The 72089-nt window shown below is 38.9% G+C and overlaps 1 protein-coding gene across 2 annotated transcripts; it reads left to right on the forward strand.

Annotated features, from left to right (window-relative positions):
• The first annotated feature begins 12209 nt into the window (after positions 1–12209).
• Positions 12210–51207, forward strand: PXYLP1 (2-phosphoxylose phosphatase 1). 2 transcript variants are annotated; one of them, XM_086468199.1, is made up of 5 exons: positions 12210–12288; positions 35595–35756; positions 36867–36993; positions 47374–47513; positions 50083–51207. In XM_086468199.1, exons 1-5 carry the CDS (start codon positions 12210–12212, stop codon positions 51012–51014), a joined length of 1440 nt encoding a protein of 479 aa, XP_086324325.1. In that variant the 3' UTR covers positions 51015–51207. The 2 variants fall into 2 exon arrangements, with proteins under 2 accessions (XP_086324325.1, XP_086324324.1); XM_086468198.1 differs by lacking the exon at positions 12210–12288 and adding an exon at positions 30109–30202.
• The last annotated feature ends 20882 nt before the right edge of the window (positions 51208–72089 follow it).

Below are 72089 nucleotides of genomic sequence, written 5' to 3' on the forward strand. Positions count from 1 at the left end.
TTGGTGCTGCTACGGGTAACAGTATAACCTGCGGAGAGAAACAAAAGTTTTCCATTTGGAAGACGGGAAACAGAAGTGTGTATCTACCCCATAATTTTGAATCCTTGTGATTTTATAGAGGTGGTTGAATATGGAAGTGTTGGGTGACCTGGCATATGATGATAGGATGGAACAGATCTCATAGCAGGGCCATAGTCAGGAGAAAAAATATTTCGGGATGAGGGACAAAATATAGCTTGAGCAGAAGGATAGAATAGAAATGTAATTCATAATGAAATAAGCGTCATCCCTTCCATCCCTCTTGCACAAACACTTCTAACATCAGGTTAGATGGTTGTTGCACTGCCATTTTTCACATGTATAATTCAGATAACTTAGTAAAATTGTATTTTACTTCATGGAAAGTTCTCAGTAATGCCCACATCGCTAGATGTAAAATGCTACGTTTTAGGGTAAGCTCACAGCATGGCTAGCTAAGGGGTATGGGCGGAGTTGTGGGTGAGTTGCCAGGGGAATGTAGTGGATTCAGATTCTAGCAATTTTCCAGAGGGTGAGGGATAGAGGACCAGAAGAAGAGGAGGTACAAGATGGGGTGGCTAATAGGCTGAAGAGCTTGGAGTAATTAAGTCAGTCAGCTCTTAGGACTTAACTAGAATCTCCCCAAATCCATTCAATTTAAGCAAATCAACCTAACTGTGTGTGAGCCGCTGAGAACTGTGGGCATGCGACCTTTCAGCATTAGAATATATACATGTGCAGGCAGATTATAAACAGACCCAATCTGGAGAATTGATCATCTGGAATTAAAAGAAAAGGAGAGATTTGGGAGCTCAGGTCCTATTCTCAAATCCGTCTAACCTGAGTGGAAGTCAGCTTCACTGACTTGACTTCACTGGTTGATCACAACTAGCTTTGAGTGCATCCCTGCAATGTTTGCTTCCAAAGTTAGTGCCAGAAGAAGGTATTTGCAACCGATTATGACCCCTGACACCGGAGTAGAGGGAGGCAGATTCCTGTTCAGAGGCGTGTCCAAAGGTCTGTATTCAAAATGCATGCAGAGGGGAGTGTCACAGTAGGAGAGGGAGTTGTTTGAACAATTAAAACTGCAAAAAGTAAAAGCTTAACTGGAAAAAAAAAAAAGTATAAGAATTGAAACACGTTAACCACTTTGCCTTTGCGTGCTTTTTGGAGCTGTGATGTTATCTGATCAGCCACTGGCTGTGATCTGTGTATGATTAGGATCTATGGTCATACAATTATGAGCATATGGTATACCATTTTAAAATTGTGAGTTTAAAATAATTACATTCTGGTGCTGGTTTTTAAGATTTATTTAGTTGTCTGTATGTTCTGGAATGGTTTTGCTGCCAGTTAAGATTCGGTTCTGGCCTGGAGCCATCAAAATCATAAGGTTTCTTTCAAGTTTCATAATCATGTTAGAAAAGAGTTGCTCCATTTCCTTTAAGGAAGTTAAAGCACTTCCTTTGCTTTTGTTTTTACTTTCCCTGCAGTTCAGAGACCTGTATGACCTATCATTGCATAGGAAAAGGAGTAAGAATATGATGACGTTGCTGAAGTGGCTGACAAAGAGTAGGGTTTGTGGCAGATTTTCCTAGACGGTAAAATTTTGTTTCCACAGGGCCTCCAAAGTGAGGTGCTGGACTGGTGGGTTGTTAGTGACTTTGACTTTTTCCAGATTTCTACAGAGTAACGTATACAGCTGTAGGACACTAACCTTATTTCCCACCAAAAGGAGGTAGTCAAGGCCAGATCAAAGCGCTTGTTGGGAAGTTTGTCTGAATGGAAGGATCTCTTGAACTAAGGGTTTAGATGGACCAAAAGAAACCAAAGTTAAGGACACAAGACTCCTTGAGATATTTGATGCTCTCATACATTTGTTGTTCAAACAAGTAAACCAGGTGAGACCTGTAAAATCATCATAGTTGGAGAACTAAAGCCCAAAGCATGGGAACTTTCAACAGTTCCTAAAAGGATTACGAAAATGAGAGAAGAGGTATTAAGCTGGTGAAGGAATTGCAGTAGTCTTTTCAGTACTTATGATTTGGGTATGAAGTCTGACTTCTTAAAGAGGGGAATGATTTGTGATCCAAAGTTACTTAAAGACTGTTTAAAGCTTTGTAATTTGACAGATTTTATTATAGACTGGATTTTACTGATCGACTTAACACAAGAGTGAAGCTTCTCTGTGGTTTGAAAGGAGCTAGTCCATGCTATATCATGTTCTGTTCATAATGGAGTTTCAAATTCAAAACCACATCCAACTCCAGAGTATCTGCTGCGCTCTGAGAGACCTTACAGCAATGGCAGATTTAAGGGTTTCTACCTCTTGAATGAAGTGGTCTTTCTCAGTCTTTGTTTTGGTAATCTAAGATGCGTAGGTTCCTTAGAGCTGGAGACTTTTTCTTTTAGCTTTTTGATTCATTTGAGCAGTTTTGTAGCAGGCGTAGTATAAAATCAATAGGCCTGATAGGCTGAGATAGGGAAAGGAGGTTTGGAAAGGGAACGGGAAGAGAAACTGTGATTCTTTGAAATACTACTGAAATGCACATGGCAGTAGCATGTGCTTGTTTTTAATGGCATTTGTATTAGAACTTTCATGGGGCTTTTTTTCTTGTCTTAGTGAAGTGCAAGGACACGTTCTAAAATCTTTTTTCTATAGCAGAGAATCAATCTGCAGCAAATATGTTTGGGTATAAACCCTGTCCTCAAAGCAGTGGTCAAAGGCAGACTACTGTGTGACCTAGAAAATGTAAAGTTTTATATTTACATGCAGTTTCTCTGTGTTGTCAGACAGAAAACAAAAGTATTCAAATACTCCAATTTGTTTCCAATTTTTTTTTGTTTCCTACAAAAGGGCATGCTGTTAATCAGCTTTCAATGGTGCTTTTTCCTGTTACTCAGTAGGCTTTATGTTCTTTCTTTTTCCTAATAGGAGTATAACAAATCTTTGTTATGTATTGATAATTAGAAAACCTGAAAGGTACTGCGTATTGAGTTTAGATTTTTCTTTCTGCTAAAGTGCATAGGTGTGAAACCCAAGGGTGTATGAAGGCCCATGTTTTGCTGTCATGTTTGTAGAAATTGATAATGCATCTATTACAACTTAAAAAATAACAGCAGTGATATAAACCAATTGTAACAAGAGCTGTAGTGAAGGCGTATTTGGGCTTAGCACCTGATCTCTGTAAACTCTGAAGGAGGAAAACTCAGTGGAAATCTGCTCTAGCATATTTTTATTCCTATGTTTTGGTGGCTTGCTTGGCACCATACTGGTTTAGAAAGAAGCCCAGCAAGACAATCCAGATACATCGTGTGGCATCACAGCATCCATCGCCATTCCTTCCCTGGATGCGTCCTACAAATGCAATCTTATGGATCCCTATGCTGGATGCAAATAGCAGTAGCAAAATTAAAACTTGGGTAATAGTGCTTGCAAGCAGTGATGTAAATACAGACTTAAATAGAAATATTTTGCTAACTAAAAGAGATTAAGACTTGTTTCTAACTTGTGCACTTACAGCAATTTTGATGAAGAACCAAAGAAAGAGAAATACCGTGTGTGTCATATATACCTTTGGTAGAGGGACATGTTGTATATATGATTACATGGGGTTTGGGGGTTTTTTGTGTGTGGTTTGGGTTTTTTTTTAATATATGGGTATTGACAGAATTAAGATCATCCAAAACCTACTAGGAAGGGTGAGAAAAAGTAATTGATTTGGTAGGTGGAACTTGAAAACATGTAGAGCTACGGACTCTGTAGGGACCAGATTAAAGGATGAGATGGTTTGCAAGTGGTAGATGATAGAGTAAGTCATCCTGTTTTCCTCTGGAAAACAGCCAACAAGGGGTGTGGCACCTACTAAAAGTAAAGGAATGCTTCTCTGTAGCTGATGGAAAGCAAGATCAGCATGACACCTCTAATTTGGAACCCAGAAGCCTTTTAAAGGCCAAATATTCATAACTGGAGAAGTTAGTATTCAGATGGTCATTGCCAGTAGACATCCCTACTGGAGGACTGGAGTTCACAAGTTCCTGTGGGTGCAGTGTGGAGCTTTACCTGTGTGTGTGTCCCTTAATGTGGAGCAGAATTCAGCAGAAGAGATTCTTGTCTCGGCCCTGAGCTCCCCGCAGTGAAGTGAGATCACAGAGCATCAGTGACTAACAAATATGACTAAAAGTACTCATCAGTGAGAGAGAATGCATGAGCTGGCAAGCATGAATTTTGGTCCTGACCATCACTTTGTCCTGTGATCTAAACAGATGTCTAAATCTGGCACAAAGTAGAACATAAAGGACAAGGTTGCAATAAACTTTCCATAATTGTTTCTAGTGAAACAATTTCTAGGTGAAATCCTGCTTTTCCTCTTTGTTTACAGTCAGAGCTAATTTAGACTCTTCTAAATCCCTCCAGGCAGGGGCATGTCATTTCTGTGTCCCGGCTGATGGGAACACTTGATGTTCTTTATAAATAGACTAGTGAAGCTGGTAGGAGGAAAAATGCCTCTGCTGTCAGGATGCTGCCAGAGCCTGGGCTTGAAGGCAGCAAGCTGTCTCCTTGTTGAATCTTTACAGGGGTGAGTGCTGTGGGAAGAAGGGGAAAGGAGACTAAATTGAAAATGTTTATTTATTTATTTATTTATTTTTAAGGGAAGGATGTGCAGGACATAGAAATTATATTTGAACTACAGCTGTTCAGGACTTCTTTCACATATGCTGATAATTTTAGGAATAGCAGAGGGACTGTAGAAGGAAGAGAGTGGTCTAGGGCAATGGCATCATCCCAAAGGAATCAGATGTTTACAGTTCCTTATATTTTGGCACTATAGTTTCCTTCATCTCTAAGTTAGTTCATGCATTTACTTATTTTTTTCTTATTAATAGTCCTAGACTATTGATTATGTAGAAATAACTGCAGTATTGATATCCTTTAGTAACTACATGTCAAAAATTATTGTGCTTGGTCTTAAAAAAACCACTGTTTTGGTGTTGAAGTGTTTTTAAGTGTGATTTTGAAATGTTATTGAATACAAAGGATATTGACAGGTCGTAATTATGGTATTTCTTCCAAAAAATGAATTGTTAGAAGCATTTGGGTTTGTGTTTCCTTGCAAGGTGGTTAGTAGTCAGAGTACAGGGGAGGTAAGCTGATACACCTAAATAGTATTCTGTGGAAGTATGAAAAAGATAAGAATAAAAGACTTAATGATCTTTTCATGCTTTTTAACAGTTCCCATACTTCCCACCCCCAGTTACCTTTGTTCAAGAAAACATGGCCATAGTGTAATCAGAAAACTGATCTAAGTATAAGGAAATTCCAGAAGCCGGGAGATCTCTGGCTGCAAAATAAATCAACTTCCAATGCTGGGAAACCCATAAAGAGTAATTGCAATGTTATAACGTTACATCACATTAACTACAACATTAATGAACTAAACATAACTTGAATGTAGATGTCTCTGTGTGACTCTTTGTATTGCCTAATTTTAAGAGATTCATAGATGTGTAGGTTCTAATTTAAATAAAATAAATATATTATAAAGAACTTGGACTGACAAAAATCAAATGCAAACCTAAACTATGTAAAAATTTATTCTGCTTGCAGCTCAGCTGCTGATCTCTGAAAGCAGGCAACCTCTAATGGTGATTTGAGTAGGACAGAATTGAAAAGCTAGAACTGTCCTTTGAAGGCTGTAAGCTGAAGTTGTAAGCTGAAGACCGCTTTCCCAGAATTTCCAGTATAAAATTGAATGGCAGTCCTGCTCAAACCTGAAAGCTGTTTAGGAGAAAGAGACGTCTAAAATGTTCGCCATGTTTTCTGCTTGCACACCTTGAAATTGAAAAGCTAAGATCTGAGAGTCAAGTGGACCTTTTATTTTGAGAGCAGTTGATTATCTTCAAGGTGTGGTCAGAGTTCAGTATGGCTAATGGTCCCTTCATCACTGCTGAATAAAGCAACTCTTCACCTTTACTTATTAAATCCAGTGGTAAATTTGCTGCGCAGTGAAAATAATGAGTGCTGTTGAGAGGGACAAATTTGTTTAAGAGCTCTGTTTGACCCCATAGCTTTAACGAAGTGAGAGCTTGTGTTAGTTGCTTTGACAGATTTGGCAATACTGCTGTGCCATTTTCAATAGTGTTTGCACATTCAAGACCAGCTGTGCCAGTGTGAGGATTTTAGAACTGACTAGATAAGGAAGAAACTTGGAATAGGAGAAAAGAGAAATTTAGATGTAGATATTTTAATGTTCTAAATACTAAAATACATTAAACTTTAGGAACTTAGCTGTTAGTTTTGTGGGTTTTTTTAAATCAGGTGCCTGCTGCTAAAATGTTAAGTAATTTGAAAAGAAAATTATCTTCTAAGTAGCTATTACTTCTTACATATCAACATGTAGCTCTGCTCTGTTGGATCAGTGCTGCTTCCTGCTGTTTCTGTGTGTGATTACCGTGGAGTGGTACATGTTGCCTTTTTTTTTTTATCATCACTTATATTTTTGGGGATTTTTTGGGGGCTGCTGATGTGTTTGTACTTTCAGTCGAGTTCTGTGTTTTCTGCTGTTGCTAATGTCCGGCTTAAGTTATGATGTGGGCTAACATGAGTAACGTTACTGAGCAGGCTTTATTTAATTTTTTTTCAGTGATGAGCTGGTTTTACTTTTTTAGAAATGCAGTTTTTTATATCAAATGATGTGACCTTTTTATCATAAATACTTCTTAAAAAAGAAAAAGGAATGCTTGTTTCTTTCTGATGGGGAAAATGAAGAATTATGATTAAGAAGATCACAGATGTTAGCTTTGTACTTTGTGATGCTCAGTGTTGCAGGAATCATAGTCCAGTTTAAATTGTTGACATTAGTCAGCTGCAGGGGTTTTGTGAGGGTTTCCTTGATGTGATGATTACAAGCATGAGTAAATGCGCAGGTCGTGCTGACTGGAGGATTGGTTCTGCTGAGTGTTCCCATTTCTTCTCTGTTCGTGTGCCTGCCATAGATCATTGTAGCACTGGTCGATTTGGTCATAACCACAAGATCCCAGCTTGTACTTTTCATTCCTGCAGGGAAAAAAGCAAATCCTTTGAAGAACCAAAGAAAAGGTTTGGCTTGCACCACTTGCTGACACAATTATTTTCTGCAGTTTCCAATTCAAGAGTATGAAGCTCTTCAGCTGTCTGAGAATGTCTGGATGCTGGACTTGTGGGTTGTAGTAGGTGAAAAATGTACTGCCTGGCAGTCTGCTGCCAAATGCCTGGGGAACAATGATGGAGCATCATGAGTTAAAATGAAAGTAAACACAGAAGTCTTCATTATAATTTTATCAGGAGCTGTCACCTTCATTTCAAATGTCTTCGAAACAGGTTTTGTCAGAAAATAAGCCTGCAGATGTAGAGGAAAGCTAAAAGATGCATCAAAAAGCAATTACAATTAAAACCTCTCTTCTGCAGTGTAGAGACATCAGACCAGTAAGTGGGTCCCTGTGTTCTGTGACTTTTTCTAAAACTATCTATGAATGTTATTCCAAATCAACCTTACACTGTCTGTGGGCTTTTTGCTCTCCCTCTTAGGCTCTGTAAGCTTGCTACAAAATATACCTCTATCTGTCTTTGCCATATAGTTAGGTACAGACTCTGTTACCTTCCTTTTTGGGCAAGGTTGCCATTTCTTTTTGCTGTTTCATGTCATCCGCTTTTGCTTGCTTGTTTTTCAGTAGACAATGTCATTTTGATGTACCACATCAGATAAATTTTATTGAGGCAGACTTTGAAGAGTACTATTGATTATTTATGGAGACATGCTATTTTAATCAAGTAAATTCATTTAAGCTGTCATGGTGAGTCAGTGTAATAATGTGCTTACGCTTCATGCTAGATAGTAGGTTTGTATTCTAGATGGATATAGGTAATTTGGAGGATGAAACAACATCAGTCAATTGGCACAGAAGTATGGCAGTAGTAGTTTATGTGTCATGTCTAACCTCACAAGTGCTTTGAAAGCATTGATGTCCAAGTTATTTTCAGGGCCTGACTTAAAATAATCAAAAGAAATAGTCTAGCTAGTCAACTCTGCAAAAAATGTTGTCTTTGTGTTTGGCACAGGAGGAGGGGATGCTGGGGGGAGGTTCCATGTGGAGCACTAGCTAGCAATACCCAGCTGAACAAAAAGTAGGTCAGTCATGCCAGCTGGTCTGCTGGGAGCTATGTGCTTAGCCTAGGCTCTTAGACGTGCTGCTCTCTCAGCGTTTCTAGGTAGTAACTAACTTTTCTGGTGGAATGGCCTGAAACAGAGAATTTGACTTGACCAAATTTTTCCAAAAGTCTAGCAGAGGCTTGGCTAGTCTCCTGACTCCCTGGCCTGGTCTCCAGTCCTGAGACTGTTTTTCCCTTGTGTGAGCATGGTAAGAGCTGAGGGTGCTCTAAATGCTGTGAGACATTCTGGCATGTTTTGATGAGTTGAGACTTTTGGATCATGTTTAAAATAAAAAGATGTGGGTGGGTAGGTATGCTGGAAAAGGTGACTTAGAAGTAGCCTTTTAATTATCTGCATTTTTTATATAGGATGCTTTATTAACGACTGTCCTTCAGAATATGTAGACTGCTTATGTGCGTCATGCTTGTAATTACTGTTGCCAAAATAAGTTTGGGGTTCTGTGTAGGTCATCTTTATCAAGTCCTGCATTCATAGAATTATAGAAGCATTTAAGTTGGAAAAGACTTTTAAGATCATCAAGTCCAACCGTAAACCTGCTGCCAAGCCCACCACTAAACCGTGTCACTAAGTGCCACATCTACACATGATGTGTAAATACCTCTGGGGATGGTAACTCGGCCACTTCCCCGGGCAGCCTGTTTTGATGCTTGACCACCCTTTTGCTGAAGAAATTTTTCCTAATATCCAGTCTAAACCTCCCTTGGTGCAACTTGAGGCCGTTTCAGTTTTGAGCAAAAGAGCTGTTCTCAGGGATGAGCATAAGTCGCTGCTTTTCTGGCATGCATCAGAAGCTGCTGCTGGCAGAACGCTGCTGCTCCCAGTGCTGAGTTCCACTGCTTCTGCACTGGTATGGTCCTCACCTTTAAAAGCAGTGACGACTCACTCACCTCTGAAGCAAAGAACCAAGGCCCATAGCTGGAGGCTAGTGAGGCAGCTTTGTCAGTTGTTGATAGAATTGACCTTTGAGTACTATGACCTTACAGCGTGGAGAGGTGGCGAGGCTGGGGGGTGACCTGCACTCTGGCCTGTGCGCAGAGTACATAGATAAGGATCAGTATTCTCTAAATGTCATGTTAGCAGGGGATGCTCTGTGATGCTGCAGCTTCTACAATTTAGTAGTATATTCTGAAAACCCAAAATGTGTTTTGCTGAGTGGTTTGGTTTTTAATCCGTCTGTGTATAAAAATAGTTTTGTGGGGAGATAAGGTTGGTTAGCTTTTTATTTCCCCCCTTCAGGCTCAATTTTATCTTTTTTAGCTTCCAAATGCTCACTTCAGTGAATGTTCACAATGCTTATTGTACTGCCTTCACTTAATACGTGGTGGCTAAGTGCTGCTTTTCCCTGGGAGTACCTTGTGTGCCGGCATGGAGGAGCAGAGGCTTCAGTGCCTTCCAACCCCTAACTTCTGTGATTCTGTGATTCCATATGTTCACCTGCTTCCTGGCTTGATATCAGGTGGGAGCTGATGACAAATTGTATTGACAGGCTCTTCTTTAACTCAGCAGGAGCTGTTCCTATTCTTCATAAGTTGTAATACAGCTAGTTTTAATTTGTTAACAGGCCAAAGTATGTTTAAAAGAAAAATCCACCTTGTTTATAATTTACAGAATCACAGAATGGTAGGGGTTGGAAGGGACCTCTGGAGATCATCCAGTCCAACCCTCCTGCTAAAGCAAGTTCTTGAATATTGCATTTAAACCAAAATGTTTTAAAACTGCTGATCTTGCAATTAAGGTTTAAAGCTAATTAAGCTTTTTCTCTAACACATTTTGCTAGTGTGAGGTGTGTATGATCTCCTTTTTTCCAGCCTTGTAATTTTTCTTTTTTTTGTGGCAACTTTTCTTTATGCAGCAACAGTATTAATGAGTGTCAACTGACCTCTTGTTCCTGAGGGCTTTTTAATAGATTTTACCTTCTCCTCCCTGCTAAGTCTAATTTTGCTTTTTCCTGTGTTTCCCCTTCTGTTCTTCCATCTGTTTGGTTTAACTGCTTTATTCTCTTCTGATGTTTTGTGTTTCCCTTCTGGCCTTCACAGCTTTGTTTAGTTTCAGTGGTTTAGTTCAGTTTCAGCATACCTCTCACTAAGGTGTTCCAGGATGAGCTATGATTTTGTGACAGTGAGACTGTTAATATCATTCCTTCTCTCTCTTTATTTTTTTAAACTGTATTACTGCTTGCACATGCCATTTATGGTGCTATTGGCATTTTGGAAAAATGCTGTAATAGCTCCAGTTTCTTGCTTCTCAGAATCTCCCGTTCTTTCCATTTCTCCACAGTTTCCAAAAGCTGTAGAGGTAATTCTCCAAGTAAAATGAGATGGAAAGACCTTAATCCAGCAAAATGTACATGCATAATACATTTCACTTACTGCAAGCCTCACTGCCTTCATTTCTGGAAGATCACTGCTTGCTATTCGTACTATGGAAGTCACCTTGGGCCAGTTTGGAGATCACACAACTCATTCTTAAGACTAACCACAATAGATAGAAATTCAGTGGTTCATGAGACATTTTCAAATACTAATGAGGAAATTAATTGGGGAAAAAATACTTGAGTTTTGAGATTGTGATTTTACTTGGTTTATCAGTGCTCAGAGATAGACATTAAAATGCTAAGATGGTTAGTTTTGGAGCACAGAAGAATTTTGATAAACAGATATGTATTAATTACATGTAGTTGTAAGCCTTTTCATTCTCAAAAGCAAGTAAGAAAAAAGAGAGATCTCTTGCTGTGAGCAAGTAAGTGCTGGGGCAAAAAGGAACATTGGTGGGGGAAAAAAGTTACTTTCTGCCAACATGTTTGGATGTGCTGTCATAAACAGCTCAGTTCAAAAGATCTGGGAATCTCAGATTTCTTTCAAGACTAACCAATTTCCTGCAACATGCTGTCAGTGCTAGGAAAAGGCATCTCTTGCACATAAGAGCAGCTGGTTGTTTAAAAAATAAAAAAAGTGTATGTGTGGGAGAACAACCCCCCTATCCCTTATACAGAGCCATTTTCCAGTGGAAAATGGACATCTGTGAAAACAGGGCCTGTCAGGAAATGCTGTGCAATTTGGAATGTCATTTTGCAGGGAGAAGTGTGTTTTTTACTAACAGTCCATGCTTCTTGTATGGGTATTTTCAGGAGAGGGCTGGGGGGTTTTGCCTTTTTTTAAAAAAAAAAATAACAACTTTTCCAACAAGTTATTTGAGTTCTGAAGTTTTATTAAATCCTATTGATTTGAAAGATATTATTCTGATCCACATCAAAACACTTGTTTAAAGATATTGTTACACAGAATTATTCCAGGTGTTAACCTTGAGTCCATACACTTTTCCATTCTCTGCATAGTGGTATTGGTTATTTTTCTTACTCTTTATTCTCTTAAATAACAATTGTGAACTTTGTATCAGTAAAAGGCTTACCAGTTAGAGAAACTAATTTTTAACGTGTGTTTAAAAGTGTGTGTGTGTGCACCTTTTTAACATGTTATGTTAAATTATTTTTTAATTATGTATTTAATGTAATTTTAAATTATTATGGGATTATTTTGTTTCTCGGGTTGATTTACCAAATTGTTCTTGAAAGCCCTTAAGTAATAATATTCTTGTTGTGATTTGCTTTGCACAGAGGCAAGAGACTTTTATTAAAGAACTGTTTACCATGTTATGACATGAACATTAACCCTGTGTTAGCAGGAGAAAAATTAATTTTATGGGAAATGGAAATTTTTTTAATTTACTTGAAAGTTCTGTCTTGTGGAAATACAGTTAATCTCATAACTAGGATGAAGACAACTTACTGATTCTGTTGCCAGTTTGGATTGCCTCGAGTGCTTGCCTTTAAGAAATAACTTGACACTGCCAAAAGGATATTTGAATTTTCTTTGCTATAGCTGATGCTTCCGCATCTGAAATATATTTGCCAATGTTTTGTTGATTGCAGGAACCACTGATATATGGAGATGAAACCATGAAGAGAAAGCAGAACGAATAAGAATGCTTTTCCGAAACCGTTTTCTGATCTTGCTGGCTTTGGCAGCCTTATTAGCCTTCTTGAGCCTCAGTCTACAATTCTGTAAGTGTTCCCCTCCTTTTGTTTTCTATACGCAGTGGTCTATAGGTGTGTTTGAAAATGGCCATGCTTACATGTTTAAGCATTCTTTCTGTATTTAAATATTTGTTGAGTTGCTTTTTGTTTGTTTGTTTTCAAAAATAGGAAAAATAAATGTAAGAACAAAGATAGTTTTGTGTGCCATATAGGAATCTACACAACCTAGAGACTTTTCAAATCAGGCTATCTCAGAAAAAAAAAAAATCTTAATTTTGTAGCGCCATTAAGTAATTGAATGTGGTTGAATCCTTCCATGAAAGCAGACAAAACACATTTGAGTAAAAACTGATACAATTCCTATTTTACATTGCCTCAGACCAGATGGGATTGAGAAAACTGCTGTGAGAGAGTTGAGTGTTGGAACGTCTCCTTATTTGCACCCTCACATTAGGAAATTTTAAACAGTTGAACTGGCTCATCACAAATGGCTGATTTGTCTAAGAAGAGATAAATTATGTTGTGCTTCAGATCGATTAATCGTGGGTCAATCCAGAGGGCCATCATTTACTGATGACTAAGCAGGAAGGTGGTGCTGAATGCAGGTTGGTGTATGTTGACAAAGGAGCATTGTGCCGTATGACTGCTTATCACCTGGTTCATGAACGTAATGTTTGCTAGCTAAAGTGATGTTATGTGTCGATCTAACATGTACTAGTACATGCTGATGTTAGAAGGCAAGGAAAAACACATATAGTATAGGATAACATTCATTGTTGTTGGTTTGTATCATGTTTTAATGTAAAGTGTGATCCTTCTGGTCGATGCATCGTGTAAAAACAACAACAACAAAAATTAACAAAAAAACCAACCCCAAAACCACACCCAAACAAACCCCCCCAAAAAACCCAAACAAACAAAAAAAACAAAACCAAAACTAGAGGATTACTTTAGATTTATAATGTGTCTTTTGCATCTGATGGAATCCCGTGGGTGCAGGCCGGTGGGTCTGTTTGCAGCTTGTTTTGCGCATTAGACTTTTCATGGTTCTGTCCTTGACGTTATATGGTTATTTATGAATTGTGTTTAGGGCGAAGGTCCCCAGAGGAACTTCAGCTGAAATATGAAACTGAATTGTTAACAAAAATGAGCTTTATTTAGAGATGAGGAAGTAGGCATATAGGAGAGTGAATCACATTTCATCAAAAGAGGAAGTTATTTTCTACTTAATTAGAAGATAACATTTGTGCAAGAGGAATTGCAGGAGGTAAAGATGTTTGAGGGGTGCTTTAAAAAACACTTAAGATACAGCAAGCAGCTGTCACAAAGCTTAGTGCCAATACAAAAATACATACAAAAATTTTTACATAAGGAGAACTGCAATAAAGGCTAGCAGGAACAAAGTAATTTATGACGTACAGAGCACATGGTATTTTAACTTCTACAAGCTTTAGCTTGTAGAGAGACTAGTTCAAACCTGGACAAAAGACCATCTCTGAAGCCAAGATGAAACTCACTTCTTCTATCACCATATAAAACTATTAGGGAAACTAGCTGGGGTTTGGAGAATGTAAAAATCAAACCAAAGTTTTAAAGCCCAAACCAATTTGCATCCTCCAACCACGAAACAATCTGCTACCTGTGAAATTATATTAGAGTCTACAAGTGCTTGTTGAGCTGATTTCATAGCTGTAAATTTTTAGACTTCTCCAAATTATAGTTCCTGGCTAGTTTAACATTGAGCTGAGAAAACACTTGATTCTGAACTTGAGCTTTTCGTGAAATGGACATGGAAATATTTAAGAAAGTACTTGTGTTGCGATGTTAATGGAAATGTAGTTTCAGTACTGTCTTAGAGCAGAATCTTTGGTCAGTGTCCATGACTAATATAAATACCTAAAATTGCCGTTTTGATGAAAGTGGAGCACACACTAGCACATGGTGATCCACAAGCTGACTCAATAAGGCATTAACCCCCACCTGAGAAACTTGAGAACATCCTTCAGAAAATGTCTGTCAGCCCCTCTGATGCTGCATGATGTGGAGCACTTTGCTGCAATAGAGAACGGAAGGACAGAAAATTTAAGTGTCCAGGTCCACGGAACACAGACAGTACGTGCTTAGTAGATCTGTATTTACTGTTTGTTTCCTGTTGCCATGTTGAAGGTCCTTCCTTGCACTGAATCTGTTCCTTCTGATACATGACATAGTTCAGAGGCATGCATGCCTTGCAATTTGATTCTAACTGTTGCAGGAAGTGGTAGTGGTTTAGTCTTGTTTCATAGATAAAGCCTTTTTCTGAAAGCAATATGCTGCTTTTCTTTTTCTTCAGACTATAAAGTTTGGTTTCCTAATTTTGATCCCCTGTGAGCTGCCTGGAGAAAAAGTTTGGTTATGATGCTTTATAATTTGTGTCAGATCATGGAATGAAAATGAGAGTTTATACGTTTAGACTCGGGAAAGTGCTCGAGCGCTTTGAGTTACTTTGGAGTTACCTTCTGGAGGATTTGGAGTGGAAATAGATGTTTTATGCTGTTGTGAGATTTAATTCTCTGTTAGCAAGCAGTGAATAGCTTTGTGGAGGAGGACTGGTCATTTGAAAACATACTACTGCTTTTCTAAGCAGTGAATGTTGAAAATGTCTCTTCTGTGCTAAATTTGTTTAGAAAAGTGAAACAGTAACATTAAATGCATAACTATATAAATGGTACGAATCTTCTGTTTAAGACTTCGGCTTTATGGCAGAGCGTCAGTCCTGTAAATGCTGGATATTATATCCCCTCTTGTCCACACGTGGAACTGTAGTGATTTGAAGCCAGATTTGTGAGTTGTAGCTGACTCTGAAGCAAAGGGGGAGTACTGAAGGCCAAGGTCAGCTGGTTTTCTGTAGGTTCTGACTCCATATTACAAGCAGCCCACATAGGATGGCTGACGAGATTACAGTCTGTCCCATGCTTGAGCTGTGAGGGTTCAAGAATCGCTTGCAGCAGTTTGCAGCCCAGTCAAGCAGAAATTGATGCTGGTTTACTTTAATAAACTGTGCTGTGAAGGGTCTGGAACTGCTCTATGAACAGTGATTTCTGCAGCCGTGATGAAGTGGAGGTGATGGGTTTCGTGAGTGTCAGCAGTCCTAATGTAAGTCTAAACTTCCTTGTAAGACAAGGTCCCAAGGCAGTTGTTTCAGAGCTAATAGTTGTCACATCTTGGGTTTAGACACAAGCAGAGAAACACTGGGGAAAACAACCAGAATTGGACCTTAGAGTCTTCAGTATTGGTAGGCTGGGGATGGACCCAGGGTGATAGAAAACTTTGTGTCCTGTTTTGATGTTTGTTCTTGATCCCTTCCTCTTCTGTTGTGGTTTCTGAGTTCTGGTCTAAATCAGTCTGCTTTTCTGTGTTTTTCTTATTCCTCCAGGGCTGGTGCTTTACATGGATACTAGCACTGTTTAATTTACAGGGTAAATCACTGAGAAAGTTTCCCCCAAAATCTCTCTTGACAGCAACCAACAGCTCTGAGTGCTAAAAGTATTCTGTCCCATCAACAATTGCAGTGGATGGATGTGGACCGGTTGGCAAGGATCACTTTTACCAGAGCAGAAGCTGTTCTCTGCCATGAGTCTGCAGTGCCATGGTACCAGAAGTACAGAGGGCAGCTCTGTGGAGTAGTCGGTTCATGTTTGTCAAATGTTGGGTGCTGGATTGTCTTGCTGGATCAAAAGCCAGCTGAATCTTCTTCCTTATCCAGAGAAGAGGGAGACATATAAGCAGACTGCACTTTGCCAAACAGTTGGAAAAAGGTGTTTTTTTTGTTTTTTTTTTAAACTCTAATAGTCATTCTTCAAAGTGATGTAGTTGCTGTGGATCCCATAAGATGCCTTCCTTCCTACTGCCGGAGTCCTCTGTCATGTAGGTTTTGGGCAATGGGGGACTGGAACCAGTTCTGCTCTTTATGCCCTTGTACAGGAACAAATGGCACAGAGTCTGAGTGCAGTCTTTTTGTGTGCTGCTTCCCACTAAATCAGGTGCCAGGCTTGTCTGCCTGGGGAACTGGCCAGCTCCCTGGGTATTTCACTTGAAGCAGTAGGGTAAGGGAACCTCCTTCAAGGAGGGTTTTCAAGCTCTGGGTATTTATATACATAAATAATGCCTCAGATTTTGTTTCTGAACATACCTGGTGGGTGATATGAGAATGAGATTTGAGACATATTTGAAAATGTGGTAGAGTATTCTAAAATCTATTCATAGTTTTGCCAGGGCTGTTTACCATTTCTAGTAGGCATATAGAAGACTTAAAAACCCAGAAGTTTATACTTGATGAAAAAGTCCAAGTCTTAATGGTTCTAGGCATCTTTTATCTAACTGTGTGGCCTGGATTTTGAAGCAGAAGACTGGGAACCAGATGTGTTCTCAAATTCAGTTTGGCTGCTGTTAGATTGTACTGTGGGAAACCTGGACCAGATCAGCAATAGCGGGAAACTCCCTTCAATGGCAAATGCCTTCAAATTTTGTATGTGTTTTAAATTTTAAATAGCATATAAAAATGACAATGTTAAAAGTTAAAACTCCAATAATGTTCCACTGCTGTCTGAAAGCATACTATGATGTCTCTGGTGGATAATTATAGTGATGAGAGTGTTTGTTTGGGAAACCCATTGGATAGGGTGACTGGTTGATTTCCAACCCAAAAATGACAGGCAGTTTTATTGGGAATTGTTTCCCTCTTGTTTTATGTTTGGGGCTAGATCTATGGAAGAGTGTGAAGTATTTTGTTTATAGTATTTATCACTCCACACATGTTTTTATTTTCCCTCTCTTTGTTTATGTAAATGGTCATGGTACTAAAACGATTTAAAATTTCGATAATAGAGACAAAAGGAAAACTGGTTTTGGTAGACTTCAGTTACTGTTATAAAATGAAATTATATTGTTCTTCTCTTAAAAGACTTCAGTGCTTTGCTTTGTCAGGAAAACTGCAGAATGGAAAAATTACCTCTATTAGATTGTGGACTGTATTTTTGTCTCCGTAAATATTATCTATGATGCTGTTGACTAAAAGTGGATAGTTTACTTCTGTACGAACAGAGTGAATGCAAATTGAGATACTTTATTCTTTTTTGCCAGAGGAAAAGGTTGCAGTGGTTGGGGTCTTCCTTCCTACTCTGTGCTATGTAAAATGCCCAGAGCAGTGCAAAGGGATTGTAAATGCAGTGGTTGGGGGAATTCCTCTAGTACAGAAACAGAATATGGCAGCACAGCTAGATTGAAGTGGGATGTAAGGGATGTGTCAGAATCGGGCTGTGGTCTTGCAGCCTCACACTGAGGGGAAAGCGCATGATTTAGGACCGTGTCAATGTTAATTACGTTGGTTCGGCCTTAGGTGAGCTCAGGAACAGGAGATTGCATGTATGCCTGAAGAGCTGCTTTCCTTTTTCCCCTGAAGATTGGTGTAATACACAAGAACCCAAGTACTGAGCAAGCACAGGCTTTCCAGTACATTAGAACATCTGTGACTGACTGTGGAAGCCTGAAGGTGGATCTCCTCAGGATCTCTCAACTATTTCTGTTTGAAACCAGCTTGAATAAACCAAACTGAAAGGAAATTTAGAAGTTATTTGTTAAGATGCCATATATAGTCTCTGTAAAGTCTACTTGACAATGACTGTGGATTTTTGTTTCTTAATCGAAGGCATGTAAATTTTTTCAACAAAGTAAATACCTTTGTTTACTTTATTTTTTATTTTTGTTTCTGTTTACTGAAAGCCTAAGGAAAGAAACATTCAACAGAAGAGGACTAAAACTATAGTGGTAAAGCAGCTCTTTCTACTAGCTATTTAACCCTGCGGTGAGCATAAATTACAGACTTCCCTTTTGAGCCTGCCTGTTTCAGGCGCTTGCAGGATTGTGAAGTCCTTGACTCTCAGGCAGATCCTGGACATGAAGCTTCTCTTCTGATTTGAAATTTGTTTCCCTAAATACTTTGATACTTTTGTCAGTGCCTCAGGCTGGTTTTGATAAAAATAACTTTGGTATCTGCCAATGCTTTTTAGGATGTCAGCTGCTACCCTGGCAGGGTGCTGGTTCCTGTACAAAGTGTGGGGAGGTTTTGGGTGGGTTTTTTTGTTGTTTTTTTTTTTTCTTTTAAATACTTACTCTGCCTTGATGGTTCAGGCCTGGGTGTTGGTGTTTCAGCATGTCTGGAGATGACATTTTGCCTTTCCAGTAATAATTTCCCTCTACTTTCTGTCATCTTGTTTTGCACTGGAGGTTTTGGTTTTACCAATGAGTCATAGGAAACAGAAATCAGGATTCTCCACAAGGAAAAGCAGTGCAGTTTTGTTTTGTTGGCTTGAGTGCTGCAGGCAGTTCTTATTTTACGAGGATGGTGAGAGCACCATATGCAACCCCGCCAGCAGGAGGTGATTGCTGTGTTACTGCACAGCCCCTCTTGGAAGCCTTTTTGCTTTAACAATCCCAGCCCCTCTGGTCTGATTACTGCTTTTTGCATTCCTCCTTGGTGGCCCGATACAGCGGTACAAGAGCAACACTGAAGCCTTTGGGGCTCAGCTTGGTAACCTCGCCGCGGTTCGCTCCAGCGCCTTGCTCCAGACAAGCCATGACACAGTGGGTGGTCTGGGGAGGAGGCTCCAGGGGAGCTTGTGCCAGTGCCAAACGCTCAGCAGGGCCTTGCAGGTGGGAATAGAGGTGGAAGCCGAAGGGATGTAGCATCCCTGTTCAGCCTGTCCATTTGCAAAGCAGGATGTACTTCCTCAACTTGCAAAGTTGTACCTGTGGCACTGCGGAGCTGCCACCATCCCCTGTCTCCACCCCAAGCCAGAATGGGGGTGTGAGCTGCACCCGCAGCCCCTTGCCCAGAGACTGCCAGTGGGATGCCAAGAGGAGCTGCGATGTGTGAAGTCTGCAGAAAAAATAGATGAGTCGAGTTTTTCCAGAACTTAATTTCTGAAGGAGAAGGGGGAAAAACCTCCAAGGTATTCAGTGAAAAGGTAATATTCACTTCTGTCTGTTTCTGAATAGCATACATATTCTTACCATCTCTGTAAGATGAATTCCTCACCATCTCTTGCTGTTCCTTACCAATAAACAGTAACTACTTGTGTTTCATATTTTAAGAATATAATTTCTTCAGTGGAACAAAAAAAATGAGTGTTGCATTTTGCTGATTTGTACAGCTAACTATATTTAAAAAGCCACAACTTTAGAATCCTTGATGCAGAGAACTTGTTTTTGTTGAGTGTTACCAGCATACAAAATTGAAAGGAGACTAGATATCTCCTTTTCTGAATTTTACCTTCAAGCTCATGAGCATGGCAGATTTTCCACTAATGAGAAGTCTCTGTGGGTCTTTTGAAAGTACTAATTTAATCTGAATTTAAGAGTAAAGGGAAAAACAACCCACAAATAATATACCCACATCTGTGTATGTTTTGGTAGTAAATGAAGAAAACTAACTGTGAATATACAGTCTTTGTTAAAGATCCTTTTTATGTTGTAACTGGAGATTTAAATAACTTTTTTGTGATTCTCAAAAGTGGTGGTATAATGTACCAGTCCAGAAATTAACACTTGAAGGGGGAGGAGACATGATGAATGTTTGAGAACGATACTGTGGGACAGTCTTATTTTCTCCCACAAAAATAGAGCAATCATTGATAAATATCTGCTTTAAATATAGGTCAGGTTAAATTGCTTTAGACAGGATTTGACCAGTAAAGTTATTTGGCAGGCTACAGAATTTCATAAATTTTCTTTAAGTGTATAATTTAGCTTCATCCATGATGGTTACTTGAACTGTATTTAAGCAATGAGCTGTTAAAACATATGGTTGAAGGCTGCTGTAAAAAAAAACCTCATACTTTGCAAAAACTAGTAAGTTATTAGGCTTCTGCAAGTCCTTACTGCAGTGTTGGGTTGAATTCTAGAGGGAAGGAAACAAGACTGGAAAATAATAAGCATTTCAACAAAACTTCTTTCAAAATCCAACTCAAATCTTCATCCTAAAACCTCCAAGAAAGTTTGAATGTGTTGGAATTTGTTTCAGTCTTTTAATAATTACAGTGATACATACTGCAATTATTTTAAACATGTGAAAGGGTCAGTGACTTTTTGTAGGGATAATCTCATAGATATGTACCTGTCCTTAGTTGTTTGAGTTTTGAATGGATAGTAAGCAACAAAGGAAGATTAATATTCTCAGTAGGAGAAAAAATGTCATACTTACAGTAATTAATATTTCTGTCAGTCTTTACCTAGACTAATGCATTATTCTTAAGTCCATCTCTGTATATTTAACCTGGGAGTGAACTCTGTTTTGTTGTTAATTGGTGAGCTATCTTTGTTGGAATACCTGTGCTGTAGTTAAATCCTGCCTGGACTTGCTTCCTGCCAAACGGGGCTCTTGCACTAATTGCAAATAATGCCACCAGAAGATCACCTGTATTTATATGTAGTTGTATGTAATGTAAACACATTTGACCTACATTTCTTTTAAGGATGTGAGTAATACCATTGTCTTTCTCCATACCATGGAGTCCTGCTATCTTGAGATACTTGCGTTTATGACCAGAATGGGGCTGTAAAACTAGTTTTTGATATGGAGTATACCTCTTGTTCCTATACCATTTTTTTCTTCCTTCTTTTTTTCTTTCTACAAGCCAGTAGTTGCTTGCCTTTTTTATGTCAGTGGAATCTATTCTCGGAAAAGGGCAGTTGGTACTTCAATGTGTATCAACTTGATGATGGTCTATTGCAGTGAAGACCTGGGACAGTGGAGGAATTTGGATTTTTTTTTTTTTTTCTTTTAAGAGTTCCTTAGTCATAACGCAGCTTTAGTCTGCCTACTATTATTCTAAGCTGTAGGCGGTTTTAGCCAATGTGTGTGACTTTTAAGCCATTTATAGTTGACTGGACAATGCCTTGAGCAACCTGATTTGAGTTAGCTGTGCTTTGAGTGCTGGGTTGGAGCAGATGACCTGCATAGGTCCCTTCCAACCTAAATGATTGGTTTATTCTGTAGCAGCAGATCAGGCGAATTATTTATTTAATAGCAAATTCTTTTTTGTCATTTAAAATTTCAGGAGTATTACCCTTATCAACTCAACAGAAGCTCATTAATCTAATTCTCTGCTGTTCCTTTTTCATAGCTCTCTAATGCTGAGTCAGACTGCCTTACAGATAACTGCAGATGTGTTTGCACATGTCTGTCTTTTAAAGCCAAAAAAATCATTCCTAGAATTTTTCTGTAAGTTAGTTGTATACTGACCTGAGCTGTGTTTTAACACCTCTAAGATTGTTTTTAAATTCTGAAATTCACATTATTTTGTTTGTAGAAGTAGTAAAGAGAGATAGTTTTGTTTCTAATATGCAGGTGTTACATCTTCATAAATGTTAAATTTGGTTTGGTGATTCAGGGTTAGTTCAAGCAGGTGAAATCTGCACAATATAAGCCCTCAGTTCTCACAAGAATATGGCCCTCTGCACGGGGTCTGCATTCTAGCTCTTGCTGGGGATTTTCAGGATGACAGATTTTCATGTTGTACTGGCAGCTCTGTGGATGCTGTCCCCACAGCCATTGGCTGCCAGGGCCCTTGGGGAGATGCATTTTGGACAGCTTTGGTCTTTGCTCACCTGTGGGCAAGCTGGCGAAGGCAGAGATTGCCTGTGTCTGAATCTGCCGCGCTCTCTGCCCTGTCTGCTCAGCTTTACTGTGCTGGCTGGCTGGGCAGCGGGAAGTGATTCATCCCTGGAGGTTTTTTCTTTTCCACGTGCAATTTCTCAGCTGCTTCCCCCTTGCTATAGGCTGCCTTCCTTTGTACCTTTCATTTTTTTCATGTTTCATTACAGAGATGATGGCATCAAAACAAAACCTGGGTGTCTTAAGCTAAGAAGGTAAAGACAGCCTTGCCGCCCTGCTTTGTTTTAGTGTAAGCCCTTTGTTGATCTTTTGCTGACAGCTCTGGTGTTACACCGGTTTTCTGAGAATTCACAGCCAGTTCACACTGTATTAGCTTTATCCCTCTTACTTTACTTTTGTCAGAGCTTTTAGGACAATCGATGTATTAATTGCAAATGGTTTCCTCATACATTAATTGTTTGCTGTCCTTTGTTTGAGATTTGTATTCTGTGTCTTCACCAGAGGAATGTTGTGACCCAAATCTCCTTCCCTCCTTCTTCAGAGTGCTGACACAGAGTCTCAACTGGAGAATACCAGGAAAGCTGTCTTTAACATCAAGTTGCTCAAAGCCCCATCCAACCTGGCCTATCCCTGGCAGTGTTCAAGGCTGGGCTGGATGGGGCTTTGAGCAGCCTGTCTAGTGGAAAGTGTCCCTGCACATGGCAGGGGGGGTGGAACTGGATGATCTTTAAGGTCTCTTCCAATCCAAGCCATTCTGTGGTTCTCTGATGATGCAGTTGTGTTCCAGCTGTTTATAGGCCACGTCTTCACGATCACACAGAAAACTACTTAAACTTTAAATTTGATGATAGGTTTGTTTTTCTGGGCTGTGCTTTGTGTCTGCCTTAATCCTCACTGTGCTGCTGCAAACTGAGTTGAAAACCATTGTTTTTATGGATGTGCTAGTTCTGTATGTGTCTGTTTCAGATATACTCTATATTTTTCAGATAGTTCTTGTTCACGTTTCTTCTTAGTCCTCTTAAATCCTCTTGCAATTTATCTTCCGAGCAGTTTTGTTCTCTAATCTGTGCTTTTTCTGGTCTTTCATTGCTGAAACAATATAGTGACTTACTCATCCAAAGTGACTCATTTGATGTGAAGATTTTTGAAAAATTTATTGTGAGTTCTTGGGCTTGTGTGTCTTCTGTGACTAATAAGGCTTCTTAAGCTGTACTGATTTTGAAGATTTTAATGCCTGCAGGCAGTTTTTATAGCTTTTTTTAAAAATAAGAGTAATCTCCAGAAGTTACTTTCCTTTTAAATTTTCAAAGCTCACTCACTGAGAGAAAAGCAGTTCTTGCACATACTAAATGACTTTGTGGTTTATTTGTTAATGAGGTGGGGTCTAAGTAGTTTGTATTTAAAAGACTGGGGCTTTTGTGGACTTGCTGCAGTGAAATATGAAGTCTTGGAAGGTGAAAGTAATATCCTTTTATGATTTTCCGAGATGGTTGGACTAAAAGAGCTGGGAACCCTAGGTATGTGGTGTAATTTTGGGTTTACCAACTGTGCGTATTAATACTGGATGAAGACAAATAAGATTCACTGTCCTACTCTAAGCTGGTTTGTGGCAAGTGCCCTAAAGATACCAGTTATTCTCTGATCCAGAGAACACTGTTCTGAATTTCTGAGGTTAATGACTACGTCTGTGTCTTGGTTTGAAAGACAGGTGTCTGTGGAGGAAGGCAGGAGCCTCCCTTGAAATGGAAAATGCAACTCCCTTCCCTCCAAATTATTATAATTTTGAAATTAAGGGGCCTTCAGGCAAAGATATGGGGAATAGGAATAACAGTTCTTTACTTTTATATTTATTTTTATATATATATATATATTAAAAAAAAAAACAAAACCACAAGGCAGGAAAAAAACCCCAAACAACCCACTGGTTTACACTGACAGAGTCAGAAATACAACCTGACACCCTGTTAGGGTGGCAGTAGCGGTCCGATAAGATGGTGGCTGCGGTCCTCCTGAAGTGATGGATGTAGTTCTGTGGAAGCAGCGATCTTGTAAAAGGGTCTGGTCTTCCTCCGAAGGTCCAGTAGTAGGTAGGTAGCTTTTGTCCTCTGGAACTCCAGTGGGGGGAAAAGCTCCTCTGGGAATCCAATGGAAGAAGGCTGCTAGGGTGTTCGAGATCTCAGTTTTTATTTAGCATGGACTGCTTGGCTCCTTCCCCCCCTCCCCGGGCGGAGCATCTCACAATGGGATGGGGAGTCGTGAGGCAGTTCCTTGATGGGCCATTAACAGGAGATAGTCCAGGAGCGAGTTATCGATGGGTCATGCGATAAGGCATTGTTGTGCCCATTAACAGAAGATAGTCCAGAAGGGGAGGCAGGGAGCACCGCCCCACCTGGTCTTAACAGCTCCTGAAGATGATAATAGAATACTTTTTTGGGCACATTTTACACTGTAACCTAGGACAGTCTGTCATTACAGGCTTCCTCAGCTCAAAAATCTGTCAGGCTCTAGTGTATTAAACATGTTGTTTTGGGGTTTGCTGCTAGCAAATCCATGGCAGCTTTCTTGGTGTTGACAAGGACAAATAAGCGAGCTGGCTTGGCTTGGGTAAGCAGCGGCATATGGTGTTGAGATCACTTCCCGGAGCAGGTCAGTTTGTGGACAGAAAACATTTGGGATTAAGTGTGAAACAGAAAGGTGCTAATCCAATGCAGTAGTTAAAATATTGATTTGAATTTGTTAGGCTTTTTATCTTGGAAGGCCACTGATGTAGAGAAGTGCCAGATGTCTGTGGATTGTGTTTGACTGATGATATTAACATATTAAACAGTTTGCATCCTGTGCCTTTGGAGAGGCTTTGGCTGAACTGTAGACGTAGTGGCTTTTCCTGCCTTTTGGGTCGTAGCCCTTTGAGAGAAGAGATTACTGTTTCTGACCCAGGTGTACAGACACAGAGATATTGCTGAGAAGTGCAGAAAGCAGCTCTGTTGAGAAGTGACAGATGCTTTTACTAGTGAGCAGATGTACAGAATTTCTTGCAGCCCAAAAAGCTGCTGGCTTGGTGTTCTGAAACCAGGGCAGCAACGCTTGTAAAGATGTAGCAGGCAGAGCAAAGGTGTGCTTTAAGTCCCTTTATTTATTTGTTTTTACTTCTGTATTTTGCAATTTTTGTTTCAATAGCTGGATGTTCTTGTACATGCCCTAATAAAACTTGATTTGAATTTCAAAAGCCATTCTGGGTATTTTGGGATGCTGTCTAAGAGCAGCTGTAAAGAAAAGAGGCAGTGACATGTGCTTGAGGCTCTAGATGACTGTATGCCCCTATCATTTGATCTTTTAGAGGGCAGAAAAACCCCATTGTATCTGGGCGATGGAACACAATTATGCAGACTTCCTCTTCATATCCATTTGAGCATAGTAGCAAAAGTTAGTGAATTTCTTACAGAATAAGCACAGGGGAGCATGCATGTTTCAGCAGCAGAGAGCCCTTGTCAAAGATGTAAAGTGTTAGCAACAGATTGCTAGATAACAGGAGCAACACTTGAATTATCTTCAGCTCTACTGTATGGGGTCTATTTTTGTGTTATTTTCAGCTGCTGTAGATGAAAAGATCACTGAAGCCAGAGGACTTGCAGTCCATGTTCCTGAGAAAATACTTTTTGCTGTGTTTTCTTCTACTGTGTTGAACAGTTAGTGTAGTTGGCTTCTGTGTGTCCAGTTCACATGTGAAATCTGTCAAGCGTCTTTGTATTCAGTCATGATGTAATCACTGCTACAGAGCTTCCCACTCCAGTATTTGTGAGATCCAAAAAATATACAGGACAGAAAGGAAAAACAAAGGTCACAACCCACAAATTATGGTGGGTAGGCATACAGCAAATTATGGTAGTAGCATTCAGTGTATGTGTCCTGCAGCTGCCTTCTCATGTTGACCTCTGTTTTGAGACGGTAATATGGAAATGGAAAGAGTTGCCAACAGTTTCTGAACACAGCTGATAAAAGCTGTTTTGAAAATCTGTTCCAGGACAATTCAGCTGGATTAGTTAATTTACCAGTTGCTGAGTTCTGTAGACAGAAGCAGGACAGATCTTTACGATCTAATTGGAGTACTCATGAATCTTGTTAGATAAGTAACAATGTCTGGATCTACTGTATTTATAAAAATCATTATTTCAGGCCATAAAAACTCTCTGCTTAGTATTTGGATAATTAATCCTTGTTTAGTGTCCCTCAGGACACTGATTTAGGATCACAGAATTGTTTAGGTTGGAAAAAAAGACCTTTAAGATCATCCAGTCCCAACTGTTAACCCACACTGCCAAGTCCACCACTAAGATGTTTCACTAAGCAGCAGATCTACATGTCTTTTAAATACCTCCAGGGCTGGTATGTATATATGACTATAGTCAGTCATCTCACGGCCTGATGAGATGCGGCAGCTATGCAGATACGTCAATAGGAATGACTTTATGTATAGAATTGTGCTGCAGTTTAGGTAACGCTTCTCATTTGTGAGTCCTGATGAGCCTGTGGTGGGCAGGGACCAACGTAACTGCTTCATCATAAGCAGTGGTGGGGCTTTTTTTGCATATTGTCTCTTGTGTTTACAGAGCAGGAAATCTGTCTGCTTGTCTAGATGTCTAGTAGGAACCTCCCCCACCCCCTTCAAATCGACTGGAGAGCCAAGGAGTGAGGTAGTTAGTGAGACCTTGGTAAGGAAAAGCTTTATTATGCATATATATTTACTTTAAATAAAGGAGTACATGCAATTGATGGAAAAATAAATCTTTTCCATGTTAAACAATGTAGTGTTTCAGTGTAGTAGGAAAACAGAATAAAATATAGAGAGTAATTTGCACTTTGGGAGGAGAAGTGGGAAATGAGTATCTTGTCTAGAATTTGAAAAGGCTCGGACTTGCAGTTAGAGTTGCTGTGTTATTGCTGTCAAGCTGAAAATCCTGGAAGCTATTTAAGCAGTGCGATATGCCCTTCTGAATTGTCCATTGAAAAACAATTGGGGGAGGGGAGGAACCCCAAATCTATAAAGCTCTTTTCGGAGCCACATCTGGACTCAGTAAATGCAAGCAGTCATTGTATAACTTAATGTGTCTGATAAATTTGATTTCAAAACCGTAACGCTACAAGGCCTGCCACGTTGTGCTTTGGTGCAAAAAAGATTTTCTTAACATATTTATTTTCCATATGTAAGTCAGATTGGGACCCTGTAAAAAATGAGCAAAGCACGCAGCTGATGCAGCTGGAAGAAACTTATTCTCAGAAATCCTAGTGTGAGTTGTTTAAAGCTGGTAAAGCTGCCATGCATGGTGGTCATGTGTAGTTGTTCTGTTTATTTTGAACGTGAATACACAGGCGAGGCAATGTGGTCTTTCCCCTGAGTGTGATAAGGAATAAGGCCCTGGGTCAATACCTGTGCCTCAAGATGAGGAAAAGCTTTAAAGACGTTCTCAACTTGTGATCCAGAAAATAGGCAAACAGGCCTTGACCCACTCCTGGAAGGGGTAGGGATTTGGCTATTTCTGTCCAAGTCTGAAAAACAGCAAAGCAAAGCAGCCCCTTTATAGTAGTTATCAATTGCCCATAGGGAGATTTGCATCTCCAGTGGAAAACTTTACGGATCTGAAAACTAAGGCGGCTGAAAACTCAGCATTAGACTGAAGAATAAGTTTTTGGTTGCATTTTATGCAGTAAAATTATGTCAATATTGATTAGGAAAGTTAAGATGCAATTACAAGTTGCAGCTACAATCATACTATGATTGTTCCAGGGAGAAAGAAGGGACTGTGTTGTGAAAGCTCATACTAGGGCGTATGTATAGACTTCCATATTGTTCATCTAAAATTTAGCTTATCTTGTATTTGAACTTGTGCATGGCAGGAGACCATTGTGAAGTCTTTAGTTTTTGCAAAAAAAAATTAATCAAAGCTTAAGGAATTAGGGAGAAAAAATGGAAAATAGAAAACTTTAGGTAGCATTTCTTTAAATTTCTTATTTCCAGTGGATATGTCCCTCTCAGCCTTGGGCAGGTGATTTTTTCTCAGGTTACAAATGAAAATGGAGCGGATGAAACACTATGAGCTGAGAAGTAGTGAGTTGGTATAGCTGGGTCTTGTTAGTTGAATTGTCTGCTGCAATTTTTCCTCTAACCATGTCTGACAGTCTTTTGAAAGATAGCTGAAAATGCCTTTACTTTTAAGCATTTATTGACAGCAGATGTGGCTTGGGCTGATGTTTTCTAGCGGTCAGCTTGATGATGGTAACTTAATGCTCCCATTTGACTGCTCAGTGGATGCCATGAGGTTGGAGATTCCTGCCCACTTCTGTGATGAGGTAGACAAATTTTTACTTTGGGTTATCCATTTTCAGACCTTTTGGTTTGGTAACATTTTTAAGCATACAAGAAGGGAAGTGCTTATATCTGCGTCCCAGCTACAGTTGCAATCTGAAAGCTGTACGATGTGAACTTGAAACATACTATTGTTAAATTGAAGTATTGTGGAGAAATTACGCTCCAAGGAACCTCTTGTAGTTTGTCAGGGATTTGTCGAGGCAGACCTTTTTGTTGTTGCTATTCTAGGTTAAATTTAGGTGTGTGTCCCCCTCAGTCCCCCACTGTTCTTCTTTCCTTTACCTACCTCCCTTCACTTTTTTTCTTTGGAGTGGTGCTTGGAGAAGTTAGCAGCACTATGGGAAGAAAACCTTGAAGCTTGGAGCCTGCTCTACAGCAGAAATGTCAGCAGTTGCCTAGGGAGCTGTCTGTGGAGAATCACCTGTGCTTCAGGGACTCCCTGCTCCGCTTCCTCCTGAATAGGCAGGAGACACAGTACAAGTGCAGAAAATGGAAGGGCAAATGCTAGGGGAAGCAGGGATGTGGTGAAAGAAGTAAGTTCAGATGTGGATGATTCAGGGTTAGAGACTGCAGAGATACTGAGGACTGTTACTTCTTCATAAGTTCACTGTGAACAGATTTTATATAAATATAAAATTTGTCATCAGGTTCTGTGGGGCAAGTGGTTTGATTTAAAATAAAAATTACTAGAGGGTTTTTGTTTAATTAAACTGCACATTCTTAATAGATTAATATAGTGAAAATTGAAGACAAACTTATGAAGAAGTTTAGTAGCTCCATTTATATTTTATATAAAGATAAAATCTGAATATTAGAATTTTATGTTCTCAGGCTTTTCATATTGAAAATCTTTTTAAAGATTTTTATGGTTGTTTTTCTTGATAGTACTTGATAGTTTGACCAGTGTGAGGCTAATAAGCCATTCTGGTTTGTGTGATTACTGAGCATTCAAATACAGCACATCAGTGACTGTTGCGTTGTGCATTATGAATGAAGGTCCTCACTGTTACTACAGATCTTACCTTTGAGATTGGCCAAGCCTTTATTTAGCTGTACAGTAGAATAAAATGAGAAAGGTGAACTGTGTGTCATACAGGCATGCCTGAACTTCATTGATGTCCAAATGTGTATTTGTAATACAAAGCAGAGCTCTAAGTGTGATCCTAGGGATGTGCTCCTCAGGTGAGCAGATCATAGCAGGGATCAATCCTGGGGTGGCAGGACGTCAGAGCTCTTGCAGCACTGTGTCCAGGCTGCTTCGCTTCCAAACTGGCAGCGAGTACCTTCGGTGTTGCACTACATGCTCTTCAGCCTACGTGCACCTTATCTACTTTTTCCAGATTGTTTGTCTTGCTGCACATATCTTCACCTTTTCCCCCCATCTCAGTTCTGAAGCATTTCTGCCTCTTTCTGGTTGTTCTTCCCTACACTTCTCCTTTTCTAGCTTCCATTTTTTTTCCAGAGAGAGTGCGACTAGAAGAGAGGGCTGTGTTCCATCATCAGAATTTCAGAAGTCTGGGTGTTCTCCTCTGTGCTAGGCAGCCTTGTTGGTGCCCTGCTAGGAGCAGAAAAGGGAGAGTGGGGGAAAGGTGGAAGAGGGATAAATAACTTTTGTGCTCCCTGACATGCACATTTGCTTTTCTTTACCCATTAGTGTAAGGTTACCTACAAGTGGGGTTGGTGTTTGGTTTGGTTTTTTTGCATTTCTGCTGTGTGGCTTCATTGCCATGTGACTGTTTTAAATAGCATGTTTGCATAGGGCTGAAAGAAGCTTCTGTTTTATAAAAGGTGAAAACTTCAGGTCTCTGTTTAGTCAGAAATTGAGACTAACATGGCTACTTGTGCTGCTGCTTCTCAGGCTGGTTGGCGCTTCAGGGGAAAACAGAAATGGAAAACGGTTCTATTGCCTATCTTTCTGGTTTTAGGTAAATTTTTTTTTTCACGGATAAATCTGTTTCTTCTTGGTAAAAGGTGGTGATACCTTTTTGTTTCTGGAGGTGGGAGAGAAGAAGGGAACTGCAGGAGGGAGAGAAACTGGTAGCGGAGTGAGTCAGCATTTAAGTTGGTGTTTCTTCTACATGAACTGCACTTTGCTTTGCTTTGCTTTGTGTGGGTTGTTGGTTTTTTGTTTTGTTTTGTGTGTTGTGTGGTGTCATCCCGTTCCCGTTCCCGGCCCCCCGCCCCCCACCCTGAATTCTGTTAAACTCAGGTCAGTTTTATAGCACTAATTCATATCAGACTGGCTCCCTGCTTGGGCTTCTGAGTACAGTAGTTGATTTGATAAACTTGGCATTCTTCCAGAGGGGATTAGTTGCTATGTAGTAATTGTTACAATCATTATACTGAAAGCACTTCTGAATGTTTGTCTCTCTTGCTTAGAAACTACTTGTCTAGTAGTTATCTTTTTTGGTATATTTTGTGGCATTCAGGAACTGATGAGGGGTATGGAAGTCAGACAAATTAGCTTCTTGCTCTTTAAATAAGTCATATTTAGTGCACACTGAGAATAAAACCATGCATTGTAATATTTCAGATGACATTTTGTTAATAAAGACATTTCTTAGTCAAACTTAACTTAATTTTAAAGTTTGGTCTTCAGATTCTGTGGTTAAATTTAAAATAAAAATTATGGGAGGTTTTTTGGTTAATTAAACTTAGTATCAAGAGTTTGGATTTTATCGCCTTCGAATTTTGTTGACTTAAATAATTGTATCTCAGTTTGGAGCTACAACAATTCTTGAAGGAGTGATTCTGCAGCAGTGTTTAGCTATTCTACCATGTGCCCAGTGCCCCTTTGTCTCTCACAGCCCCTGCTGTTTGACTGTTTAATCAGGTCTTACTTTTGTCTGTTACCAGCCCATGTGTTTAGTTTTACTTCATGTTTCAAACAATTTTGACTTGGTAGGACATCAAGCAGAGTTGCACTGTGAGATGTCTCTCTTTTTATTGTTTCTGGAAGATATCTAGGAAAAAAGTAAGTGTCTTATAGAAACAACAAAACTTTTTCAAAAGTAATGTTTTGAAGTAGTTTCTATGTAGTTTCTTTAGTTTTAAAAATAAATTTATGAATATTGGGAAATAAAATACATTTTCTTTCCCTTGTTGTTGTCAAACTACCTCTGTAATAACATGTACATGTTCTTCATAGTCTCAGTGTTGGCAAAGTTTCCAGTTAGATCACCCTATATTTTTTTTTTTTTTTTCCCCGATATTTTTTATTAATTGCCCTGGCTGTGGTAAATGCACATCAAAATAATCTGTTTTGTTTCTGGTTTACATTGTTGTATTCCTGTCATAGTAAAAGTTTTGAAAGGCACAGCAGTGTGAAAATCGTGTTCAAAAACTCCCTTAATCAAAGATTTAAGTATGACGATGTACACACTGGCAGACTTCTGTTTTGGGCAAGTGCGTGTTACTGTGAACTAATAGAACAAGTCATATAAAATAGTGCTAAGCTGTAAAAAGTAGTGTGAAAACTACATAATAGAGTTCTGATCTTATGCTGACTTATAGCTGAAAGAGCAGAACAGAGTTTGGAAAAAAGATGAATTTCAACTCCATATGAGGGACTTCCCCCCTGCCCTCAGCTGTGTCAGTCCAGTACTATTTGCAGCTTTGCTGGTTAGATATGGACCAGAAACCTCACTTGGGAGACAGAGGTGGGATTGACACTGCAGAGGAGGACTTTCAGAAATTAAATACTCAGATACAGAGGGAACATCAGCTCTTCAAAGAGCTTTGAATAACTGTTGTAGGTGGTATAAGGGGTACCAAAATGGAGGAACAAATTGAGCCTTCTGTGCAGTAGAGAGCCGGAAAGGATGAGGTGTGCAAAGAAGTACTCGACAGCTAGGAAGCAGGGTAAATAAAGACAGCAAGGGAGCATGAAGCCCACATACTGGAAATGAAAAGGGAGGGAGGCACTAACAACATCCAAGGAATGACAGAAGATGGGAAAACAATCAAGAGACAACTGAGACTTTAGCTGTTGGTATGGAAAATACCCCTGTCATTGTTTGGACCAGGCAGAAGTATGAATAGGGGCTGTATTACTTGGGGTCCTCATCCCAAAGCACCGAAACCACAGGATTGTTAGAGCTTGTGAGGAGCTTTAACAAGGGGAGAGGAGGACCAGCCATGCTGAGTGGGCTCTTCAGGGTCACCATGCTGATAAGGCTGAGCAAACAGAAGGCAGCTTTCCAGCTGGAATTCATCTCTCCTTGGTCTTGTTTCACTCACCTTCTGAAATACTTGCTGTTTTTATGTGTATACGTTCAGTGGAAATTTCCAGTATACTGCCTAGACTGGTGCCCAGACCATACTTTTTTTTTTTTCTTTTTCTATTTAACATAGTTAAAATAGAAGACCCAGGTATTTGCATAGGTAGTTTGGTTGATTTTGTTACTTTTTTTTTCTCCCCCCAATATGTGTTATTTCAAGTGTGCTAAAAATAAATACTTCTTGTTATGACAGTGCTTGTTTAGGTGACTGGAGTTTTTTGACCTTCTTGACAATTTTCTTTTCTAACCTACGAACAATTTGAATCATTTAAATGAAGTCATAGAATGGTTTATGTTGGAAGGGACCTTTTAAAGATCATCTAGTCCAATTCTGCCATGGGCAGGGACATTTTTTACTAGATCGGGTTGCTCAAATATGTTCAGAAATCCAGACAACATGGTTATGCCCCAGTTGATTCAAAGTTAGAAGCTCCTTTAGCCCAGATACTGTTTGAGATACTTGGACATGGACAGGGTGATAGTAGTTTAGTGGGAAAATGCTGTGTCCCCTTTTCACTGATATCAATCGATCTTATTCACTATACAGTAAGGGCAATGTTTACTAGGTGTTACTAAATAATTAATAAATGGGGTTAGCAGCAGCATTTAGAATAGGATAGTTTTTAATAAACTTTATTTTTTGTAAATTAATGACATGAACTGTTGTTATTCCTAATCTCTGGGTCCATTTCCAGTCCACAAGATAGTCTTAAATTGAGCCCATAACTGCAATGTTGAGTTAAGAGTATCCTTGAAGGGTGTTCTGTCAGTGGCTTTTTATTCTATTATTTTAAATAGACTAGTTCATTCTCTTTAAGATTTAGTGCTTTTCCTTGTTCTTAAATTTATCTGGCAGTGTTGAAGTATTTATTCAACTAGTTTGATTAGAAGTGAGACTTGCTATCTGCAAACAAATTTGGCCCCATGAATGGGAGGCACTTGATCTTAATAAGATAACATATGAATCTGTTGATTGCTGTAGTTGTAAGAATAGTCTCAGTGCAAAAATGTGATCTGTTCAGATGAAACTGCCTTAGATAAAAAATTAGGTTATTTATTTTGCTTTTAAATCTCCCAACCAAATTTTAGCACCAGAGTTCATAGCTGTTGCTATTGGGGTATGGTTTCCCCTGTCTTATGAAACACCCATGGGTCAAAGCGGAATTGGGTTACGTTACCTCCTGGAGTACTTAAACCAACTGTGTGTGTTTTTTGTGACATTAAGTGAGCAGTAGCAGTGTTGTGGGTTGCTCTAGAGAAAATAGTTAACAGAAAGCTGAGAGTTGTTGTTCCTAACCTTTTCTGGCTAGGAAACTTGACCACTGTAACATAACTGCTCTAATTCCCCATTTATACTCTTTAGGCAACTACTGTCTTGTAGTGCTGTTTGAGTCCAGCAACTGTTGTAGCACATTCTTAGGTTTGGGATTTATACACTAAACACAAAGTAGCTGCAAGCTGCCTTCAAGCCAGTTATCAACCTCTGACAGACATTGCCAAGGCACTCTCTGTTACTGCTAGAGTTTCTTGGTCAGTGGTTTGCAATGTCTCACAATAATGTGAGTTTTATCATGGAAGGAACTGAATCTGATAAATAAATGCTGGAATGGCAGCTGAGCTCTGCAGTTTAAGTGGTCAAAGGCAAAATTACAGTTTAATATTCTTGCCAAGCACAGTCTTGTGGGCAGTAGTATGCAAAATCTGAAACAGCTTAAGGAAAAGTTTAAAGTCACTGCACTTTGCAGGTATTAGCCATGTCAACAGCACTAGCAAGGGCTAGCAAGGGTATGAAAAATGCTTGCCTTTCAGTTTTGGCAGGCAAAGAGAAACCACATAAAAATATTTAGTATATTATAGTATAAGAATGAAGAGTCTGTGTTATATTAACAGCTACGCGCTCTTAAAATCTTTGTGTTTCACTTTGGTTTGCTGTCTTTGTTGATTTTCTTTGTCCACACAACTCTATTGTGGAACAAATTCACTTCTAAAATTAGGACTGGGAGTGAAGATGCAACTGAGAAACTGACACAGAAGATTTAGTAGAATTCTGCTTTGAAATTCATTGTCTTGTCTTTTTTATATTTCTCTTTTTTTCTTTTTTTCCTCTCACTACAGAAATTTTTCCACTAATAGTGGTAATAATATGAACAATTTTCCTCCTCGTTTTCACCTTTAAATCCTCCCCTGTTCAAATACCAGAAAATACTAATAGAAGAAAAGAAAGTGGGCATTTCTTATTACAAATATAGTCTTGTAAGGCTCATAAATTAACTAGTGCCTTCACATGAGGACAAGGTAAAGAGACATTGTCAATACGACTTTGGCCTTAAATTCAGATGTGCTTCAGCATGCTTCTACATGTCAGAAGACTTAGTGGTGGTATTTCTGTTAATTTCCCTGCTGTGTGTAAGCATTAACTGCATTTCTTTGTATTTAATATTTTTTGTGGTAGTCTGTTAGATTTCAACAAATCGATTATTTTCTGTGTGTTTTCTTTAGATAAGTCACTATTTAAGGCTGGCAAGGTACCCATGTAAAGGTGGGGATTAGTAAAGAAAATGATGGACAATCCAGCCCCTTCAATCTTGATTACTTTGTTTTCCTAGTGGTTTGTAGTACCATCATCATAACTGTGCTGTGTCTTTTGCTGATTTCCTTTGACATCAGCTTTTAAGTTAAAATTATGAGACACAACTTGGCCTGTTGTGGCCCTTTTCTTCTTATTCATGCACTTAGAGCTTCATGAGAGACTGGCAGGAAAAGCAACTTCAAGAACAATGTGAAAGGCAGAGTTGTTCTACATCCAGATTTATTTCTGCAGCCTTAGCCAAGCATTGACTTTGCTAAAAATCTCTCTGGGCTTGGCTTTTTGACTATGTAAATCATGAAAAATTCACAACAAAGATCTATACTGTAGAGTGGCAGCCTTTAATGGCAACCATAGTCTTTGTGCATAATTATTTAAAAAAAAAAAAGCCAGTCTTATATGTCCTTAAACCCTCCTAAAGGTATATGGTGTATGTTTTGTATCTTTTAGTGCATTTAATCCCAGTAAACCCCATCAGGGAAGATGGGTTAAATCCTAAGAGCCGAAAGAGAATAATGCCTGATTTGCTGACTGAGCCTCCTGCAATAGATCCTGTTTATGAAGCTCATGTTTACTGCAATATTCCCACCATTGCTGAACGCAACATGGAAGGTAAGCTTTGGGAGTGCAAACCATTGTTTAGTTGCTTGTTTCTATGTGATGTCATTGGAAACAATAACTTTGTGCATTGTCAGTTCTTTGGTGCTTGGAGAAGGTACAGCAAGTGCCAGCTGGTTGCTGAATTATATAATCACAAAATCATTTAGGTTGGAAAAGACCTTTAAGAACATTGACTCCAACTGTAAACCAAACACTGCCAAGCCCACCACTGCACCATGTCCCTAAGTGCCACGTCTGTGTCTGTTAAATACCTCCAAGTGTGGTGACTCAACCACTTCCCTGGGCAGCGTGACAACCCTTTTGGTGAAGAATTTTTCCTAATGTGCTGTCTAAACCTCCCCTGGCACAAATAATTCAAAATAAGCTGTTCTTCTTTCCTTCCCTTTGTATCCTCTCTGTTGTCTTGGTTTTTTGGAAGCGGTTCTGTTTCCAGTCAGTGGCCAACTGGAGGCCTAAAATTGAAAAGGGTGAGAGAGAGATAGATATTTAATATTTGAATTGCAATTCTTATTATAAGTGACCTGCATTGCAAAGAGTTGACTTGGAATTCTGAAAAAAAATCCCAGAAGTAATTAATTTTGGAACTCCAAACCATTAGACATAGTCAGCTATGCAAGTTTTTCACCCTGTAGCGGCTGTAGCTGCAAGTTAGTCTGAATGAATTCCCTCATTAGCATATCCCACTAATGCATATAAAATAAATTACAAACTAGTCTATCAAAAAGCTCCGAATTAGGCATGCTTCAAAATCCGTCATTATGACAAAGTCTGGAAGAGAGGCATCATAAAAGTGGGGTAACCTTATCATGTTGGCAGAGTTCAGTGCTTGAATAATGTATTGTATGGTTGTTGGACTTGAGATTTACTATGGAGAATGTGCTAAGAACTTGAGTCTTGTATAAGTTGTCTTGCAATTTCAAGTGAAATCTTTCTTGGGAAGAGAAGTTACCGTTTCTTACGGGGGTTTTCTTTCATTGCCATACCAAAGCTATCAAGCTAATTATACCTGCTTTTCTTCTTAAAGAAAACAGGTACTGGAGAAAGATTTAGGTAACATTTATTTAACTTTTTACTTTTTTTTTTTTTTTTTCTTCACCTTAGGTCATGCACCTCATTATTTTAAGCTAGTGTCAGTCCAAGTGTTGATTAGACATGGTGATAGGTATCCACTATATGCCATTCCCAAGACAAAGAGACCTGACATTGACTGTATATTGCTGCCTAGCAGGTAAAATTCTTGGCTTTTATCATTACTAAGTGCATATTTTGTTTGATGATTATTTTGTTCCTCTTCAGGAAACAATTCGTGCAGCTTTGAAGGACATCGTGACTTCTGATCTTTGTGTCCTGTCGTGGATTTAAAAAAAAACCCTGTATCAGTGGTGTACATTGTTTGCTTTGAAACAGAAACCATTACCTGTTGCCGGTTCAGACCAGAAGAAAATCTTGGTATTTCTTTAAAAAGCAAAAGCTATTTCATCGAATATTTAGGTTTCCATTCCTCTCAGATAAGCTTCTACACATCTTCAAAATGTGAGAATCTCTTCCATTTCAGCTAAGCATGCTTCCTTTTGTGTGAATGCAAAAAGGTCTCAGTTCATCACTACCATGGGAAAATTGAGACTTGTGTTTTATATTATTACTTTTTTCTTTGACTTTCTCAGAAATACAGGTTATCAGAGTTCTCTTAGGTTAATGATTTGTGTCAAATTTCAGGAAAAAAAAAAGGGCGTTGTACATTTTACTATTAAAATAGAAGTTAGAGTGCACTGTTTGCTACTTGAAAACTACCCTTTTCCTGTAGTTACCAATCGCTGTTTAAAAGTGTCACACATAAGTTATTTATGCCTGACTGCCGTTAAGACATCATTTACATTTCTGTTTCAGTATAGTGTCCTTCTATCTAACATCATGTCTTTGTAGCTTGCTGATGCTTGCATTCGTTCCTGAACCAGTTTGAGCTGTAGATACGGTCTGAATTGCTTCTCTTCCTTATGAAAGATCCTTTCTTTCTTGTTTAGAGTTTACTCACTGATTAAGATAAGGTACAGTGTAGAGCAGTAGAAATAAACAGTGATGTTGTAAATCACCAACCTTTGCCTTGGCTTGCTTGATTACATGTGGTTCTTCTCCTTTTAAGTAGGATCTGTGGTAGTACTATTTTTTTCCAACTGAGGACTTTCCAGTCAACCTACTGAATTCCTACAGTTAAAAGAAAAATATAAAGAAAAACTCTCTGATGTGTTAGCAAAACCTCTAGGCAAATCTGCACCTTTTATGCTGCTGAGCACTCAGCAGTATCAGGTGTGGAGATTTCAGTGACTGGGGCTGCATCTCCTTTGCGTACCTGCATATGTTACTCAGGAAAAGAGGCATAGTAGGTCTCCTGATCTACAGGTATACAAAGCATTGTAGATATACCATAAATACCTTTTTCTGGAATAGCATGGAAGCTCCTCTGTCTTTAAAGAAATAATGTTCTTCCTTTTCTGGTGTAGAATTACTCAGAATTGGTTTTACTCTGTCATGCTGAAAGTGTTAATGGCATGTGGAAAGTGCATTTCTGACTTGGATATATCAAATGCATGTCTCTTGTTTTGATAGATTCATGGGCAGTGTTCCTTAAAATTTAAGTAGTTTCTTGTCATCAGTAGCACTTACGATTTTATCTTTTATGTCCAAAATACTCAGTCCTTTCAGCTTTTCCTCAGTGGGCTTTTAACAAAAGAATCTCACTGAAGGAGAAGATGGATTATGGTGCACTTCTAGGTTTGTGATTAGCTAGTCTGCAGCAGTTCCATTTGAAAAAATGAATCAATTTTCATATCTAGTCCTGTGTCAGTTTCTCACTCGAGTATATTAAAACCCAAACACAGTAGTAATATTGCACAGTAGGAATGTTGCTAAAATATGCTGAAGTGATATGAAGGAATACCTGAAACTGATTATTAAATATAGCTTCATCTTATACTTGTAAAGGTGATAGGAAGCGTGATTAAAGAGGCTTGCTAACTAGATTTGTACAGTAGTGGACACAAGGCTGGCAGAAAATGATCAGCAAATTGGATCTTCCTCTGAAGAAAGCTGAAATATGTTGCTTTTTTTTTTAATCTGGCTGCATAAAAGAAATTGCCCGTATTATTAGTGCATGCCTTGAAATTTGGAAGGCTTGCAATGCTGTCTTCAGTTGCAGTCAGTGTTGTAGTCCTATTCTGGCATGAGTAATTGAAAAGTAACTTATTGCTGCATTTCGTATGAACATCTAAACAGAGGAAAAATACAATATTCCACATATACGCTTCTGTCTACAATATATACAAGTATACATACAAAAAGTGTGTATATATTTTTAAGAGTAAAATGGGAAGCAAAATTGACACAAGGAATCTGCTCTTTATAGCTAAGATGGCATTGGAATTTAGAAGATTCAAATAGCTTCTAATTTCACTGGTTTTAGAGTGTATATATGTACTTGCATCTTTCTTAGCTGCTTGGTGCAAGCATCAAAATCAGAAATTGAGCAAAACCACATCCTCCTTTTTTGAAAAGAGACTACTCTTTTGGAATGCCTGTCTGTGAACACAACCCAAAATACCTGATTTTCTGACTATACTGAACAAGTTTCAGAAGTGACAGTGATGTGGGACCTTTGACGTAGTATGGTGTGGGTTTTTTTGGGTTTTTTTTTGGTTTTTTTGTTTTTTTTTTTGGGGGGGTGTTTGTTTTTTTTGTTTTTTGGGGGGGTTTTCTTGGTGTGGTTTTTTTGTTTTTTTGGGGGGGGTTGGGGGGTTTTCTTTGGGGTGTTTTTTTGGGGGTTTTTTTGGTTTTGTTTTTTTGGGTTTTTTGGGGGGGGGGTTGGTTGTTTTTTTTGTTTGTTTGTTTTGTTTTTGTTTTTTTAAAAAACCCCAAACATTTCCTTTGCTATTATGTTGGCTGCTGCTTTTCTTTATTCATACTTCAACTTCTACAAAATGCCTGTTTTGTCAGGAAGTGGCGTTCAGTGGTCTTGTCTAACCCCCTCCAAGAGAGATTTGAATTCTTTTAGAGGTGCCCAACCCCAACAGTGTTCTGTGCCCGCTGCAAGCCAACTGGCTTTCTGAAATCAGCTGTGCAGTCCTGAGACTGCAGACAGGAGACCAAACTCCAGATATCTCTCCCATAGAGTTGAGTGGGAAATTAATTTCTCTAAGAAGATGAAAAATGAATCATTTGCTAATAGCTATGATAGCATTTTTAATCATCTGCCTTTAAGGGGTGAGATTATTTTCAGCGTGAAATATTAAGTAAAGAAATATGATCCAGATTCCTTTTGGACTTCTTAAAGGCTCTGATGTTCTGATCTTGCTCAGTATCTGTCACATTAGAATGTACGTGAGAGAACTTTTATTGCAGAGATGTTAACTGCAAGTGACAACACTGGATGAGTACCTGTATTTCTCAATATTACAGTGCCACACAAGACATGAGTTTTGTATTTGTCAGTGAAGCTTTTACAGCTATTTGCACTTCAGCTTCAGGCAAGGAATACAACGAAGGTCCTGGAGCCAGGAAGACTATCCATAAAAGGCAAGGAAGTAGTGCAGCTTTTGACACTGCCAACAGAATGACCAAGTCCAGCAGTGAAGGGGGCAGTGTGAGGATGTGGGGAGACCAGCAATGTAGATACCTTTGGCTGTTACTGGTTTATGAAGCATAGATGATGTATCCACTACCATTCACAGCCACTAAAAATGAGTGAAGAACCAAAAAGAGCTTGTCTCCTTGAGAACAGAGTTGATATAAAATAGCATCTCCTGGCCATCTTTGAAAGGGTAGCAGAAAGATTAAAGGAGTTGGATCTGTACCATTCTGTCCAGATGTGTTAAAGCTGACTTCTCCAAATAAAGCTAGAATTGTTGCTGTTTCTGCCATTGTTTTGAATGAAACATTTATTACTTTAACATCAGGAAGGTATTTGCCGCATTTGACTGTTGGGCTTTATTCCTTTGTGATGTAAATTTGGTGCTTGATTGTAAATGTATTTATATTGAGAGTATTACAAGGTATATAATTGCTGCCTTTGAACTGAAGGTTTCTTGGTGCTGTCTAATTAAGTTGAGATGTCTGATTGAAGGTCTGGCTTGTTTAAGCTTTCTGGACTTTAGTTTCAGATAAGTATGCTGCTTATATTCAGTCTGTTCTTTATTTGACTTGGCGTTCAGCTGATGGAATTCATTAATTAAGCAGATTATGCTACAGCCCCGTGGACATCTAATGGATATGCAAAATAGCCTTGAGGTCATGCTTTGGCTTTGTGAATTACGGATTGTGACATTAAGTGTGGAATGAATATAAGCAAATGGATTAAATGTTTTGGAGATTTATTCCATCTAAAACTTCAATTAATATTATTATTTTCATTGTTCTGGTAGCAAATTTCCAAAGGGAGTTGAATAATATATACTTTTTTCCTCAAGAAAATTAATTGAATGGTGTTGCAAAAATCCTTTCCTTGTAGTGTTTGCTTATGGGGGAATTAATCTTGCACTTTTTTCCCTTTCTATCTTGTATTTATAGTGTCAAAAGTGAAAAAAATACATGATGTTTCTTCATTGAGTTTGCATGTGAGGTAGAGAAGTAGTACTTTTTGGAAGATGCTAAAATGATTTCAGAAGACTGCTATAATTTGATAGTATGCTGAGTTAATTAGCATATGCTTTAAGGTGTTTCGAGAAGTGTTGATGTTAATCATAAGAAGCTTAGTAACAAATATTTGAATTTTAGGTTCAATATGCACATGTCTTGAAACTGCTAGAAAAATGAGAGAAAAGTGTGGGAGAGGCAAGTATCATACTGTGAGATAAAGGAGCGGTGGATTTGTCTTGGAGCGAGCTCAAAGCATGATCCAGACCAGAATTGGGTGACGAACAGTCTCCTGAGGCCTCTTCTGACTACCCTAAAGGCTCAGAAGAGCAGTGAAGTAGGCTGTGTCTCTATAGAATTTGTTATAGAAATGTAAAAGCTGCAAGACCTTTTTCAATAAATAAGGCCCAACAGTATGAATGCTGTCTTAAGGGTCCCTTTTGCAGACTGCAATAATCTATTGTTTTTAGTGGCTCTTCCCATTCCTTTGCCTTCTGCAAAGGGAACAGTATAGTCCTTTGGTCTAACACTTTTTTGTCTACTTGAACTACACAGAAAAAACATTTTTGTTTGAAGCTATAAAATCGTGTTTTGTATTTTAAGTAGAGAGAAAAGGAACTTGCTTTTGGTACAGCTAGAGAAAATCTGGTATGATATGATTACAAAAATATATTCATTTGTCAGAAGCTTGGTGTGTACCTGACGTGGTCACATTTACTCAGCGAGTGACGCGCTGAGGATTCTGCAGCTCCTTGTGAGAAGTTTGGTCCTCTTGGCTTTTGTAAATTCTGCATTTACTGACTGTGATATTTACATAGATAAATGCTGTTTGGGGAGGAAAAAAAAAAATCAGTAACTCATTTGTGTCAGTGCCCAACTCCCCAAGATCTTTCCTTGGGCAAACAGATGTCCTGCAGAACTCTATAGTGCTGTGAGAGGACGGCACTGTGCAGTTACAGAGTTAAGATGGATAAAAAGTTTACCTATCCTTAATTCTGCAAAGCATTCGTAATCTGCTGTTAGTTTTCTACTTTTTAAAAATAAATGACTCTTTGTAATTGATCTCAAGAATTCAAGTATCTCTTCGATTACAGTTTCTCTTTTAATCATAACCTTGACCAACATATTTTCTTGTCTGTAGCATCTGATATATTAGTGAAGGTAGGTTATTTATGCCACTTTTGAATTTTTATGAGTACGTAAATTATTAAATCACAGTTGCATGTAGTCTTGTCGAGATAATGTCTTTCCACATCTGTTTCTTAAATTTTGTACTTCATCTTAATTAGATTACCTTTGCCATTTTTATAGATATGTAGTCTCAAATTTGTAGGTGTTTCAAAAGAATATTCAGTTTAATGAGTCAGATGACACACTGAATGCTGTGGTTTGGTGACCATCAGGGGTTTGTTGAAGAAACGAGGCTTACACTGTACTTCATTTTACAGTATACATAGAAATAAGGCAATAGTTCAGTGGCTGTGGCTTTGCTAGGAGAGAATATTGAAGGAATCTTAGGCTGTTCCTGTCAAGGAATTAATTTTGATCAAAAGTAATCCTAAAATTAATAAACATAAGGATTGAGGGGTGGGGAATTTTTACCACAATTGACCTCGTTGGGTATTATTTGCAGTTTAGGTCTAAAGGAGGAGCAAAACTCTGCTCTACATCTGATTTCTATTTATGTTTTAATTCTTTAATGAAAACAGTTTCTGCTCACAAGGATCACTAGGGAAGAAAATGTTTCACAAGTACACAAGATAAATCAATAGCAATATGTTCCTGAGAAATCAAAGATGATTTTCTTCTTGCTCTGTGAATTAACTATCAAGTCTAGCAGTGGTTGGTCTTCATGCTCCGATTCTTTTTTTTTTTTTTTTAAAAGTCTGTGCGTCACTTTATTCCAGGGGCAGAAAGCCCCACTCTCTCCCGTAGCAGTTCCTAAATACTGACCCTGAATTCTTGAATTCAGTTTGTTTCATGGGGGTGGGGTGCAAAAATGTCCTATAACAAAGTTTCTGCGCTGCTGTGCAAGATTTGAGGCTTTACTGTGTAATATGTTGAGCTGCATGAGTTATAGATGTGCAAGGGTATGAAATACAATAGATGCAAGACATGTATTTTCATGGATGTTTCTGACACAGCATTTTGTTCTGTTATAGCTGAACCATCCGAAATCTATCGGCAGATTTTCTGAGGTGTCATGTGCGTGTGCTCACTCTTCACTCTGGTACTATATATCTCACTTTGCTGTGCTAATTCAGAACAACTAGCAAGTTAGTGTTTGCTTCTCATAAAATAAAAAAAAAACCCTAAACCTCTATATTTTTGTATCTAAACTCCTCAAGGAAGAAAGACATTTTTATTGAATTAAATTCAGCTCAGTTTCTGGCAGAAATATGCATGTAGTTCAAATAGTTGCACAATATGATTTTTTCCATGTACACAGTTACAGTGTAGCAATAAAGAGATGACATTTCAGTATTAAAGCTTTTTAAGACCTTTACAGATAAAGTAGTTAAATGTTGAATAAGAATTTAAATGTTGGTCCATTTTAATCCTGGCGCATGAAAATTACACTATTAAATCTGGGATCTATTATCCCAATATCAAAACGATAAGCTGAATTCATTATTTGAGGGAAAAGAAGCATCCTCAGTTTTGTTACAGATAAAATTTCTTTTATTTTACAAAAATAAAATCATTAAAAGGCAAATTAACAGACATTAAAAATGGGAAACAAATGTTCAAAATTAGGAAAAAGTATGGCTATTATTAGTGGTGTTATGTGAAAAGCCATTCCATGTTCTGGCTTAATTTGAAATATTTGTTGTATTAATATATTTCCAAGATGTGGTAGTTTACTTTTGTAATGTCCAGCAAATTACAGAAGGATATCTCTTTAGCCCATTTTTAATTTCTTGTTACTTTTATAATATATAATAAAATTTTAAGGATATTTCGATCTTTTCAACTATACAGCTGAGTAATTTTCTTTGCTTCCTGCTCATACAGTCCCAGCAGTCTTAGCTGTGTTGCCTGGATACTCCATCTCCTGCGGCATCTGTAAATTGGCCAGTTCAACAGGAGGATTCATATTCTAAATAACAACGAAATCTTGGGGCAGGGAGGCGGAATCGTTTGTTAACTGATGTTAAGCCTGTGTGGTGCTCTAAGTTTTGCTGTTGAGAAAAACAAGTTTTTGTTTGCTCAGTTGTACAGGGTTAATCAGGAGAATTGCTGGTATGTTCAGAAATTGGTTACATACGTGAGGATTACATTAGGATAGAAGTGTATTGTAGCCCAAGATGTCTGTCCCTTCAGGCAGAATGGCTGTTACTTCTATTGTTTGATTTTTATTTCTTTTTTTCTTACCCTGGAATAGGTTTAACAAGTAGTAAGCTTTGAATTCACATTCAGGAATATGCCTAACAGTCATATTTCATAATTCACTTCTGAAAGCATGTGCTTATTAACTTGTGCTTGCTTTAAAAATAACGTAATCCAAACTGAGGTAACTTGCATCTACATATTTATATGAAAAACTATATTAATACATTGGAATATGATTTTAGCAATTATCGTACATTTATTATTTTATCTCTGTTGTTAGTTTGTCTTGCCTGCCATTTTTTAGATAAATCTTTTTGCAAAGCACTGGCAAATACTTTTCCTTCTTCTTTCCTTTCTTCCTTCCCACAAGTGATTGCTGACAGTTTTATCAGTACAGGCTTGATTCCATTAGGATTCAGGGTTTTGTAAGCAAAGCAGCAAAAAAAGCAGAATGGGTAATGCAGTTCTTCTAGTTTTCTTGCACATGTATTTTCAGAACTTGCTAATTAAGTAAACAGGGTTTAAGGAAATTTATGATTGACACTTTATTCATGTTTAGAGGTGTTTTTTCAAAGTGCAAAGTTTAGAAAATTAGTAGTTCAGACTGCTATGTCTAATAAGCTTAGAAAGTATTTGCATATGGATTTAATTTTCTCAACAGTTCCGTTTTTAGATTGCACTGCTGGGCTGTGAAAATAGTGAAATGTACAAAAAGTTCTGTTTGAAATTCAAAGCTGGAGCTGGATTAAGCTTCCCAATTTGTGCTTAGTACAACAGAAAGCCTCCACTGCTTTGGAAAGGAACAAAGCCTTTTTTATGTACCTCTGTTTCTCAAATATTAATCTTCATTTGCATTGTTAAAATTGTAATATACAGACGCAGCTATGGATTTAGAATGTCTTGAATTGGCTGGTTTTCCTTTCAATTTGAAGTAAAAATGAAAAAAATATTTTGATATTTTTCTCTCATTTTGCTTTTTGTCTCATTTTGCATTTTTTTCTTACTGATGGTTGTATCATAATTTATCGTAAGATTTTTCTCAAGATTTTTTTTTCTGAAGGTAATTTAAATACTGGAAAATTCAAGTTTGTTAAAATGATATGACAATGAGCTACCTTCCTGTTGATTGAGGCACTGGTTCTTATGAGACCTCCTGTATATGCATGCTGTGAGCACAGCTCTGCAAGAGGTGCTTTCTCATTTGGTTTCCCATTTGGCTCTTCTATGTAAGCATGAATGTCTGTCCTAGTAAACTTTGATTTCAGACACTTGTTCATACTTCAGCAGTGTTGTCGCTCCCTTTTGTGGTTCCTGCAGCTCTGGAAGTTGGGTTTTTAGACCTGCTTGTGTATCAAAACAGTTTATCATTCTAGCAAAGTGTAAATATGAACAAAACCCACAAAACTCAAACTTCTCTAAAAGTTTTCTGACCAAATTTGTCGTCTTTATGCATGTGTTGTTTTGGGTGGATTTTTTTTTTTTTTTGTGAGCAACATAAAAAAAAATATTTACCATATTCAGGCTGAAAATCCTATTAAAATGAGAACCATCTGGGGCAGAGTTGAGTTGCCAAACAGTTTCCAGTTTAGTTCTGCACAAAAGTAGAGAGGTGACTGTGTGACATTTGTTGAACGTTGGCATTTAACAAAGAAATCCCTACTTATGTAATGTATTTCTGTTGTAGAAGTGTGTTCGCAGATTTTTATTTTGAAAGGTTTAAATCCCTTTTGATTACGTTGTTTGTGGACTTTTTTGTGTGTGTAGTATTCGGCACAGCAGTGCAACAGCGAAATGAGTCTATAGTGTATTTGAAATTTGCAGAACAGCTTGGGAGATCTAAGCATTCTTTCACTGACTTGAATTCTGTTTCAGTGAGTTAACCCAGACTTTTTTGTGTGCATCTCTTTTCCAGTTGTATTCATTACTTGCGTAGTGGGGGTATCTTGTCTGTTTAAGTGTGCAGCAGTGTCGGACTCTTTCTTCCTGGGTGGTAGTACAATACCCCAAAAAATTACTTCCAATTTTAATGGAGCCACTGGATACTACTTTCTGGGTACCACTTAGTTGAGGCTACATGTGCTGTTTGATTTGAAGCCTGAAGTAATTAGAAATAAAGGCTGAGATTGTAGTCAGCGTTGTACATTACAAAACTTGAGAATTCCTTCAAGATCGTCTGCTTAAATTACTTGTTATTTGAACCCCTTTAGATTGTTAATCCCTTTGGCTGTGGTGTTAAAGTGCAATGGTGCTTCAGAAACTGGATAGAGTATTTTTTTTGGTAAGGATTTTTTTTTCAAAATTCACAACAGTATTAGTGACTGTTCAAAAAAAAAAAAACCAAAACCCACAACCAAAACCCAAACCCCAAAGAAACCCAACCCAAAAATCTTTCCAAATTACTTACCGAAAGGTATCATAATTTTAACATGACAAGACATCAGTTTCCCTGTAGCTGTTTGGTAGTTAGTGATTAGTTAGATATTTTTTTTTTTTTGCGTATGCAAAAGTCCTTAGTAAGAGCAGATGTTGCCTCAGTGGGAAATAACCTCACACCATGACATTTCTGAGCTGACATACTTAGAATACTTGACTTTCTCAAGTAGTTTTCACAGTATGCTTGTGGAAGTTTTCACATTTTGGTTTACCTCTCTAGGAAACCTTCTCATCCTCAGCTTCAAGCTTTCATTAAACATATGTCCAAAGGGTCTGCAGCCCAAATGGATGGTTCCCTAAGCAGCCTGCCTCGCTACCCGAGTCATTCTGTGTGTGAAATGGGAGAGCTTACACAGACAGGTAAGTTTCCATGGCAGCTTTACTTTTTCTTCTGCTCTATCAAATACAGTCTGCATGAAAAGGGTTCTTCTGTTTTTCTTTATATTGAAATAAATGCTTTTTTTTATGGGAAGCTTATAATGTTGGTCATAGCCTAGGTTATCCTGGGATATGAATAAAATATTAGACTCTCTGTCATAAAAATGGTAACAGTTCTAGAAACCATGCTCGCCAATTCTGTTACCGATTGACCATGCTTGGCATCTCTTTTGACTTCGTTTGTAACAAGTCAGAGCACCTCTCCTTGATGTTGCTCCACACCACAAAATTGCTTTGTCACCCTTATGAAAAATGGCATTGCTCAATCCCTCATGAGGAAGATCTGGTACCTATTACTGATTGGTTTGTAATTCAGAATGGCCCTGGAACTAAAGAATGCCTAGTTGCCAGTTTTTACCTGTGATTAACTAATGTCCCCCCCTGCCAAGAGATTCAGATGTAACAGACACATTTGAGGCTTATGTTACGGAAACAGAAAAACTGTATATGTCTGGTGTTCTCCTGCCACCTCCTAAGCTTTGTAATAAGTTTCAGGAGCGTGCTTTCTGGCGTATTTATTTATGTATCTTTTCAGCACAGGAAAATTAAGCTTATTTTCTTATTCCATCTGTCAGTTCTGCTGAGCTAGTTATTAGGAAAAAAGGTGGAAATACCAGCAATTACATTCCAGAGAACTTTTTTAAAAATTAAGTTTTGAGACTTCATCAATACTACCACAGAGAAAGACTGCTGAGCTCTGCTAGTGAACACATTGTTTAGTTGATCTGTACCAAAAGGGTAGGAGGTAACTGGAAGTGTCATGATCAGGGATTTGACTACGTAGAAGAAAGTACGTGGAGAGCTGGGAGTATTGTGGTGCTGGGGGCATTGGGAGCATTAGAAGGAGACAAAGGCTTTGGGATTGGAGAGGGAAACTGGAGGTGGTGCTGGATCAGAACAGTGAAAGGGCCATTTGGAAAAGGTCTGGGACTGCTGTCAGCACACGATAGAAAATATGAGGGAAACAAAAGGTAGGAAGACAGAAATATAGAAACAAGTTGCCAGTTTGTAAGAAACAGATTTTCACAGATTCCACAGCTCTTGGAATTGTTGGTGTTCTGCACCCAGAATAGCCGGCTGAACTGAAGTCTGTGTGTTTGCTGCACTTACTTTTTCTGCGTGTATTCACATCAGTCCATCAAAAATGAAAATACGGAAGTGCTCTCCCACAAACATGTGGAAACATACTGTTGCACAACTGGGTAGAAATGCGATTGTGAAAAGGGTTAGTCATGTATGGATTTTTCCTCTTCATCATTAATTTGAAAATCCACATTAATAGTACTTTCCTGTTTTCCTGTGTCGTTTCCAGTTTTAACATTGATCCATTCCCTTTTGTTCCCACACCTTGGTTTTGATTGTGTTGCTCTTTTTATCTTAAATACCAATGACTGAAAGAGCATATCACAGTGGATCTGGGTAGTCAAGTGGGTTTGAAGACTAACTAGAGAGAACGAAGAGTGTGTTGAAGATTTGGGCAGTTAGCACCATTTTCCTCTTGCCAGCTGCCTGCCAAGGAATCTCCTGGGTTTTTTAGTCCAAAACTTGCCTGTCAAATCCTCATATGTTTTGGGGTCCCATCAGAAGAAATATTTTTGTTTGGCCAGTGTCAAGTCTTGCAAAATGACATCAGGAGAAATCTAGTCAGGTCACCAAGGAACTCTTCCTAACACAGCACGTTGTGTGTCAAACTGGATTCATCACTGCACCTGGCTTGTAACTGAGCTAGTATTTGGGACACCTGTTGCCTGTAGCAAGTTATATGGATGCTCTAGTGCATAAAAGGGTTCATGCCTGTTGCTTTGCTGCTGTGGGAGGGTAACACAAGCAACGTGGATTCTGGAGTAAGGGTTTCAGCATGTGAGAAGGATACATACCTTCTTCCTTTCCAGCTGGATAAAGGCAGAGCATTAGTGTAAGAATTATCAAGCAGTTTGAGTGCTTCCTGAAGGAAGATGGAGAAGGAAGTTTGATGAAATTGCCACACCTCACCTCTCTGTTTTGTGAGTTTACACACTAGTTTACATTCTGTGTATTCATTTCCTGACTGCTGGTAGTTTTACTGGCTGCCATCAAATTGCAGGGAGCACAGCATCCACTGGCTCTCTGAAAACCTGACTTGGGTGCAGTCTGGATCCATCTGCATAACCATCTTACTTTTACAGTCATGTTAGACCCATTGAGTCTGGGTCTCTAGTCCAGAGAACAAATATTAAACCGCTAAGGTTTTAAACAGATTTTACAGAACCAGCTTTTCCTATCTATCTGTCAGTTTGGCTCCTAGACTCTGAGATACTGAAGAACAGTAGGTATCCCGTATTTCATGCTATTTTCCTAATAGTGAGCATAGGTGAAGTTCAGTTTTGAAGTTCATAAGCTTTTAACTAATTGTTCGTTTATTAGTAAGACTGCTAGCTGTATTTTTTTTTTTTCTTCAAAACTAAGAAGATTCTAACCATGTGTTGTAATTTCTTTAAAAATTCTCTTTCAGGGATTGTGCAACACTTGCGAAATGGACAACTATTAAGAGAAATTTATATAAACAAACATAAACTGCTACTGAGTGACTGGACAGCAAAACAGGTCTACTTGGAGACAACAGGAAAAAGTCGAACCCTGCAGAGTGCATTGGCATTGCTCTACGCTTTTTTGCCAGATTTTGACTGGAAGAAAATTAACATGAGGCATCAGTGGAGCACCATTTTTTGCTCTGGAAGCTGTGACTGTCCTATGAGAAACCACTACCTAGAGGAGGAACAGCACAGACAATACAGTTTACGGGTGAAAAACAATGATTTGGAGAAAATATATGTGGATATGGCAAAGATTGTAGGCATTCCCACCAGGCAGTTGAGGGCTTCTAACCCAATAGATTCACTTTTGTGCTATTTTTGCCACAATGTCAGTTTTCCCTGTACCAAAACTGGCTGCATTGGTATGGAACACTTCAAAGTAATCAAAAGACATCAGTTGGAGGATGGGAGAGAAAGACAGGAAAAGAAACTTTATTTCTTGTATGCGCTATTGGCTACTCATCCTCTCCTCAACCAGACTGTTAATAGGCTACAGCGTATTGCAGAAGGCAAGAAAGAAGAAGTATTTGTTCTTTACTCTGCACATGATGTCACGTTGTCACCTGTTCTTAGTGCCTTGGGCATTACAGAGGCCAGATTTCCTAGATTTGCTGCCAGATTAGTTTTTGAGCTGTGGCAGGATGGGAAGAGACCCAAAGAACACTTTATCCGCATCCTGTATAATGGCGCTGATGTCACATTCCAGACCTCATTTTGCAAGGATTATTATAAGCGTTCCAGCAAGCCAATGTGCCCACTAGAAAAATTTGTCAACTTCGTTAAGAGGGATATGTTCTTAATTTTTAACAGCACTAGTTATTATGATGCATGTCGTAGAAGACCACTGTAGGGAAGGAAAGTGAAAAGGAAGCAATGTTAACTTGTCTATCAGTGAAAGTCTGTATTCTGGTTGGGGTGTGGTTCAGTTTTGTTGCTTCTTGTATGTACAAGTACAAAAGGAAATTGTTTGAAACATTCTCCAAAGAGTTTTACTTTCATTCAGACTGCAGATGGCCTCCAATAGAAGAACAAATACTGAGAGAGTGGTATGTGTATGTGTATGCTCACATATGCTGTTAACTGTAATGATAAATCACATGGGCTGCTGTAACCTGGACATCGCTTGATAAAGAGTGAGAGCATAGACTTTGTTTCTCTGTATTCCAGAGCAATACTTGGATACCATAAGTTTAAAACCAAAACCGTTCTCTTCACCGTCACCATCTCACAGTCATTTTAAGAAGTTTGTATCAAGGTCTTTATGAATTCCAGGCATCTGCATGAAACTATTTTGTAGGGAATTCCTGAAGCTCTCTACTCAAAAAGGAGTCTTTTAAAGTTTAGAGGCAGGTCTTTAAAGAAAAGTGCATGTGTGTATCTGTACATACTTACGTGAGCATGTACAAATGAGCGTGTGCCTTTTTGACCTCACAGACCTATGGGTGCTTGGCTATTGTTGCCAGTGCCGGAGAAGGGTGTACTGGAAAATGGATACAAAACTCTATTCTTTGATTGCACTTTCAGCACTTTGAATAGTTGAAACACAGTCTAGAAATACGTAAAGGTCTCGTGACATTAAAAGAGAGCAAACACTAACATTATCACTGAACCTGAGTGGGAAATTAGGTTTAGAAATCAGTTTTATGGTGAAGTACTGGGCTCTTTCCCATTGTGAACATGTTCAAGCTGCTGTGCTATGAAACAAACCAGTGTTTTAGGAATTTGATATGGTGACTGCTTGAGACAGCTTGACTAAACATTAAGAAAGTTTTTGTAGTTGAATTAGTATTTTTATGGACTAGGAAGCTCTTATTTTGTAAGATCAGACTTGTACATATTGTACTGTGTATATTTTTAACACAGTAGATCTTTCTTACTTGTTTAGTTTGTAAAGACTCATGAAGCTCACTTAGACATTTTTCCCCCTTGATCAGGATGTTTAGACTTAAGAATAAACTGTCTTTTATGGGTAACTTGAAAAAATGAGTAGATACGAAAACCTGGACTTCAAACTGCTTTCATCTCTTTAAGAGTAGTGACTTGAGAACCAATTTTTTTTAATAGAACTTATAGAGATTTTATAATGGTGGAGGTTTTTTTTATACCTCTAGAAATAATTTAGTCTGTGACTTGTGATTCAATGGTGCTAGTTTATCAAAGAAAACATAACTCAGCATAAGTTCTCTGACTATTGACATTCCTCTCTGTTTTCAATGCTGCATTTGAACATGTTTCTTTAAATAAAACTTTGGGGACTCTTTGTGTACCTGTGTGTTACATTTATTCTGACTTCCTTAGCTGTTTGCAGTAACAAGGTAAGTGTGTATTGTTAAGCTGCTTGTTGCATTAGTAACTTCTGCACTTAGTATGTTCTGGTTCCCAGTTTGAGAAGGAGCAGGTAAATATTTCATGAATAGTGAAATCGAAATCATGATAGAAAAATTTGGGCTTTTGTACCACATTAGAATGTGTAACTTTTGGAAATGTTTTCGTTCTGTTTAAGAGACTAGCTCTGGAAGTTGAACTTGCTTTGTATAAATTATGTCAACTGGACCATTTGTCCAGTGTAAGTACCAAATACTCTAAATAGCTGTTGAGCTTATCGGCAAAAAGCAGCTATAGCTCTTCAGAGTGTTAATTGTTGGAGCTTTGATGCCATTTGGTGACCATCATTTCCAGGAATGATCCTGAAGTGCAGAAAACATTACCATGGGCATATCATTGGTGTTTCAAGTGTGTTACTTGGAAACTTTGAATCCTTAACAGCTTCTGCAAATGCCAGTCTTGGTGTCTTCAAAAGCCTGTGATAGGAATAGCATCTAGCCTTGCCTCATCTTCTGAAGACAGACCATAGAGGTGTTTTGTTTTGATTTCCTTGTGCAGAAAGATCCCCTGTGTCTATCATAGGGGTTTTGAGATGCAGCCATGAATTGGAGGAGATGTGAATTTGGATGGATTTCTCACTTGTTGGGCTCAAAGAAACGTTGAGGTTGCAGATATTAATGGATATTGCAGCTGTTTTCCAAACTTCTAGATTAACTTTTTTGTAGAGCAGCAAAAATGCACTGATTTTATGGACCTTTGTTTACTGGTTGACTAGTAAGCATTCTGCTTGGTCTCAAGTAGACCTTGGGGCTAATCTCCCTAGGTAGATCATCAAGTTAGGTTCCAGGAAGTGTGTTCATCTGTATACTCTTACATCAAGAAGAAAGTGAGACAGATGCAGAATGATCAGATTCTGTTAGTAGCTGTGGTTCCTCAGATTGCCCGAGATGTCAAATGTTTGTCCTCTTTGGATGTCTAATCTCAATCATTGCTGCTGTGTTGATAGGTGTCCCTAATAACAGTTAGTGAATATGAAGTTTTGCTATCCTCTAGCCAGAGTTCTCTTTATGCTTAGAGAGGTATGGGAACTGGTATTTCATTCCTCATTTCTGTTCTCTCTCCTGCAGCTTTTTCTTCACTGTTACCTGTAAAATTCTGATGTGTTTAAGGAGGGTGGAAAAGTGGGTGTAGGAGTACTTTATGCTCTTTCCAGCATTGTTCATGCCAAGCACTGCCCTGCTGTCACTTCTTACTGCATGGTCTCTGAATAAAGAAATGATCCTAGACATAATGTTTTAAGAAAGTCAGTGTGGTGTTGAGTGACTTACAAAGAACAAACAAGTATACAATTATAAATGGAGGAGCACAGGCTGAATGTAACCCTTGTGCACAGAGAAATGTATAAGAAAAGAGGTGTGTGGCCATCACTGAATGTAGCAAAGTGAAAGGTGTGCACTTAATAGTTGTTCATGTCTTGTCTTTTGTCAATTTTTCTTGTGGCATCCGATCTACAATAGTTTGTACATGTGTGTGCAGTGTAGTGAAAATGCACCTAGGTTATTTTGACTGTCCAGTTGTTGCTTGTCCTGCGTGCTTTGGTCCTTCCTTTGAAGAAGAAACAAGATTACGTGAAACTTAACAGCTAAGTAACTTTTCCTGTTCCTAGGGGAAGTGCAGGTCTTTGCAGTGTATTCTTATGGACTGATTACTTTAAACATAGGTATACTTTGCTGTTAATGAAACTTCTCCAGAACTCCAACATGAATTAATTCATAATATTGTAGTATCTCTGCTGTCCAGACAGCTTTTGAATATCTCCAAGACCTCACAACATCCCTTGGCAACCTGTGCCAGTACTCCGTCGCCCTCACAGTAGCGGGGGGAAGAAAAATTTTCCTTTACATTCAGCTGGAACCTCCTGTGTTTCAGTTTGTGTCTACTGCCTCTTGTCCTGTCACTGGGCACCGCTGAAAAGATCCCTCTTATTTACAGCCTCCCTTCAGATATTTATGTAAGTTGATAATATTCACCCTGAGCCTTCTCTGGGCTAAACAGTCCCAGGTCTCTCAGCCTACCCTCATGTAAGAGATGCTCAGTCACTTAATCATCATGGCCCTTCAGTAAGGACTCTCTAGTAGCTCCATCTCTCTTGTACTGGGCATGATAGCTGTTTCAGCCAAAATGGCCTCCCACTATGGTCAGGGCGCAGTGGTGGGAAACCTGGATTGGGGATTCTAAGGAAAATCTGGAGCAAAATTTTCAAAAGTACAGAAGGGTCAGTTTCTTCTGTCATTTAGATGGCTGAAGGTGCAGATCAGTTACAGCAAAAGGTATCTTTTCCTGTCTTTTCATATTTTTGTGCTAATGTCATAAAAAGTTTTCTTTTTTTCCTGTAGCAGTCAGTGTGACCAAGAACTAACTAATCATGTTGCTAGCACCTGCTTACCTGTGTGTCTGAGCATCAGCAGATGGGAATTACCAAATTTCTAGGGGGAAAAAAAAAAAAAAACACCAACAAAGTTTCTGTATATGCATAGTTCATTAAGCTACACTTATCTCTTCTAAGCCACATACTCGGGGTATCTGCAGCAATGAAAGACTTGATATATCTCCAGTGCCACTGGAAGATCTAAAAGCAAGCTGCAGGGCTCAGATCCTTCTTGCAAATCTCTGACTTGGCTATGGAAATGAAATTATAAGCAAACTGCATTACCAAACTTGATTAATTACTAGGTTTTAAAGTTTGACTTAATTTATGATTCAATTTGCAATTGCGAGTGGATTTCTATTTGGACTAAGGTAATAAATTTAACTAACTGAACAATGGAAAGAGGAATTGGTGGGAATTTATTTATTCTGGAATTGATGAATACTCTTTCTATAGGGATGCATTGATCAATGAGACCTGCCAACTGGGAAACACTGACTTGTGCAGTTGCAGAGTTTAATCAAATGCTAGAGCAGAAATAAAAACTTATGCTCTAAGGAATGTGGTTTGAGATCTTGTTGCCTTGAATTTGACGTAGGAGTGGGATGTTTTGTTTGTGTGCTAAACACCATATTGAGAAACTGATGTTTAAACACGATGGGTACTTGTAGTGTGAGTGAAATCTTTCCTCATAAAATTCAGCTTGTTTTTCGGTGCAGTGCTGATGTGCAGTCTCTCTCTGCCCCTTGCCCCCCTCCCCCTTTGTTTCACCTCTGATAGGTACGACAGGTTTAGTTTCAAATGCTCCGTGAATATTATGAATGCCAAATGGCTTGGTTTGAGCTGTCATGTTCTATTTTTGTACTTGGGAGTGGTTGAGAAGGCATCTTAATGCAAAATATTTGAGAGCAGAGTAGTACAGAAGGAAGGTTCTCTTTGAAAATGCTAGAAATGAGAGATTTGAAGAAAGAAGTAGAATGCCCTCTCGTGGCGGTTTTCTGTTGTACAAAAATGGATTTGTATGACTTAAACTGGAAAAAATGTCTTTGCTCTGAAATTGGAGCACTGTGGAAAAGTAGAGTTAAAACTAGGTAACTTGTAGATGGATTTCATCATTCTGAAAAAGAGGCTGCCTCCTCCATGGTTTAAGTGAATGGTTGTTTGTTTATAGAAGATGGTCAAAACCTTGTGGGGTAAAGTAGGAATAATGGTGACAACTGCAATGGTTATTTTGAAGCAAGTCATCCGTATTTCTGAACACATATGTATTCTCCAGGTCACTACAGCTTTGCTATCCTCTGTACCAAATTCTGTCCTACTCTTTTCAGCAGAGCAATTTTTGAAGTTAGTAGAGCCGATAGTATATGGAATTATAAAGCAGAGTTTTTATTTCCCTGTCAGTTTGCTGGTTTGGTCTCCAGAAGTTTGATTGCCTTGTGGTTTCGTTTCTTCCCCTTTTCCACATGAAAGGAGCTATGTCTCGTGTATGTACTATGTTGTCACTCAAGTAATTGAGATATAACAGGCTCTCAACTTTGCAAAGTTCCTTCAAACTGAAAACAAATACCATTAAGCCCTTCGTTTCCAAAACTCCTGGACAGCCATTTTCAAAAGTGATTTAGAACTCTTCTTAAGCTATTCCTTTAGGATCCCCTGACAAAAATAATTATTAAAATTTTTTCTTCTGTTGAAAGTAAAAAGAAGGGTGAAAAAAGAGTGGTGGCCTTTGAAATGTGAAGCAGTCCAGATCACATTCTAAGAATAGTCTTTATGGTAGAGGAAAGAAAAATACCTCTGTCAGTCTTTAAGATGCCATTGGAAAATGGTCATTGGAGAACATGGGGAGGAAAAGTTGATGAGCTGAAGCAGAAGCTGTTGCTGTTGAAGGTCCTTGCCAAACAGGGACACAAGATAAAAGAAGAAAAGTAGGTAACAGAAATAGAAAATGTGGCCTCTGTTGCAAATTCTTGTGTGCATCTTCCCTGGAGCAGCTACAAACAGGCAGCTGTTTCAAGCATACTAGTCAGGAAACTGAGGATCCAGGACCATCTATGGGACAGAATGAATGTCTCAGGCCAGTTACAAGGGTATCTCTAGTGCGTATGTGTGAGCGCTGGTATGCACGCGTGCATGTGCAAAGTAAGTGGAAGACTAAAGGGTCCAGGACCAGCTACTGGGTAGACTGAGTGTTGTCCTGCTACTGGCTGGACCTGGATAGGCAGTGCTGCAGAAGCAGTTTTGCTTCTGTAGGGCTACTGGATTTGGGAGCTCCAAACAATTTTGTCATCAGAAACACAGTGATCTAAAATAGGATTCTGCAGATTTAGATGATGGGAGGGAGGACTGTAATACTGATAAAACTGTTTCTTCCCTTAAAATTCTGTCTGCCCCCAAAGCAGTGAAGAGAGAGGCAACTAAGCCTAGTTTCTGAGGAACTGATGTTGGCCCACTGGTTGCTAATTTCATTCTCCTTTTCAAACTGGTCACATACTTACTGTTCTCCTTTGACACGGGTAGTTGTAACAGGCTTTTGACCAATTTAGTGCCTCTTTCATTAAAAAAAATAACACCGCCTTTGTAAGTAACAGGCTATAGTTCTTTTCTGCTACATTCACACACGCATAGTTCAGGCATCAGAAGGATAATTAAAGGCTACCAACATTACTAGCTGTCAAGTGGGCAACAGTAACATTTTGAGTGTGGTTTTACTCCTATCTCAAGTGCCAGAGAGGTTTCTTTTTGCTTAAACCTCTTCCATAGGGGTTTAAATGATGTCCACTACTGTAATAGAGCTGGTGTAGGATGACATTTGTCAGAAATTACTGGGCTGTCAGCTGTGTTCCTAACCCTTTGATGTGAACCCACAGTTAAGTAGGTTTATGGAAGGTTTTACCTGTTAATTATTAATATCTTCAGTCTGCAATGTGGTAAGTGGGTTTTTGGTAAGAAAGAACACTGAAATGCATCAGCTTGCAGAAAAGTAATACAAATATTTTTGCTTTTAATAAGGGACTGGAGCCAGCTAGTCATGCTCTGAAGTGGAGGTTATAAGGAGGAAGGCAGCCAGCTTAAACACATAGAGATAGACAGGCTCTCATTAACTGTAAGGTAACGTGGAAGTCCTGGGGGGAAACTGGAGCGGAGGGAGGAGAAAGGCGGCAAGCCCCTCCTCAGGCGCGCGGGCGGGCCTGCGTCTGTCCCCGGTGACCGGCGGCCGCCGGCGCCTGCCCGCCGCCATGTCGGGCGGTGAGGGAGAGCGCCCCGCCTGGCGGCGGGTGCCTGGGGTGGGGAAAGTACGCACGAGAACACGCTACTCCCCGCGACGGTTTTGGCAGGGACACCTAATAACAGGATGATGGTCGCCCAAAGGCGAAGCCACAGGGAATGTGGAAAGCCGTTGCCAAGACGTGAGGGCGCGAAGTGGCTGAGCTGCGAGGCCGCGCCGTGCCTGGCGGTGCCAGGCCCTGCTGTGCTGCCAGCCGCCATGGGCGAAGGTGGGCTCTGAGACCCCTGGTCTGCGCCCACCTCCCCTCCAGGGCTTTGAGCATCGCTCCTGGATTGGCACCAGACCTTAAGTGCCACTGCAGAGATTGGCATAGCTTTGCCAATAAAGCTAATGGCAAGCAGGGTTTAATTTTTAGGTATGAAAATGGTTGTAAAACGATTATAATAGAGCACACTAAAGTTGCTAGCATTTAAGTTGTGACAGTAGAGAGATTGTGGAATGTGATTGAGTGAATGATGGACCAAGGTGCATGTTGCTTTCAGTTGCATTTGCAGTCCTGTGTATTTGTATTTGCTCACTTACTGTGCGAGTAAAATCAGCAGCAATAATTTGTAATGAAACATACAAGCCAGGGATTTGTCTGGAGAGGGAGGGCCTCTTCTCCCTAACAGCAGATCCCCAGACCCAGATGGTATTTCTTCCAAGTAACTTGAATACCACGCCAATCAACCTTTTGCTTCATCCAGATACATGTATGTAGGTTGTTTGTATCCTGTGCTGATGTTGTACCCCAGCTTTGAATGTTTTTTTTTATTGCCTGAGGGTATTTATGCTGTATCCATAGAGGGAGTAAACCAGCACTGGGACACTTTGACAGAAAATAATCAGCTTTTGTACAAATGTGTGTTTGCCTATAAATACAGGTATGAATTTCATCCAGCTTTGGCAGTCATGAAGGTATTTTGGTAGTTGTCTGGAGGGCTTGGAACCTGTCTGATCAGGGAACAGAAATATCAATAGCATGTGAATGAGATGAGAAAGCTACAGAATGTCAAATAATAACTGAAAACAGCAGGTGCATGAAAGCTCAAAACTGAAATATGTCATGGCATCCCTGTGAGTACATATGGATGTTGCACTTCAAATTAAAATGTGAAGTTGGATTGTGGTTAATTTGTGGATGGAAAGATGATGGATTAATAAATGGTTCATTGTGAACACTTCCAACGCCAAATATACTAGGAGCAATTTACTTACTGCTCTGGAATAGCAGATGTAGTGTTGTTTTAGTTTCTTTTCAAAATGACATTGTGTTTCATCAGTACAGAATCCAGGTCATGTTTTCTCAGCCCTATGGGCTTTTGAATAATGAATATAGATAGGATGAAACATGGCTGTAGTTTCATCCTCATTCTCTTTACCTTTTAATTTATCATGGAAACAATCACAATTCCTCTTTCCTCCTGAAGCTCTTGAGCACATTGAAATGTATTATGTTGTCAGTATGAAATGGTGTTAAAATAACTGGTGCAATCTTTGACGTTTTCTCTCATCTGTATTTATTACAAATAACTCTAAGGATAACTTAAAGACTAAGTGCCCTGCAGGTACTTATTAAGACAAAATACAAATATTTTGCAATAAAATTGCCAAGGAAGGACAATTTGGGAGGAAGGGGGTTCTTTAGCAGAGTGGGGTTGGGGCTGTGTTCTTGAGGACCCTGAGAGGTGTGTGAGAGAAAAAGAACTAGAACCAAGTGATGTTACTGTCTGTGGACTGCATGAGGGAAAGTCAAAGGGAGAAAAGAATCGTATACTGAAGAAGTAGTGTGGCCTACAAAAGGCGTGGAGTAATCTTTCCAGTTTCTCAGTGCTGGTGAAGGGCTTACCTCAAGTGGCATGTTCAATTTTGGACACAGAATCTCAAGAATAATGAGAAAGCTCAAAAATATGGTTAAATAATCTTGAGTGAGATAGACTCCAGAAGAGAAAAGTGAAAGAGGAGAAGGATATAATCAAATGCAAATATGGTTGCTATGAAAAGGAAGGAACCAATATTTTCTTCCTTATGGCTAGGACAAGAAGTAATTGTAGTAAAAAAGACTGAAGTTGGACATTTAAGAAAAAATGGCAGGATAAAGCCTAGCAGAATAGTGGAATGAGCTGGTGGGAGGGGGACTGAAGTCACAGGCCTTCAGTGTCTTTAGAAACAGGAGATACAAACATCTCACTGGGAGCATTTGTTGATTTTGTTTTGCAACTAGGAGAACAGGTCACTTCCAAGTCTCTTTCATCCTTTATTTTTATTTGATGCTATGGAATTATATTTCTAATGTCCACCACATAGAATACTGCGGGCATGCGTTCATGGTAGTTCCCTGGCAAATTACTCACAAATGTGTATATTTGGAAGTTGTACGCTTCTTCAGAGTCTTGGAGTCACGTACAGCTAGTGATATGATGACTTCTCATCTGTCAAAATGAAGGCACAGCATTTGGCAGGGCTGGGGTTTTTCTCAGTTCCCACTGGAGTGTGCAAATGTAGATTTCATTCCTGGGTTCCTGCCAAAAACCTCCTCAGGGAAAAATCTATATTGTCTTAACCTGTTACCTTTCATTACCTTCCCCCCCCCCCCCCCCCCCCCATTTTCTCTCTTTATAAAGAGGTTGAAATATTTTGCTGTTAAGTCGGTGGCAGCTCTGGCAACTTCAAAATATTGACGTGTGTATGGGGTCTTCTTTTCCAGACACAGAATTTAGAAGGGCTCATTGCATCTCTGATCCACTGTTTTTAGAAATTTTTAAACTGCTTATTTAAACTTGTTGCAAAGTTTGGCTTTTCCTGAATCCAAATGGTACCTGTGAGTTTATGTGCATTTGTTTGTGTGTATGCGTGTAAGTACAGATTTTTATAGGGCATTCTCATAGATAAGTACGTGGGGAAAAAGCTTTATTTCCTGCTCTCAAGTCTGTCAGGTCAGAATTGGGCTTGAACGGTGCACTTTGCTCTGTGTGTACTGTTCTCTTTGCTCAGGCCTTCCTAAATGTCATTTTCAAAATTTATTTTATCTGATTTTCCAGTAATCTTCCCTATAGGGAAAGTAGTTCTTGTTATGAAAACAGTTCTGTGCAAGAGGAGATTACAGTCTGTCCTGCTAAATACTGATCTAAATTTTCAAACTGTTACAGCATTTATCAATTCAGTTCCTATCATAACTACTACGGGATGTATAGTTTATCTGCACAAAGATAGGCAAAGATACTGGTCATTACCTTCTTGAGATGTTAGGAACAGAAAATGACTTTTGCCAGTAGAGGAGTTAGGTGTCTTTTACTTTTAGCAGATGTTTTTTTCTATTGAAGAGTTTTCCTCCAACGGAATACCAGTATGCTGCTGTCACCCTGGGTAGGCCAGCTCTGTAAATCACCCATTTGTTGGATGTATGGAAGAAAAGAGCACAAAGCTTTGGTATTTTAGTCTAGTACTTGACTGAATCTGGTCTATTGGTAGCATTTTAACACAGAAGTGAAGTTTTTTGTAATCACGCCCAGAATTGGTTTGGGGAGAGGTCTCCTCTTGGTAACATTTGATTGGGTTGATTTCAACAATGTTTGACAGGAATGTAGAAGTTGCCAAGTTCTACAGACTTTGTGACAATGTATGACCAGGTGGAGGAAAGAGATCCTCCAATTGCCCTATCTGTAGGGAAAATTTAGAGCATGTTCAGAAGACACTGGAGTTGATCAGAGATGAGATAAAAATGCACAGACACCAGGATTCTTAAATCCTGAACCTACTTTTTTCTTCATGGTTCTCCATCAGTAAACATTTGTCCATAAAGGCAGTGCAACTAAGCATGTCCAGATTTGTGCCTGTAGTCTCAGATATCTGATCTGCTCTGAAGAGTGTCTATAGGGAGAGCAGGTAGGTAAGTTCCAAATTATTTTTTTGACATGGCAGTCTGCTTTCTTGGTGTCAAGAGAAGAAGCAATTTGAAATGAACCTTGGTGCAAGTGTTAGCGTGGTCTTTGCATTAAAAAGTGGTACATGCCATCTGCCCAATGGATGCTAACAGTCTAGGCAAATGAGCATGGCCCCTTCACAGCTGTGAATCAGACTTTGAAAGGGCTCACCTGCACCCTGATTAAAAATCCTGAAGTCATTCCGACATGCAATGTCTGTCAGAAAGCTCTAACTGAGAATAAAATTCCTCTGTGATCTTACTGACTACTGAAATTGCCAGTTGAGTGAAGCAATGTCAATTCAAAATAAGAGTGGCTAGGGGGAAACCTTTTTATTAATTCGAGTTCTACAGACTTTTACAAGAAGTAGTGAAAGGAATTTTAACCTTAGCTTTCTGAAGAAATTCCAGACTTTGTAATTACATTGGCTCTGAACTCAACCTGCAGTTGTAATATGAAAAGCTGTTCTGCTTCAAGCTGTAGCCTGCTGTGCAGCTATGCTGCTTAGTGTCAGACAGGTTCTAGAGTTCGTCTGGGAGGTAAATGATAATATAATGTATATAATTTATATGGTGCTTTGTTGCATTTTTCAAAGCCCCTTCAGGATTCCTCAGGATAAAATACACAGCAGAAATGAGGTGTTGTTTGAAGATAGAATTTTTATCAAGCTGGTTGATGAGTTAACTGTTTGGGGATGCTAAAGTTTTATGCTTAATTGTGTGTTTTGCTAAAACTTGAAACATAAATACACTATACATATGATCAGTATATACATCTGTCCATCGAATGTTCTGGAACTTAGGTCGACTCTCCTTGTAAAAGCAGATGAGCAAAAAGGCCTTATTGATTGAATAGACAATCTGTGCTACTCATTTAGGAGTGATTGCTGAGTTCTGTTTGCTGGTTGAGTCTGTATGAGCTCTGAGCTTCCATTGCAGAATTATCTTGAACAGAAAGGCTTTAATCCTCTGTTTTGAGAAAAGGCACTAAAAAAGAGGTAATCAGCAGTTGGGTGATGTCAAGCGTGTGCCATCTCTCATTAGTATTTTTGTAAATACAGGCATTACCCGGTATCTATCATTCTGTAGGTTGTGGTGTAAGAGGGCTGGTCTACATGGTGGGTTGCTGAAAGGCTGTTTGGCTTTACTGGATTTTTACATATTTTTTTTGGAGGGTTTTTCTTCAAGAAGCCAGTTTGTAATTTATGGTGCAGCAGAGTTAAGAGATTTGCATTACTTTCTTTTTAAGTAAGTGTTTGCTATTCTGTAGACAGGGATTTACAAATTGAACACTACTACTAACACAGCAATGCACAGGACTTCCAGCATCTATAGCCTGAATTTGGCTTTATACTGGATGTAAAACATTATAGACTGCATTAAATTCATGTGTATAACTCAGAAAATTTCCTTTTGCCCAAGACTGATAGTGGTTTACTCTGTTGGTTCTTCTGTGTTAACCCAGCTGGCATGGTGATAAGAATGATAATGTGAGTTTCCTACTTCTGATTGCTTTTTTAGAGATAAGTATTTGTATTTTTAGTCCTGAGACTGCCAGATGAGATCAGCCATAATGCCAGTGTGTATAGTCTGAGAGATGACCCTTTTACCAAAATGAACTAGACAAAGTGCTTTGACTAGACAGTGAAAGAAAAAAACTTTGTCTGTCTGATCCTCTCAGAACCTGAGCTATTTCCTCTGGTGCCAGTTTGATGCTCTAAGGTCTACAGTACAGGAGCATCTTTAAAATGGTTGTGTTGAATTTGTCTTGCCCCTCTGATTCTTGCACCAGTGGTATCATATCATCAAGCTCCATTCTTAAGCTAGCACTTGCACAAGGAAATGCTGAGTTTTTTGGGTTTTTTTTTGTTGTTGTTGTTGTTTTTTTTTTTTTTTTTAATAAACCCCAAACTGTAATTGAATGTAGAACTATTTGAAGTGACTGGAAGGCAGCTTCTGAATTTAATCAGGCCTTTAATGTGTGTTATGTATTAATGTAAATCTTAATCTTTCGTTAAAGTAATTCAATAATCTGTTAATGCTTGTGTAAGAAACCACTGTGTGTGTTGGGGTGGGGAGGGGAAGAGTGAATTATTTGAGTGGAATTCCTGACACTGTAAGATGCTACTCAGTGTGAAATGCCAGCTTTAGCCTGCAGGTGAAGATTTAGTGTTCAAGTAACTTGAGGGAGGGAATATTTTCCAGTTTGCCTTGGGCATTGAGAACCTTTTGTGCTTAATGCATCATAGAAACTTTCTCTGCAGACTTGCTGTCCTGGTTTGGCAGGGACAGAATCACAGCCCACCCATGCTAGGCAGGCTGTCAGCAGTTTTGACTCAGCCAGGGCAGCTGACCTGAGTGAGCTACAGGTGTAGACCATACCGGAATGTCATGGTCATTATGAAGGGGGAAGGTTAACTGAGGAAGGGAGCTCCTGGAGTTCTGGCTGGGGTCCCTGCTTGGGTTCTTCCTGCTTCTCCTCTTTCCTTCTCCTCCTGCTCCTGAGGACCATGAGGGCTGCACATTCTAGGCTCAGTATAAGTTTGTATACTTGTTATTTTGCTGTTTCATTAAATCTGCCCTTGCTTCAACCTTTGGATCTCCTCTCCTTTTTCCGAGTCCTCTTCTCAACTGGGGAAGGGTCATCGGGTGATAGAATAACTGCTATAGCTTAGCCCTGGTACAGGCTAAGTGTAGACACTTTCTAAGGGCTGCAAGGACTTCCTAGGGACTGCAATGCCTTACCCTTGCTATTCATTCTTTCCTTGAGGTAAACAGTGACTGAAGGCTCCTTAAGGCACGAAGAATAATTCCCCTTTGATCAGGTGTAGCCTGAGCAGCGTGCTACTGCTCTGCTCCTCTGCTGACTGTTTCTAAATAGGGCTGCAAACTGAGAGGTACTTGGAATTTGATCATTTGTATTTTATTAAAATCTTGTCACAGCACAGGAAGCTGTGGTTAGAAGTTCTCCAAATGAGAGAAATATGTTACCAATGTGAAATGAAATTAAAAATCCACATCACACTGAGCTGTGACTTCTTGTCTTTCTCCTCCCATTCTTTTTTGCTCACCTGGGAGCCCTGTACTTGTAGAGTTCTTTCATTTTTCAAAGGCTACAGTCAGTCAGAAACTTATATCCTGTCACATCTAGTCCTGGTTACTGGCACCACAAAACCATGCTCTAGTCACCTTCTTTTAAAAGGCAATCCATCCACAGGCAGTAGCATATTGATTATTATTTTCAGGTTGCCTCTTGCAGGCATCCCTTAAAAAAGTTTCACAGCCTTAACTTTTATACATTTTGTAGGTGACATTCTAAGCAGATATGAATGGGTCAGTGAGAATAACAGTAAACCATGAAGGTGTGAAAACACGCCATCTTAAAGAAGTGGGAAGAGGAAATGTCTAGGACTCAGACTTCTAGTGAAACAAAATGACCCTGTGTTTCAGTCTACGCTATTTTCATTTTCAGCTTTAGGAGCTAGCCACCTGAAGGGTGATATGCTGTCAGGTTCAAAGTGACATAGTTTGAGATACAGGGAGTCAATCATCCAATGGGATGCCTCTTGTGGAAAATCTGAAGCTGAGTTAATTCATTTCATGACTGATTTAATCTAGAGATTCTTGTCTTCTACTGTGAAGAAGTCGTCTAACGCTGTTAATCATTTAAATGTGAATGAGTGATTTTTCTGAAATTGTTGTGTCTAATAGTGTCTGCCAGTCCTGGGAAGAATCTTGTGTGTATCAAGGGGAAATATTACTAGTTATTGTCATTATATCAAGGTTTGTTGTGGCGGTTTGGCTTCAGACCCCAGGAATATCACTAGTTTCCTATTTTTAAACTGATAGAGCAGAGAAAGTGTGTCTTTTTCTCCAGGAGAGGGTGTCCCATCCCTGCAGCCCAGAAAGACCTTACATGCTCAGGGCTTACACATACTTTGGTCTACTTTTTCCCATGCTCTCTCTCAGCCAAAAACAGCTTAGAGAAGTACAAATCCAGTAAATCTTAGTGAAAGAAGAATGTGTTTGAAAAGGTTGATGCAAAGACTGTATGTATGGCTCTCTCACTTAACTTTCAGGAATATCCATAGTGACGAGACCTGTTAATGAGCACAGACTGTAGCTTGGATGCGCTGATGGCAATCATACCTGTCACAATTCTTTTTCCTTTTCTGTTTCTGTAACAATGTATCCTATATCGTGTATTTCATTGATTCTTTACTGAAATCTAACACCTGATTTGTGGGCCATATTTCTGTCTTTGTCTGATTTTGTTTCAGAAACAAGGTGTGTTCTGCAACTACTATATTATATACACCTACACTGTGAGGTACCTTTATTTGATTTTAGCTTCTTTTTCAACATGAAAGCAAGATGCCTTTTCACTCTTTTCTCTTTAAACAATGACTCATTATTGAAATGCATGGCAGCTTTAATGAAAATTTGCATGAGGCTGCAGAAGTCAGTCTAGCTGATGGTTATGGAATGAATGTATGCAAAATTTATTTCGGCCTTCAGGTTCTTAGTTATAGTTTTGGTTGTTATTGCTCTTCCAAAATCCTGTCAGCTGAAGGATAAGAAACGAATAAGCAGAAGGAGGATTGATAGCAGGAAAATTAACTTCTAGTATAAAATGGCAGCTTGACAGTGAACGTATTTGGCATGAATTGCAAATGCAGCAAAGACTGGGAACTGTAATCTGATTTTTTTTTTCTTGATTCTGTATCATTCTTTTTATAAAATGTCTTAAATGTACTAACACCATTTGTGTCATAGGAATCTTAATACACCTGAAACGATATTGAAAAGGCATTCTCAGGATAGTTAGAACTGTCTTATGCCTCCTCAGTGGCCTTTGCAATTAATTTTTGTAGTCGTAAATGTTAATTTTGGGGGAATCTGCGTAAGTTCTAAATCAAGGAAGTCTTCTGTACTCGATTGAGTCACCTGATAAGAAAAGATAATCTCAAGACTTCTGTTCTTTGGTGCACACATGTCACGGAAGTAACTTAAATTGGTATTATTAGAACTGAATCAAAGCACTAGCACTGACTTGGCTCATGAATTGTAGCTGCAATCAAATCCAGACTCAGTTCTTCAGCTCTTTTGATTTAAAGGGATAGCTGATGGCAGTGTATGTGTCGTGTTCAATCTCTACATTGTGTACTTGGCAATTGTGTCTCAGCTGTTTCTCCAAGTGTTGTATGTAGTGTTTAGGTTTTTCTCCAGCTAATTCTAGCTGTTTCCTAGACCTGATCTTTGCCCTCCCTGTGTCTGGAAATAGCCGACGCATCATGCATCATCTCTACAACTACCAGAAAGGTTGTAGCGAGGTGGGTGTCAGTCTCTTTTTCCAAGTAACAAGAGATAGGACAAGAGGAAATGGCCTCAAGTTGTACTGGGGAGGTTTAGTTTGGACATTAGGAAGAATTTCTTCACTGCAAGGGTTTTCAAGCACTGGAACAGGCTGCCCAGGGAAGTGGTTGAGTCACCATCCCTAGAGGTATGTAAAAGGTGTGTAGATGTGGTGCTTAGGGACATGGTTTAGTGGTGGGCTTGGCAGTGTTAGGTTTAGGGTTGGATTGATTCTATGATTCTCTGCATGAGCATGAACACAGCTTCTCATGAACTTTTTCTTCTGTGTTTTTTTTTCCTAGCCTTTGTTGTGTGAGTCTCAAAGGACCACATGCAGAATGTTTCTTCTAAGATTGCTACAAAACAACTACTAATTCTTTCAGATATTTCCCACAACTGCAGAGCATTCATTTGAACCAAATGAACTTGATTGCAAACTAGGGAGATGTTTAGTTTAGAAGCAATAAAAGGGTAATTGTGTAACCTAAAATAAGGATTAGAACTAGATGTGGTTTTGTGGCATAAGTCTGTTTTACATCTGAAGCTTAACATTTAATAGAATGCATGGCTGGAAGACTCACCTTGCTGTGATATCAAACGCATTCCTATGCTTACATGTGTCCAATGGAAGAGATGACATTTGAGGAAAACCAATGCTCATCTGCGTTCACTGAAATTTCCTAAGGGGGCTTAGTACCAGTTTTCTGAGAATGACTTGCAAATCCTTTGTATTTCAATGATTCAATTCTCCATTCACAGCTAAAACAGACCCATCAGTTATAATGCTACATCTTAAGACAACTGGTTATTCCCTCTGCCCCCTGCTTGGCTCTTTGGATATGGATCACAGCTTCTGAACTTGGACTCATTATAATTTCTTTGGTTGGTGGAACTGAAAGATCATCAGCCAACTCATAACGAGAACCGTGATGATGTCTCTTCCAGAGGTTCATTACCATTCATTCAGCAAGTTTTCTTAGCATGCTTGTACTTTTTGGAAGTAGCAACCAGATTGCATGTGGGTGTGTAGTATGTGTCTGTCAGCAGCATGAATCAGTCTTTAATAATTGTGATTCTTTTCTGTGAAAAATGAGTATGAGATTCCTTTACTGCTTTATGTCATACACACTTTGTAGCACTAATAACACTTGCTGCACATAAGGAGTGCACATAGGCTCTTCTATTTAAACAACCTGAAATAAGACTGTTAGTGTGCTTGCTCATGTCCAAAATTATGCTGGTTATTGTGCCAAGTTAGAGACATGAATGTCAAACCATTCCATAAGCCTAGAAAGGATAATAAAAGCATTTATGAATGTTACAGTTTTAACTGTTACTTCTTTTTTTTTTTTTTTAAGACCTCCACAGCCTGGGCTGATTTATGGCTGTGGAGCTCTTTTTGAGGGGAAAAAAAAAAAAATCTAATCGTATTGCGTACAAAAGAAATTAAGGAAGCCAGAAACTATTCATTCAAAGAATTATCTAAAAATAAGAAGTACAGCTATAAACTTTAATATCTCACTGAGCAAAGGAGAAGGTTTTTCTTGTCTGGCTACAGGAGTGTGTGCATTTTTGCTGAAATGCAGTTCTCATTTTGCCTCATACAGTCTCTATGGTGGTGCCTGTTGTTTTTATTTTAGATGTGGGCTTTTTAATTTCCTTATTTATGTTTCCGTTCTCATCATAAGGGATGTATTGTAACTGTTCTCTGCATTCTGCATGTTTAATTCTGATCTCTGACATGCAATAGCCCTGCGTTGAGCTGTGGCAGCTGGAAATTCAGTACAACTGACATGCAGGCCCCAAGTCTGTAAAGGAAGTTGAGTGACAAAAATACAAATTTCACAACAGAACAAATGAAAGAAAAGTTCATAGAGACCAGCTAGTGCTGTATTATACCCACATTGTGACTGTTGTCCATCATTGTCCGCATGCTTAGTAGTATTTTTGTATCATTTTGGCTCTGTATTCTCAGCTGGTGTGGCAAGGATTTGATATTACAGCACAGGTGTCCAGATGTGAAAGCTTCTTGTCTAATCATGGCAGTACAGGGTGGACATACAGTGTTCTGTTTCAGAAATGAAAGAAGTGTGTGACAGAGGTGAAATGTACTTTTTGGTAGCCTAGAAGAGCGATTACTATGAGATGGATTCTGGAAGTTAACTAGAAGAGTAAAGCAATAGAATGAGAAACTACTTGTTCTCCTCAAACAGTCTGTGTTTTTGCTGATTCTCCTGGAGGAGAGAAAATTCTAGCTATTCCATTAAATCTCTACCAGCAGTGTGAGGAAAAACTATTGAAAGTTTTGCTTCTTTTCAGAAACATACTTTGTTAAATTACTCTTTATTTTACTTGTTGTGCTGATAGTCATGTAAGCAGTGGCTTGTGTGAGAAGAAATGTGACTTTTAGTACTAATGTTCTTGGATGTAGAGTGTAGAAAGCAATGGAGGATTTTGGCTAGCCAAGATGTTGTGGCACTTTTGAGAGAGAGGTCTGAATTTCAGAAAGAACAAAAAATGAATGTTAACAACCACTGAAAATGAGACATCAGAAATATAGTGAAGAGTATGTATACCACTTCAGGTTTAAATTTAGGATTAGTCCAGCAGTTTTAGCCTAATATGTGAATTAAATAACATAAACATTTATTTTAAATTTCTGTATTGACAACTTGGATTCTTTTGATCATCCACAGAAGATGCAGCTTTTGGAAAATACACATTCTTTCTCGTTTTTTTTTTAAAACCTTCTTCCCAAGGTAATTTGAGTAGCTTCAAACAAGTTGTTTGATAAACAAAGCCTGAAATCCAAATAGATTTATGTTGCTGATATGTCTGCTTAGCCATGCAGAGAGAGCAGTGTGATAGTTTGTTATTTGTCTCCTGAAACCTGTTTCAAGCTCTTCTTGTTAGTGCCTGGTTTCAGCCATTGTTCAGGGAAGATGATAACGAAAAGGAGGGTTAAAACATCAGCATCTAATTAAATCTATTGGAGATTATTTCTAGCATTGCTTTTACTTGCAGTGTGTCCCAATGCAAGTACCTGGGTCTCTTGGAGAGAGACATTGTAAGCAATGCTCTGCAGCACCTTGATGGTGTTCCGGTGGGAGCCAATGGGACAGCTCTGAACTTCTCTTCAGAAACACTGGCCAAACTCTGTTTCTAGAACAATTCGATATCCGAGGTGTGCATCCACAAGGTGAGGTGTGCCCCAGAAAAATGCTGTGGAAATGATGTATTTGAAATACTTAGGTAATGCAGTGGTATATCCTATATAAAAACTGTATGTGTAACTAGGAAAAAACACTGGGTAATATACAGACTTGCTGCTTTAAGATATTTCCAAAGGCTGACTACATTTCATGTTCTCCTCATTAGTCAAAATTTCCATGGCCTCCTTTCATCTCTGTTATTCCACCTGTCACATGCAGCAATAGAAAACTGAGGCTGCTTTTCAAACATAATTCTAGGAGAGTGTCCCCCTTTCAGCTTCTGCCATGAAATACGGCACAAATGAACATTTTTAATGAGATATCAATTGGAGAATATGTGCAAGAATTGAAATGCCATAGACCTTGTGGAGTGGGCTTGCAGACATCTGTTATTGTTGTAAAAGGAAGTGACAAGACTCCAAGTTGGCGAAAGCTTTAAGAAACATGCCAGGATCTTTTCTCATAATCTCCTCTTCTCAAAGAAAAACAAAACCTTAAAGCTAACAACAAACAAACAAGTTCTATTACAACATAAGCTAGGATACTTAACTTTTTAAATAAACAAAATTCATCATGTTCAAGTCAGCCAGGATGTAAATAAAGGAATTTATTTAAACAGTCATGTTCCCCACTACCCGCCCTTTCCCACTTCTGCTGTGGTGCCAGAAGGTAGAATCTTACTTCTATTCTTAGTTGAATTCATTTCAGTTGTTTTGTGGACTGCAAAAGCCATCTACCAGTCCCTCTTGGTCTCTCAGAAGGTTTATTAATTATTTCTTAATTTCTTTCAACATGCGCTTGTTTGCTCCCTGTTTGAGTTCAAGCTTTCCAGCTCTATGCTGTAACTCTTTCACTCAGAAGTCCACAAGGACATGGCTAAGTGGCTGTGTGTGTGGTGACTCTGAGCTGGTAGGATGCTCGTGGAGAAGAGATTCCTACCCCATGGGTGCCTTTGCCTGTCAGTGTGGAGGGAACAGCTGCGCTGGAGGAATGGATGTGGGTAGGTCTGGTTGTTTTGATCTTTCTTTAGAAACCTGTTCAGATCTGGGGTTATGTCCATTGCTGTCTTTGCAATACTTTTTATTTCTCTTTATTCCATAGTGTAATCAGAACATAACTAAGTATTCCACAGTAAAAGTTAATGGTAACTGTTGCAATTTGCAATATTTTTAGTATTCATTTCCCTACTATCCCTTAGCCAGCCTCAAGTATGAATTCTTAAACACTCATGGTTTTTGGTTTTGTGGGTGTTTTGTGGTCGTTTTAAGTTGTTTGTTTGTTTCCTTCATGAGTGATTGTAGTTACTTTAAAACCCAGTCGTTTCTGTTGTTCAAATATTGAACTGCATTAGGCAAGTGCAGGCTTCTAAAACATTCAGTCCAGAAAACTAACCCCCAGAAATGTAAATGCCACTCTTA

The sequence above is a fragment of the Leptosomus discolor genome, chromosome 7 (assembly GCF_034619465.1).
Source record: "Leptosomus discolor isolate bLepDis1 chromosome 7, bLepDis1.hap2, whole genome shotgun sequence".
In the NCBI taxonomy this organism is placed as follows: Eukaryota; Metazoa; Chordata; class Aves; order Leptosomiformes; family Leptosomidae; genus Leptosomus; species Leptosomus discolor.

Bases quoted from the DNA above. Each gene is read 5' to 3' on its own strand.
- PXYLP1 (XM_086468198.1), top strand. From the start codon at position 30,109: ATGGCTACTTGTGCTGCTGCTTCTCAGGCTGGTTGGCGCTTCAGGGGA. The intron at 30,203-35,594 runs GTAAATTTTTTT...TGTATCTTTTAG, and splicing joins GCCTATCTTTCTGGTTTTAG to TGCATTTAATCCCAGTAAAC. The intron at 47,514-50,082 runs GTAAGTTTCCAT...ATTCTCTTTCAG, and splicing joins GGGAGAGCTTACACAGACAG to GGATTGTGCAACACTTGCGA.